Source organism: Cannabis sativa, chromosome X (genome assembly GCF_029168945.1).
Source record: "Cannabis sativa cultivar Pink pepper isolate KNU-18-1 chromosome X, ASM2916894v1, whole genome shotgun sequence".
NCBI lineage: Eukaryota > Viridiplantae > Streptophyta > Magnoliopsida > Rosales > Cannabaceae > Cannabis > Cannabis sativa.
Genome location: NC_083610.1, coordinates 37971412 through 38043500, shown reverse-complemented (window position 1 = coordinate 38043500; position 72089 = coordinate 37971412). Strand labels below are relative to the sequence as shown.

Below are 72089 nucleotides of genomic sequence, written 5' to 3'. Positions count from 1 at the left end.
ATAATCCTTATAGTTACAGGTTTTACCACTGGAGAGAAAGTCTCTTCATAGTCTATTCCAGGTGTCTGCAAGTAACCTTTAGCCACAAGTGTAGATTTAAGTTTGTCCAAACTGCCATCAGCATTTAGTTTCACTTTATGAAGCCACTTGTTACCAATTACTGTCATGCCAGGGGTGTAAGGCACCAGAGATCAAGTTCCAACTCTTTATAATGCAGCGAACTCATGTTGCATAGATTTAAACCACTGAGGTTGTTTAATGGCAGTGGAGGTGGATTTTGGTTCCGATAGGATAAGAGCTTCTGGGAGAGGGAATTTAGTGGCCAGATAAGCTTTAGGTTTGAGAATACCACTTTGGCTTCTTGTTCTCATCCCATGAGTTTTGTTAGAGACATTGGTGTTTGAATCAGTTGCAGCTTCATTAAGTTGAGTTTGCTGAAAAGAGGCAGGGGTAGGTCTTGTATGTGGGGTTCAGGTGGAGGCAGGAGTTGAGTAAGAGATTGGTCATTTGTGGTCAATATGGCTTTAGTTTGTGTGGAAGGATCTCTGTCAAGAGTAGTGACAAATGGAGAATTTATCGGTAGTACAGGAAGTATGTTAGGTACCTAGTTACTAGTATTAGGGATGTTGGTGGTAATAGCAGGTTGTTGAGTTGGAGGTAGGGAAATCTCAGTAGCCCCATTGTTTGGTGGAGTGGGCACATCATTTGTTGGAATCACATCACTTGGACCAGAAGTATTAGTATGGTGATCACAATTTGATGTATGTAAGGTAAAGGAAGGAGAAGGGGAAGACATATGTACCTGAGGTGATTCAATAGTTGAGGAGGAAGCTGGAAAGTGTGTGTCATTGAATGTAACATGTCTGGATATGATGATTCTACCATCTGGATGTTCAGAGAGATATCCTTTGTGGTGAGATGAATATCCCAAAAATAGGCACTGCTCAGATCTAAGTTCAAGTCTGTGGGCATTGTATGGCCTGAGATAGGGAAAACAACTACATCCAAAAGGTTTTAAGATGTTATATTTAGGTTGTTTCTTAAACACACATTCATAACTCATGTTTCCAATAACAAGAGTTGGGAGCCTATTAATTGTGAACATGACAGAGGACATAGCATACCACCAATATTCATGCCTAAACCAGCTTGATCTAACAAAGTGAGTCCAGTTTTTGTGATATGTCTGTGCTTACGCTCAGCACGACCATTTTGTTCACTAGTTCTTGGACAGGGGTGTTGAAAATGAATCCCTTGATCAGCCAAAAATCAAGCAAAGGGTCGGTACTCTCCCCCCAATCAGCTTATACACTTTTAATAGGCAAGTCAAATTATTTCTCAAGACTTTTGAATTTTATAAACACATTAAAGGCTTGGTTTTTAGTGGACAGAGGGAATATTCAACAATATCTACGAAAGTCATCAAGGAAGTGAACATAATATTTGAAGCCATCTTTAGAGGTAATGTGAGATGGACCCCTAAGGTCTGTGTGTATTAGAGCAAGGGGTTGAGTGCCCCTGCTTGTGGAGTTAGGAAAAGGTAGTTTGTGGCTCTTTCCTTGATGACATGCATTACAAAATTGTAGTGTTTTTAGGGAACCGATGTATGTTATATGGGGAAGGATTTTAGTCATTGTCGTAAATGATGGATGGCCAAGTTTGCAGTGCCAATTGTTAATGCCATTGTGTTTAGTTACAGATAACACTTGATTTGAGGAGCTATGAACTGAATGAAAACTTGTTTTATTGAAGTTATCAGAATTACAAGATTCAACTAGTTTTATTGAATGACAAGAACAATTACACAAGTAAGATTCAACATAGTCTTTAAACACAGTAGCAAGATGACATTGAACAGATGTGTTGTGAGCTCCACCAAGCTGATACAGACCATCCTTAGCCTTCCCTTTGAGAAGCACTGTCCCTATTTATTTTTCCTTAACAAAACAACACGATTTGTGAAACTCAAGAAAGACATCATTGTCAGATGTTAGTTGAGAATCACTAACAAGATTCATGGTCATTGAAGGTACACTAAGGACAAAATTTAATTGAATTGGCTGATAAGGTATAGATGAAGGAATAGATGTGTGACCAATATGAGATATGAGAAGCTTCTTACCATTTTTAATAGCAATGGTTTCATTTCCATTATAGGTGGTGACCATGTTTAGATTCGATGTGCTAAAGGAGACATGATTGGTGGCACCCAAGTCAACATACCAAGAATCATCATCTCCAATTTAGGGACCATAGTGGTAGTTGAGGCATGTGGATCATAATGAAAGATGGTTTCAACTAAAAGAGCTTGAGTATTAGAATTACCATATTTGGAGGTGATCCAGTTCTTGTCAAACCGATAGTGGCACACAGCAGCAGTGTGACTAGTGCGAAGGCATACTTGGCAGAGTAATCTTGCACCAGATCCATGACCATAGGAGCGATTACGATTGTTATCAGAAGTGTTGCCACGACTAACTCCATTTGGGGGTCTGTAAGGGCCATTTCTTGAAGAGCCAAAAGCAAGTTTCGCTTGCATCTTCATAGAAAGGTCAGTCACTGAGTTGTGATGTTCAATCCGAGTTTCATGAGAGAGAAGTAAAGCTTGAACCTCTTCAAAGGACAGAAGATCACTTCTTGAGGTTATACCAGACACAACAGGGTCAAATTCAAGGCCAAGGCCATTGGGAAGTTGCAGAACAAGATCTTGAGTTGACACAAGTGATCTAGCAATCATCAGAGCATCAACAATCGACTGAGCTTTGTCCACATACTCAAAGATCGAGAGATTATTCTTCATTAAATGAGAGAACTGTCCTTTTAACTGAAGAAGGCGAGCTTTAGTTTGGCTAGAGAATCGTTGTTCCAAAGCATGCCTGACAGTGAACGAGGTATTGAAATTTGCCACAGATGCAAGAACTGGTTCTGTTATTGACGGTCGGAGCCAAGAGAGGAGGAGTTGATCCTTCTTTTTCCACTGAGCATGTTCAAGATTTGGAGCACCGGTGACCAGCGTCACCGGGGGAGACACATTAGAGAACAAAATCTGATCCAAATCATGGCCAACAACCATGAGAACAACTTAAGACTTCCAAGAAAGGAAGTTGTTGCGATTGGGCTTGAGAGTGAGGGAAGTTGGAGAAAGGATTCCAGGTGTTCGTGGGCTAAGCAGGGGCAGCAGCGAGAGTTGTAGCTTGAGGATCGGAGGTAGAAGATTCCACGAACGTTTGTCAAAGGACGATGATACCATGTAGAAAGAGAAGAGCTGGACAATAAGAAAAGAAACAAGAAGAGAAAATAGAGTAATGAATATAGGCCTTACTCAACAGTGTAGGCAATTGCCTTTATTTATATATCGAGTCCTTTACAACCAAAAGCCAAGAATACAATAACAGAAAGAGTACATCTAATATAACTAACTAACTAACCCAAACAGAACAACAACAGTTAGGTAGTTCAGGTGACATCACTAAATAGTTTATTAACAATGCAAAATTACAATTAAGATAAAAAGAAAAATGGTGTCATACTATGAACTAATTTGGTACGGCTGTGCTGTGGAGAAAAATAGTTATAACTGTGATGTGAGAAAAAACAATTGCAACTGAGTTGTGTAAAAAAGTTGAGCTCAATGGCGGAACTATGTTGCTGGCTGCAGGGGCCATGGCCCCTCCTCACATTTTGATTTTTAAATGTATATACATATATTTATAGGCTCTCTATATTAATTGCTTTTTTTAAAATATATATTTCTTGATAAAAAATTGACTATTTCAAAACTCAAAAGCTCATAAATGGGCTAATGATTATTTATGCTTTTATATTAAAACAATTTTGTTTAGAATTGTATCAATATCATTTGCATCCTATACATTTTATAGTTCACTCTTTTTGATTTTTTTTTTCTTTTGAAAGTTCTTTTTCTAATTTTAAAAAATTTATTTCTCAATAAATTTAAATATCAAAGTATGCTCTAGAAACGACCTTTAAGGGGTCGTTCTAGTAGACGTGTTATCTATTTCGGCATCTAAAAAAGTTTTGGAAAATTGTACAATACACCCCCTTTTAAATGAATGTATTGATGCACTATATCTGTTTTAGAATCTAAATAATTTTTTAGTCAAATTTTTTCTTATGGTCGTGTACGTTATTGCTATTTAAGATATCCTATAAAATTTTAAGAAGTTTGAAAAAATTTAACACGCCGAAAATAGGATTCAAAAAGTATGTTGCACGCGTGACTATTTTATTTTATACGCGTGTGAAGTAGATTGTTTGAACACTACTTTCTATATTGTAAATTATTCCGAATTTCTCACAATTTTATAGGATATCTTAAATAACTATAACGTAAACGAATATGAATATGAAAAAAAATTAGATTTAAAATTTTTTCTAAATGTCGAAATAGGTAAGGGTGCATTAGTGCACCCCTTTTAAGGGGGTGCATTGTAGAATCACCCAAAAGTTTTTAGTCCATTTTTTTTTTCATAATCGCATAGGATGTACTTATTTAGGACCATATATAAAATTTTCAAAAAAAATTTAAATAGTTTACAGTACCGAAAATAAAGCTCAAACAGTTATTTACCACACGTATAAGAAAAAACAGTCGTGTGTTCAACTAAATATTTAAACCTTATTTTTTACACTATATACTATTCGAAATTTTCTAAAAATTTATAAGTGATCCTATATAGTTGTAATGTACGCAATTATGGAAAAATATTTGACTAAAAGTTGTCCTGAATGCTAAAACAAATACAACCCCTTAAGGGGTATACTATAAATTTACCCTATGCTCTCAATGTACTAAATTCTTCATATTTGTGCTAAAAAAGAACAAAAAATCTTTATCCTTATGCTAAAAAAAATCAACATACTTAGGCCCCTCCTAAGACTAAGGGCTGGTTCCGCCACTGGTTGAGCTGAGTGTTTGGTATAGATTTTAAAGTTGTAAATCGTTAAAATTCTATTATAATGATAATAATATTTTAATCTAATTCATTATAATTATAAATTTATAAAATTTATGTTATGTTATACAAAAATTTTATTTCTATATTTTTATTTATTAATTTTTCCCTAAAGTATAAATTTATATGCATTGATAAAAATAATTTATAGTATTAAAATAAAATTTCTAAGTTGATGTAGTTTGTTAATATAAAAATAAAAATATAAAATATAAAATAAATAATATTTTTTTTAAACAAATAAAATATTAGTTATCTTATTATAATTTATTTATTTTAATTTTTAAATATATATTTTTTGTTGTAAATGAGAAATAAATAAATATATTTAGTATAAATAAATTTATTATACATTATGTTTGGTGAGATGGATGAAAAGGATAAAGGATGGAGAGTTGAGGGAGGATAGAGAATATAAGGGAGGGAGAATATGGTAGTTCCTTTCAAGTTGTTTGAAAAGAAAGATGGAGAGGTGGAGGGATACATTATTATATATTTATAAAATTACTTTATTATCTATTTATTTATATATATATATATATATATATATATATTTTTATGATGATGTATATGTAATTTAAAATAAATTAGAAAGAAGAGTATAAATTCTTTCATATGAGGAAAGATGCAAAATGGGACCCAAATGGATTGTAAATCATTCCACCTCCCTTCTCCCTTTGAGAATCCTTTATGCCAAATAAATGGATTGCAATTTACAAACAAACAATCTTCAGGTAGGAGTGTTTGCGGTGCAGGTGGTGCGGTTTTTGACTATTTTTTTTAAATCAACCCGCACATGCGGTTTTTTTAATTTCTCAAACCGCATCTGCACCGCGAAACTATAAAACTGCAAAAACCGCACCGCAAAAAATAGTGCGGTGCGATTTTTGCGGTTTGAACTATCACTAAGTAATTAAACTATCACAAATACAATAAAGTTTAGTTGCACAAATACGAAGAAACAAGGAAAGATATAACTATAAATAGTATTTTTTATATCTCTTAAAAAAAGATTTTTTTTATTTTTATTAATTAAATAAATATTATTTAATTATTTGTTTTAACTTTAAAATTATTTAATAACTTTTTTTATTGAATAATACTTAGCGAAAAAATACATAATAAATTTTAAAATTATTTAATAATTTTTTATTGAGAATATATTAGTGGACCACTAATATGTTGACATGTGTCAATTTAGTCTATTTTAATAGAATTTAACGAATTGATAATGACAAAAGTAGCATAAGCGTAACTTTAGGTATTTAATCCGCTAAAAGAAAAACATGTGGTATATAAGTGTATGAAATTTAAAACATCAAGTATTTATGCCTCAAATACTCTATGTTTTTAATCCGTCGAAAAAAAACATGTGGTATTTAAGTGTATAAAACCGAAAACATATGGTATTTATGCCGCAAATATCCCCTTACATTATTTAGGACATATGTATTTTTTTAACCAAAAAAAAAAAGATAAAATATAGTATTCTTGGATTTATTAACAAAATTATGACATAAAAAAGTAAACAAAATAAAAAGTTCATACCCATAAACATTATTTAATTATGAAGTTTTTATAAAAATACTAGAGATTTTGGGTAAAAATTTATAATTTTACGGTCACACTATTTTTACAAAAATACTATTTTTTATAAAATAATCGTAAAACAACAAAACAAAACAATTAAAACAACAGTAGAACAACTAAAAAACAACCGTGAAAATTTAACACAATACATAGTATTTTTGAAAAAAATTCTACCATACAATAAAAAAGTAAAAAAGTTATAAATTTAGTATGTGGTGTAAAAACTCCTTTAATTATGCCATAAAAAAAAAAGTAAACAATACAAAATTTCTTATGTAATTTCTACTATTAATAGTAGATGAGAAGATTGGTTAGGGCTATTTACAAATATTAGAATATTTCTAATTAAGGAAATAAAATAATATTATTGATTCTGATAAATGAATATTTTATATTCATTGAATCTGGACAGAATCAATTACGTAATATTCTATATATGGTCAGATTTCTATATTCATTACCTGATTTGATTTCCTGAATTAATTGTCAAAATATTCTGACAATTAATGTGGCACAGATACTGATGGAGTATCTCACCTATAAATATAGGGTCTCGGTCCCCGAGCTCCTCACTCATTCTGTTCATAACAGCAAATTCCATCTAAAGAGAGTTGAGAGAGCGAGGAAGCCCGATTACCCACATCAACTAGTTTCCTTTGCAGATCAAAGCTTATGTGGGTTTGAAGCTCAAGAATCAATGGCTGGAGGTATTTCGATCCTTAAATTATAGTGTATATATGTTTGACTTAATTCCGCATTTTATACTTAATCATATATGTTTCAGTTTATACATAAAAATGTCTAACAGTTGGTATCAGAGCGGATTATATATCTCTGCCTTGATTTAGTTTGAGTTTAATATATATATATACGTATGTACGGTGTTCATATATATATTATATATTCGTTTTCGGGTTCGTATATACATTCGTATTATATATATATTCATATTATATATATACATTTTCATACGTATATACCTATATACATTCAGTTTATATATATATATTTATATACATTCTGTTTATATATACATTCAGTTTATATATATATTCATATACAGTTTATACATATATATAGATATTTTCTTCATTTCATTAGGTATATATATTGTATATATATATGTTCATATATTCATTATATCATATTGTTTATATACCTAAATGCTATATATAAATATATACATATATACATTTCATGATTATATATATACATACGGTACATTATTTTATTTTCTGTATATATATGTATATATGTTTATATATACATTATACATTCTGAATAAATACATTCATACATTAATATAGAATGTTCTAAAGCATGAAAACTCATTTTGAAAAATAAAGAAATCTCAAAAAAAAAAAAAAAAAAATTCGGACCCGATGCATGAAATCTATATGAATGTCTTAATTTATTCATTTAGATCATTTTGGAATTGATTTCATGATTTTTGGACGTCGAAAAATAGTTTTATGGTCGGGTTTTGGGTCGGGTCGAGCGGACCCGCGCAGTAAACGGGTCAAAACTGACCCGGTTGGAGGTAGGAGACGACTCCGTACGACATGTCGTTTTTCTTATGTGAAAAACGACATGTCGTTTTTAAGTAGAGAGTTTTTTTGGCACCTCCGTACCACGTGTCGTTTTTTCCTTATGAGGAAAACGACATGTCGTTTTTAAGTATGAATTTACAACCCAAGGCCGTACGACATGTCGTTTTCTCTATTGTGAAAAACGACATGTCGTTTTCAGCATGAAATTTTTGAGTCCGACTCCGTACGACGTGTCGTTTTCCACTGAATGTGGAAAAACGACGTGTCGTTTTTCAGGGTAGATTTTTCGAAAAAAAAAAAAGGAAAATTAAGAAAAATTTAAGAAAATTCCGAAATTTTATTATTTTGATTTATTTTTGGAATTTTATTTTATTTCCTTATTTTTGTTGATTTAGTCAATTAAATTACATTTGTTTAAACTTTCCATTCTTATTTAACATATATCTTCATATATTATATGTTATTTAGTAATCAATTATTATGGAAAGTTTTTAATTTGGTAAATTAATTACATGCTTTATTTTTACATGTAATTACAATAATTGTGATATTTTAAGAATGTGAATATTTAATTATTCTACAATTAAGTGCGCAATTATTATATTTATTTACCAATTAAGTAATTTATTGATTAAATTAATTGATAATCTGCCATTAAGTATATTTTTTAATTTTGCATTTAATTCATTTCATATAATTAATTGTACTAATTTGTATATTTACCTTATTTATACAAATTAATTATTAGTGCAAATATTTAAGATATTATATGGTCATAAATACATAATTAATTATATATTATGGAATTAAGCATTTAATTTATTATCATACAATAATTGTATTAATTTGTATTTATTTGGCAAATTTATTTTTAATACAATTAATTTTGATTTGTATGATTTAAATGCTATACATAAATTCCTTTTATAGTGCTAGATATATTTAGAAATATTCAAACATTAAGATAGGTTGAATATTTTATATAGCACATTAAGTTTCATAAAACTTCATAAAATTATTCATAAAATATTCATAAAACTTCCTAAAATGAATAAAATATGAATAAAATGTAAGTAATTTTGTGGTTTGACATAAGAAAACATGAATTTGGGACAAATGCTCATATCTAGAACGGTTTTTAATGATCTTCGGACGACCACACTAAGAGCATTAATCTCAATGATTGTCTACTATGTTAATAACGAAATTACTTTTAGGTAGAGCCCAATACCTAATGTCAAAGTGAAAATATAATTTTATATAATTAGGGAGTAGCCACAGCATCCTTATTTGTATAAAATTATATATTAATTAAAATTCACCTTAATGGACATAACTTGTAATTAATTATATAGGTATAATAATTTTACCCCACAGGGATTTTATTATACTTGTATAATTAATTAGGATAATATGTTAAATTAAGTTCTCTTAATTAACCCCACAGGGAGTTATGGGGATTTAATTTAATAGTGTTATCACAAATTTAATTAAAGATAGATAATAAACCTTCATTTTCCAAAACTAATTGTTTAATTAAATCTATCATAAAGTTCATCTAATTTTATTAAATTTAAAATTTAGCCCACAGGCAATTTTGGATTTAGTAAAATTTTAATCTTCAGTTTATACTTTGGTGTCTAGTGAACCACATAATTTTAAATAATTAGGGAGTAGCCACAACATCCTTAATTATATAAAATTATATATATTAAGTGGATTAAGATCACATAATTGACATGAATTATGTGAACATAATAATCTTACCCTACAGGGATTTTATTATATTCACATGATTAATATGTTAAATTAAATTCTCTTAATTTACCCCACAGGAAATTATGTAGATTTAATTTAATAATTTTATCATAAAGTATAAAATTTTGAAACATTTATAAATAATTAAGTGTTTCATACATTTCTTATTAAATTGTGTAAATCTACATCTAAATCTAATCTTATTAAATTAAAAATTTAGCCCACAGGCAATTTTTGTTTAATAAGATTTCTTATTTAAGCATGTTTATTCATTGGTAAAATCATGATTCATTTAAACCTCAAAACTATATATGTAATTTTATTACATCACTATTCATAAATTTCTTCCATACCAGTAGAAATTTCCAAAAATTTATTCTGATAACTTAATCTAAAATGTACAGTTTTTATAGTATAATTAAGAAAAATAAATCACACTTTATTATCACCAATAAATTTTAATTTATTGTGTATGAATTCATTCTAATATAGTTAATGTGATTATTAACACATAGTGGATTATTTTAGATTGTTATTCCACATTCATAATTTCTTGCAAGGTTTACAAATAAACCTAAAAAAGTCAGTAACTGTGAGCAAATCTTATCCACAGACAAGATAAGTTCTCACATTTAGAAGTTTAAGGAACAAGCAATATAGTAGTGGCTTTGTTTTAAAATTGGCAAAGATCTTTATGTTCCAAGATTCTATTGAAACTTGATTTAGACACATTTAGAGGTCTTTACTACAAATGATGTCACTCATAAAGATATGCAAGTTCAATCTGACAATAAGAAATGTGTTATTAATAAGAATTCTTCTACATTATAGCACCAAAAATTATGGAACATATCTCCATAAATAGAATAAATGTTAGTAAATGGTGGGGATCTTCATTACACTTGATTTTACTAACTTTATTTAGAACTTGTGTGAATTTCATTAAGAATATGTATTCCAACAAGTCAAAATCGGTGCATACTAGAATTCTATCATATTAGAAATCATACAAGTCAATTAATTTTGAAGACATGGACTCAAATTTTGCATCTCCTTTTTAACGATTACTCACATAAATAATTTTTCTACAAAAGTATAGATTTATATGTTTCAAAGACATTTAAATCTTAAGTAGAGAAATGGTGCATTTTGCATATTAAGATAGTGAGATCAAATATAAAATGGAGAATACTACATTAAAATTCGTGAGTATGGATAAACTCCCAGTCTATTTGTAAATTTTCTTTAAAAGCATGGGTTCATTGCCCGATACATATGCTTGGTACACCCAAATTATAGTGTGTAACAGATTTAAGAAACTAAGCATTTTTTGGACATGGGGTGGAGCCTACATAGCAAACTCCAATCTTTCCTAAATCTTTGTCTATTGATACTCAACAATGGGGTGTACATATCGAATCGTGTTCTAACCAAAGTTGTTTCTCAAACATATTTTGAGTTGTGATAAGGTTGAAGACTGACTTGGTGACATGTACACATTTTATAAATACCCATATATAGTTAGAGTACAATTGTCAAAGAAAAGATCTAGGCCCTAAACCATAAATGAGCATATTTCATTTGAAAAGCTATAAGGTTTAAGGGTTACATATTTTATTATCCATCTCACAACACTAGAATTGTGGAATTAAGAATTGACTTGATTAGTGGGAGTGATTAATCTAGGAACCTAGTTTCCGAGAAAGATCATTCATATTTTCTCAAACTTCCACCTCAAGTGTTAGATTAATTATGATTCACAACAGCCCTTAAGATTACTGGTTATTGAGAATTCATAACTAATCATTAATAATATACAAGTCATTGGTAAAATTCTAATAAGTTTTGTTATTTAGTAATTGCTTACAATTTCTAAAATAACATGCTATTGAACCATTTGCTCTTTTAAGAGTTTGTTGGTCCATCCTTAAGATGACTTATTAGAACAGTAAGATCAATGTATTCTAGTGATCACATTTTGTACAATAAGAGTTCAACTACAATATTAATTTGAGACACAAATTAAATTATAGAATGATAAAGAATTGAAGTTGTAGTACAATATGCCATGAATGAATAAATGAATATCTTAAATAGCAATAAAGTTTATCTTTAGTAAAGTTGCCTAATGGGGTGGAGAACATTAATTAAGCATAGGTTTTTTCACCAATAATATTCATTAGGCAACATTGAGAAACATAAAGATATAAAAGAATATTCATTGCTAAGAAGTTCATTTTGAACTAAGAATCAATAACAAAGGAGATTTACATTCTCAATTGTTTTTATAAAAGATTCTATTATAGACCTTGGCATTTGTTGCTTGTTTTAATTCATTAATCAATTCCAAATAGTGAACTAGAGGAGAAGGTATATAGACTGCCATAAAGATTTTCCTCTAATAGTGGTGAACATATGCAAGCTTAAAGTGTCTACCTATAGATTAAAACAAACATCTCACAAATTGGTATTATATCATCTTTTCCTTTAGGTTTGAAAAGAGAATTATGGAAATAATTATATACCAGAAAGTTAGTGGGAGTAATATTTGTTTTATACGTCGACAATATGTTACTTGCAAATGATGATAAAAGTTTTCTATATAAGTTGAAATCATTCATATCTTAAATTATTATTTTGAGATAAGGAATATAAATAATATATATAATTTTAATTAATTAGAGAGTAGCCACAGCATCTCTGATTAAATAAAATTATGTATTATTCATCTAATATAACTTTTATCTTTAAGTGTGATAAATTCAACTCGAACCAGCATCTGAAAAATGATCTGGAGTGAGAATAAATTAAGAACATTCATTTGCTTCTATTTTAGAAGCCTAATGTATGCCTAAGAGTCTGAATAAGACTTTGCATTACATTTGTTTCAGGATCGTTAAGTAGTATCAGAATAACTAAAGTTAAGACCACTTTATTTTTCATACAAAGTGATGAGTTATCTTTAAGATACTAAAAATTATATTCATACATATTTTAAGGTGAATTGACCATCTGGAAATATAGTTAACCAATTAGATTCTAACATACTTCACTGGTTGTATTTATTCACGTAAATCAATATTTTATTACGTCCTTAAGATTACCAGTAAGTTATATTGTAGAGAATCTTGATTGTTATTTCCACTATAGAAGTCAGATTCATTTATTGTTTTGAGGATACATCTCGTATGATGTATTATAGAGTTTCATAGTAGGCACAGAGTTCGAATTACAGTTTCATTAGGCCATTAAGAAAATTTTGCGATAAATTCAGCTACAATATTTATGGCTAATAACTCTAAGAGTACTGGTCGAAGCTAGCATATCGACATTAAGTATTTAGCCATAAAAAGGCGTGATAAGTGGTCATTAATCACGCAAACTGAATTGAGTGATCGCATAGATCCTTGACTAAAGGCATGCCGCAACACAAATTCAAGGATCATAAAGTAAATATGGGATTCAGTTAACCCATATGCAGTTTTTTTTATTTGTACAACCAAAAATTATTTAATGAAACTCTAATTTCGATATTTTCTCATATTTATGTGCACCTTAATTTCATCTGAGAAAATTATCGTAAGAGGACCTGAATAAACATAAAGGTTAGGGTTTATTCACTTAAGTACATTGCCACATAAAGTACATTGTTATATAATAAATATATCGTAATACATGGAAGATAATACTCGACTTATAATGAGGACATGTCGCTATGATTCGTATGTTTATTATATAATGAGGAACGTTTGGGTTTGAATGTTTTAGTTTAAATGCTGACCAAGTGGGAGAATATTAGAATATTTCTAATTAAGGAAATAAAATAATATTATTGATTCTGATAAATGAATATTTTATATTCATTGAATCTGGACAGAATCAATTACGTAATATTCTATATATGGTCAGATTTCTATATTCATTACCTGATTTGATTTCCTGAATTAATTGTCAAAATATTCTGACAATTAATGTGGCACAGATACTGATGGAGTATCTCACCTATAAATATAGGGTCTCGGTCCCCGAGCTCCTCACTCATTCTGTTCATAACAGCAAATTCCATCTAAAGATAGTTGAGAGAGCGAGAAAGCCCGATTACCCACATCAACTAGTTTCCTTTGCAGATCAAAGCTTATGTGGGTTTGAAGCTCAAGAATCAATGGCTGGAGGTATTTCGATCCTTAAATTATAGTGTATATATGTTTGACTTAATTCCGCATTTTATACTTAATCATATATGTTTCAGTTTATACATAAAAATGTCTAACAACAAAAATATGGGAAAATGAATATATGTTTTGATATATATGGCATAAAAACTTAATTACCCTAAATATGACATTTTTTTAAAAAAACTTACAAATATGGGAAAAAGTAATGAGGAATGCCATAAAAAACTTTAAATTTGTATTTCTTTTTATTATTTTTTCTTTTTTAAAAAAATAAAACACTAAAATAAAGAAAAAATGATCTCAACTGTAGATGTTGTTTTTTTTACAGAAATTAAAGTTGTTTTTTTTTTTATTTAAACTACTGTTTTTTTTTTGTTAAAAACTAATTATTTCATTAAAAGCAGCAAAAAAAAAAAACCTGTTTCATCAACATCATCCTGAAAAAAAAACCAGTTTCATCAACATTGAAAAAAACTAATAATTTCATTAAAAAAATAAAAAAAAAAGTATCATTATGTTATTACAAATTTTTTATTTTAAGTTACTTTTTTATTATTTTGTTTCTAGGTTGGAAACTTATACTTATATTTTGTTTTTAATATTTGTATGCATGGTGTGTTGTTTTGATTACATTTGTGATTAATATTTTTTTTTGTATTTTTGTGTGTGTGTATTTTTTTTATTTGATTGTCTGATGAAACTAGTTTCAGTTAACTTTATAATTAATATTTATATTTTGTTATGATTTTTTATAGCGTCAAAACTGGTTTCATAGGTCGAAACTGGTTTCACATGTTTTAAATGTTCTGTAATGGGGTTGCTTCATTTTTATGATATTATTGTATTTTTTTTAGTTTGTATAAAACCAGTTTTATTATTGTATGATATTTGAACAACAATTTTTATTTTATTTTAAATAATCAGTTTCTGATACACAGATCATTTTCATAACTGGTTTTTTTAAGTTACTAGTTTTCATAACTGATTTTTTTTTTTTTTATTGTTATTCATAATTGAGTTTTAAGTTTCAATTTTTTATTTGATTATTTCAAGAAACTGGTTTTTATTTGTTTGTTTTTATTTTGGTTGTTTTACTAACTGGTTTCTCACATTCCACTATTTTTTTTGTTATTTTTTTTATGGTTTTTATTCGAGCTTTATGGTTTTTTTTTTTGTTTTTATGGTTTTTATGGTTGTTTTACACTTATATTTTTTTTAATATTTGTATGCATGGTGTGTTGTTTTGATTATATTTGTGATTAGTATTTTTTTTTTTTTTATATTTTTGTGTGTGTGGGAATTTTTTTTTATTTGATTGTCTGATGAAACTAGTTTCAGTTAACTTTATAATTAATATTTGTATTTTGTTATGAATTTTTATAGCATCAAAACTGGTTTCATAGGTCGAAACTGGTTTAACATGTTTTAACTGTTCTGTAATGGGGTTGCTCCATTTTTATGATATTATTGTATTTTTTTTAGTTTGTATAAAATCAGTTTCTGACACACATATTATTTTATTCTTTTCATAACTGGTTTTTTTTAAGTAACTAGTTTTCATAACTGGTTTTTTTTTATTGTTGTTCATAATTGAGTTTTAAGTTTTAATTTTTTATTTGATTATTTCAAGGAACTGGTTTTTATTTGTTTGTTTTTATTTTGGTTGTTTTACTAACTGGTTTCTTACATTCCACTGTTTTTTTTTTTTGTTATTCTTTTATGGTTTTTACTGCATTTTTTTCTTTTAATTTTCTTTGTTTCTTTTTTTCTCTTTGATTTTAATTTCTGTTTCTCTTTGCTATATTCGCTACATAACGTATGTTTAAATCAATTCTATTTTTTGAGCAAGCAAATAAAAATTAAATGCCAAAATAAAGAATGAAGTTAGAAGTTTGGTTATTAGGTATTGATATAAAATTTATATATTCAAAATTTGTTTTTAAATTTAGTATCGTTTGTAAAAGTTTAGTTATTAGGCATTGTGTATTTTTCAGTATGTTATTGATGAAACTATTTTTTTTTTTGCCTCTTTTAATGAAGTAATTAGTTTTTTTTTAATATTGATGAAACTGGTTTTTAAAGTTAGTATCGTTTTTAGATTGTAATTTTTTTTCATTATCTTGTTAATGAAACTATTTTTTTTTTAATCTTTTAATGAAATTATTAGTTATTTTCAATGTTGATAAAAGTAGTTTTTAACGTTTGCATTCTTTTTAGATTATGATTTTTTATATTGTTTTTTTTTCATGATTATGTTGATTAAACTGGTTTTTTTTTTGTTGCTGTTTTTAATAAAATAATTAGTTGTTAACAAAAAAAAATAAATAAATAAATAAATAGTAGTTTAAATAGAAAAAAAAAACAAGTTTAATTTCTATAAAAAAATGAGATACAAAAATGTACACTAATTATATATATTTATATATATACAAAGAGAAAAAAAATAGTTTGACAAAAAAAAAAAGAGAGGCACAAAGAGAAATTAGAAAAAATAAAATAAAAGAGAAAATTAGAGAGAGAAGAGAAAAAAAAAAAAAGAAGTCAGACTTAAAAATGAAAAAAAAAGAGCCAAAATTGACTAAAAAATATATAAAAAAGACAAAAAAAAACTTTTTAAAATTTTAATAAGTAAAAAACAATAAAATAGAAAAAAAAAAATAAAGAAAAGTATAAATGTAAAAATATCTTTGTCAAATTATAAAAGTAATGTTTGAAAAAAAAAATTAGTATTTGGTGTAAATTTTTCAAATAGAAAGAAACCCTAAAATGTAAATGTAAAATAAACTAAAAAAAATAAAACTTAAGTTAGAAACAAAAACATGAAATTATGTGTTTGGATAAAAGGTTTACAAAAATATGGCATATCAAATACCATAAAAAGTCTTAAATATGAAAAAATGTCACAAAAGAGTGGCAAACCTATAAATACTATATTTTTATAACTTTTTTACAAAAGAGGAAATTACACTCTATACCCTTTTTATATTGTCTTCTTTTATTTTTACCTTCTTTTTTAAAATCTATCATTTTTACCTCTTTTTTTAAACATTGTACCAATTTTACCCCTATCACTTCAAGATACTCTCCATGTGATTCTCTTATGTAAGGGTATTTTGGGTACAATACATATAAAAAGAGGTATGTTTCAAATAAACATAAAATTAGAAGTAAATTTGATTAATTGATGAATAAAAGAGGCATTTTTCAACTTACCCCTTTACAAAATCCCATATTTCATTGTAATTTTCACGATTGGTTAGGGTGTAGTTTTACTAGTAAACCCAAAATGTTTGAAATCGAGCCCAAATAAAGGCCCAAAACGTAAGCCCATTAATTTGCCGTAATTTCGAGAATGCGAAGCAAAAAAGCGGGAACTATTCTGATCCAAATTTCGTGAAAAATCATTTCCCGCTTCTCTCTCAGGTAAATCAAACTCTTCACTCTGCAAAAAAAAAAAAAAAAAAAGTTCAAACTCTCCATTTCTTTTCCCATCTTGGGTTTTCTCGGCTACCAAACAGTTATACTATTGCTACATTTCTCATGTGATCATATCGTTTCGGTCTTTCAAGTTTCACACTATTCCAGATCGAACTTCGGGTTTCAGATAATCGATTTCTAATGAGAAAGATTCGGTTTGATTGAGATAAGCTATGTCAAATTACGATCTTAGCTGCTCAGAACAAGTGCCTGGTGTAAACACCGCCGCAGATTGTGAGAAAGCGTGGCATATCTTGGCGATTTTGTTGAGCATAGGCCGGCCGGCGAGTCTTGGAGAGCTTTCTTCGAAGTGCGAGTTGTTCGATGCGACGCCGGATTACATTGGGAGCCTCTGCTCGAACCCTAACTCGCCGATTATTCTTTTGGATAATCAACTCGTTACTGTTTCCATGGCGGTGGTTTCGTCCATGGTAGAGTTTGCGTCAAAATCAAAGTCCGGTGGTGGTGGGGGTTCCGTTTCGCTGTTTGGAATTGAATTCAACGAATCGAACAAGCATTTGAATTTTGACGTTAAGACCTACTTTCGGAAGCGGAAGGAAAAGGAATTTGATCCGGTTGTGTTCTCGGCAGCTAAAAGGAGGTTATTGTATCAAGGTATTGAGCTAACCTTTTGTCTTTTAAGTCTTTGTTTTCTGTTTTTTTTTTCTCTTTCGTTTATCTGATTTTGATTGACTTAATGGCAGGGGAAAACGATCAACTTATGCTGTCGTTACCTACTGAAATTAAGGTAATACTTTCTCACACATTGTTTTATGATGATTGATTCTTCAAAATTTAATAATTTTGTTTAGGTTCTTACTGTTGTTGACTTCATCTTTGATTTCATTTGTATAACTTTTGTTTTGTTGTATTACATGCTACTCGCATTCGTCGGAGCCTTCACTAATTATAAAGAAAATATTGGGTCATAATATTTTTTCTTGAATTTGGTATCAGCAGTTAGTCTAGTTGAAGTTGTACTGCGTTGTGTTTTAATGGCTTGTGGATCGAATCTGTTTCGTCCTTCTCTGTCTGACTGTTGTATTTCTTTTTGTCCCCTGTCATGTTGATGATATTTGTATAGGAAATTTGTAATAATGATAAAGCTACTGTCCCTTTACTTCTTGGGTCCAACTGTGAGTTTTCGAAAAATTCCATGATGAATGGTAACCAGGGGAAAGATGAAGGTAGTGTTGGGACAAACATTTTAGATGAGGGTAGTGCTGGGACAAACATTTTTAATGATAGTAGTGCTGGGACAAACAATAGAGATGAGGGTAGTGCTGGGACAAACATTTTAGAGGAGCAGCAGGAGTGTTCTGGATATGTACATACATCAACTTTGCCTTGCAGCTTGGTAAATAAAGAATCAAATTTGGGTGTTCTGGAACCAATCCAAGAGGATCAAATTATGGCACACAACTACATTGAGACCTTACCTTTGCCTGATAACTTTCATGATTCATTATCAATCAAGAAAGCAGATGTTGACGAAGCTGTTGGATCTAAGAATGGAGTGTGTCGGAGTCTCACATTTGACGGAGAGGAAGATAAAATAGGTAATGGTTTGCCATTAGAGGGTGGCTTTTCTAATGCTCATTCTTGCAGAAGTTTGATACATCACATAGAAGATGTTGCAGAAAACATAGCAGGAACTAGTGGTAACAAAGGTGTCATTGATCATCATGAGGAAAAAGGAGATACAGAAAAAACTGTTCGTTTTAAGGAGTTAAAAAATCTGGTGAGTATTTCGACAATGGACAAAGAGCGAACACATAGATTGGAAACTCACACCAACATTAGAGTATCTGGGAATTCTTCCAGTCAGAAGCAACCTGTGAAATCATATATTAAGTTGAAGCGCATGAGCAAGAATTTGCCTCCACAACAAGGAGTGCTTTTGGGGCCATCAAAATATAGTAGACTTATAATATCCCGTAAAAGTGATCAGAAGCGTCATTCTGGGGAGCATAACTCAAAGAACAGTAATAACGGAAAAGAAAATGCAGTAAATCCAACGTCTATGTCATTAAAGGTGAGTTTGAGAACCATTGATTGTCTTTCTATAATCTCTTTAGTTAATAAGAAAGAGCTCACAAGCACTCTTTTGGTTTTTTTGCAGAACAATTTGGAGAAAAAGGAATTCCCTCAGTTCGACAATTTTCTCATAGAGGATGAAGAAGGTTCAGGTATTAAGATCATATATTTTTTTGATTCTGTTGCTGATAATCTAAAGAATATGATATTTGTGTGTAATTTTCTGGACTTTTGCTCAAAACTATCCAGGTGGTTATGGCATTGTTTACAGAGCCCGAAGAATTAGTGATGGGAAAATGTGTGCTATTAAATGTAAGTTTTATTTTCTTAGATATTATACTTTGGACTTAACGTCAGGTCTTGAGACTAGGATTGGAACCATTGTTTTGTTCGCTTCAATAAATGGTTGACTGGAGTACCTGGTAATGATAGGAATCATAGGATAATTCATGACTGGTTTTGCTTTCAGGCCCTCATGGTAAAGCTCAAAAACATCATGTCACTAACGAACTTAAAATGCTTGAGCGCTTCGGGTAATCATTCGGACAATAACTTTGTTAAGCGCTCACAATTTTGAATATGATCTATGCAAAACTTTACAAATTCTCTTGTATACTGTTTATTTCAGTGGTAAAAACTTCATAATTAAGTATGAAGGTTCACTCAAAAGTGGTGATGCAGAGTGCTTTATATTGGAACATGTTGATCATGACCGACCTGAGGTACTTATTCAATACATCACTGTTTCAGTTTTCTTAATATAGTAAAGCCTTTAATTATGCAATAAATGAAGCTTGATTGATAAGGTAAGAGACTCGGAGTTCCAACTTACAAATGTATTTACTTTGTTGTATTGAAGAAATGGCATATTTGTGTAGTAGCATCTATCACAACCATTCTTTCTCTTGTTAAACATTCACATAGATTATGAACTATCCAAAACATACATTAAATATCATTGTTCATAATCATTAAATCCAATATCAATACTTTATTTAGAGCATCATAAATGTAAAAACACATACATCCCATATTAGCATTTTCCATTGTTGCTAAGACACCAAAGTCTTCAATGTGAATGTGTCTCCAAGATAGTAGAAGAGGAGCCTATGAAAGCAAACCCTTTTTCTTTTTCACCACACACCCACACTCTTCTCATACTAAACACATATTAACCCTTTTATATCTAACACCTAACCCTAAGGGGTTATATTATGCTTATTGGGCTAATGAGTATAATTAGTGGTGGACTATAATTTAATGGGCCAATTATAGTTTTAGGGTGCTCACATGTGCCTCTAATACATTTATTAATTATTAACCATCCCATTATGGTAGTGAATAAATATTGGGCACATAGTTAATGATTGTGATTATGGTATTATATTAGTCCACAAATAAATAATTCTAACATTCTCCCACTTGGACAATATAATCAACCACCATAACATTGTCTACCACACATAAGGTAACCAATAAAAACGTACATAATATCATATCGACGGGATACATATACTATGTATGAATTGACCTTGAAGACATTTTAATTCAATAACAATCATTAACAATCAAACCAAACATACATGAGGTACAACAAAATTGAGACTATGCGCATTCATCTCCTTTTGTACCTGTCACTTCAGTAAACAACACATGCATGCATACATATGACAACAATAACTAGAAGTGACTACAATATCATTATGCATGTTCAAAGTACAAGTCATGAGCATTCCATACAAGATACTAGCCTGTTCAATACATAATAGAAAAACTCCCACTGAGCTCAACAACTAGGCTTCTAACAATCCCATTCGAGCAACATGCTCTAAAAATACACATATGGGTAAGCCTTTCGTTAGTGGGTCTGCTAACATGCCAGTGCTAGGCGTGTATTCAATGGAAATAAAAGACTCTGTAACTTTCTCTTTAACAAAATAGTATTTTATGTCAATGTGTTTAGAACGGGAAGTACTTCTAACATTTCTAGAGAAAGCTATTGCTGCGGAATTATCACAATACAATTTCAACGGCCTCGTGATAGAGTCCATAACACCCAATGTTGAAATGAAGTTCCGCAGCCATATTGCCTGACAAGTAGCCTCATAACACGCCATATACTCTGCCTCCATTGTTGAGGATGCTGTGAGTGTCTGTTTGACACTTTTCCACGAAACAGCTCCTCCAGCCATCATGAAAATGTAGCCTGATGTGGATTTCTTATCATCCACGCATCCTGCATATTCGACATCGCTAAACCCCATTATATCAAGAGTGTCAGCTCGCCGATAAGTCAACATATGATCCTTGGTACCCTGAAGATACCGCATGACCTTCTTAGCTGCTTTCCAATGGCTAAGTCCAAGATTACTCAAGTATCTACCTAACACGCCAACAATAAAAGCAATATTAGGGCGTGTGCATACTTGAGCGTACATCAGGCTACCCACAACTGACGCATAAGGAACCACTTTCATGTCATCTCTCTCTTTGTCATTTTGTGGACATTGGCCCTTTGAGAATTTATCACCCTTCACTATTGGTGCCTTTCCAGGTGAACAAGTATGCATATTGAATCTTTTTAAAATTCGATCAATGTAAGTTCTCTGAGACAACCGAAGAATACCTTTAGTTCTATCCCGGAGAATCTGTATCCCAAGTACATACGAAGTCTCACCAAGGTCTTTTATATCAAAATGGTCAGATAGCAATTTCTTTGTCTCAGACAACAGATTTTTATCATTGGAAGCAAGCAAGATATCATCAACATGCCGTACCAGGAAGATGAAGCTACTCCCACTGACCTTCATATATATACATTGATCAACTTTATTCTCCATGAAACCATTTGCAGTGACAACTGCATCAAATTTGAGATACCACTGTCTTGATGCTTGTTTAAGTCCATAAATAGACTTATTGAGCTTGCAAACCATATGCTCCTTGCCAGGCTCCTCAAAACCAACAGGTTGAGTCATGTAGATATCTTCATACAAATCTCCATTTAGAAAGGCAGTTTTCACATCCATTTGTTCAAGTTCCAAATCAAAATGAGCAACCATAGCCATGATGATTCGCAAAGAATCTTTGGTAGAGACAGGTGAGAATGTTTCTTTGAAATTAATACCTTCTTTCTGGCTATATCCTTTAGCAACAAGTCTAGCCTTATATTTTACTAGCTGCCCACTTGAACCATATTTAATCTTGTAAACCCATTTGCACCCAATTGGTTTGCAACCTTTCGGTAGGACAACTAAATTCCATACTTTGTTTCGCGACATGGAACTTGACTCATCTGTCATTGCATTCAACCATAATTTAGATTGAGGACACCTCATGGCTTCTTGATAAGTAACTGGTTTAGAAGCGTCTCCCACATCATAATCATGTTCTTGCAAATAGACAAGGTAGTCATCATGAATAGCAGGTTTGCGAGCTCTCTCTGATCTTCTCAACACAACTTCACCACCCTCAATATCAGGATTTTCATCTTGCATATGATTCTGAGGTTCATCATGAGCTTCTGTTGGAATTTGTTCAATCACATGATCAATAGTAGGAGCGGAAGCGGAAGCAACAGGTATAGGGACATGAATACGTTCTTCCCTGAATACAATTTCTCTTGACCCTTGACTTGAACCAAATTCATCTTCAAAATAGATAGCTTTATCTGATTCTATCACCCTGGTGGTGTGAGAAGGACCATAGAATCTAGAACCTCTCGAACCAATAGTGTAGCCTACAAAATAGCCACTAATAGTCTTCGGATCAAGCTTCTTAGATTGTGGGTTATAGGGCCTTACTTCAGCTTTACATCCCCAAACATGAAATTGACTCAAACTCGATTTCTTGCCTGACCACAACTCGTATGGTGTCTTTGGGACAGACTTGCTAGGCACTTGATTCAATACATAAGTTGCAGTCCTTAATGCCTCACCCCATAAAAATTCTGGCAAGCTAGAATGAATCAACATACAACGTACCATGTCAAGAAGTGTACGATTCTTCTTTTTCAGCAATTCCATTTTGTTGGGGTGTCCCTGACATTGTATATCTTGCATCAATACCACATTCCAACAAGTATTTGGCAAAAGGCCCGGGGTTCCTTCTAGTTTCATCATAACGCCCATAATACTCTCCACCTCTATCGGAATTGACAGTTTTAATCTTCTTTCCCTTTTGAAGCTCAACATTTGTTTTAAAAATCTTGAAGGCATCTAAAAATTCAAATTTTTCACGAATGAGCTCAGCATGGCCATATTGAGAAAAATCATCAATGAAGGTGATGAAGTATTTATAACCACCCATAGCCGGTGAAACAAAAGGCCCACAAATATCAGTATGAATAAGCTCTAACACATCTGCGCATCTGTCTGACTTACTCTTTCTAACCTTGGCAGTCAACTTTCCTTTTATACAATCAACACAGGCAGTAAAATCAGAAAAATCAAGATCCTGAAGCACACCATCTTTCACCAATTTTTCCATTCTATCTTTAGAAATATGGCCTAAACGTTTGTGCCAAAGCATGGAAGATTTTAAATCTGATCTTGCACGTTTAGATCCAACAACAGCATTAAGAGAAGAAGAAGAAAGACAAGAGGGAGAAGTAACAGGAACAACATCAAGTAAATCAAGCTTATATAAGTTTCCACACAAAGTTTCATTTCCAATCAACATAGAGTCACGATACAAAGTCAGTTTTCCAGTTCCAAAATGAAGACTATAACCTAGTCTATCCAAAATAGATACAGATATCAAATTCCTCCTAATAGAGGGTAAATAAGCAACATCATGCAACTCTAAAAAATGCCCAGTATTTAGTTGCAGATTAACAGTCCCAAAAAATTCCACTCTGACTTTAGTATCATCTCCCATGTATACATACTCCTCCAACCTACTCGGTCTTCTTCGACTTGTCACTGCCAGCAAAGAATTCGTAACATGAATTGTAGCATCAGTATCTAACCACCAAGTGTTTAAGGGCACATCAATAATATTGGATTCCAAACAAACCATCACAAGACAATTACCTTTCTTCTCTAAGTGAGCTTTGAGCTTTCGGCAATCAGCTTTCTTATGCCCGAAGCATAGACAAAAGTTGTACTTCCCTTTGAAAAACTCATTCATATGACCAAATGAAGAAGAACTTGCTTGTCCATTTCCCTTAAGATTGGTGGCTTTCTTCTTATGAAACTTTTGGTCACTAGAGTTGTTAGGAGTGAACTTTCTCTTGTGAGAATTGTTTGGATTGGTCACCATGGAGATACTTCTTGCTCTCCCCTTTTTCATGTCCTCTTCTTCTTTGGCAAGAATAGCAGTCATCTCCTCAATGGTCCATTGCTCCTTTTGAGCATTGTAGCTTGATCTGATCGAATCAAATTGAGAAGGAATGGTTTCCATTACAAACCACACCATGTAATCCTCACCAAGATCCAATCCCATGCCTTTAAGCTCCTGGTAACAACCCATGAGCTTGTCGATGTGAGCTCTAATGTCACCCGTATCAGCGTAATTAGTGCGATGTAACAAAGTTAAGCACTCATTTTTCTCATTCTTTGAGAACTTCTTATACTTTTCCTTAATAGCAGTAAGAAAATCTTTTGCATTTTCAGTTTGAGCAATACTATCACGAATGGACTCATCCATGTGATACCTTATAAGCATCAAACAACAACGATTGGAATGCTCCCAATCCTCATAGGACTTCTTGTCCTTTTCAGTGGCATCATCAGCGGGTTTAGGCGGTGCATCCATTCTCAAGGCCAAGTCCACTCTCATAAGAGTCAAATTTAGCATGAGGGATTCAACCCACTGCTTGTGGTTGGTTCCATTTAGCGTCAACATGGCAGAGTTTCTTGGAACGCTTAAAGTTGAATGAGAAACAAGAGCAATAACCATTAAATGCATGTTATAACAAAATCATGTCATTTGTGCTCTTTCTCTCATAAATAAATGATCGCAAAATAACAAATGATCATCATGTATGCTAGAGTTCTTAGACAAAATTAATAAAGTAGAACTCATACACAGGTAAGAACAATCTATTAAATATTATAATCAAATACATTAATTTACTATCGAAAGGATAGATAAATTGTGATTCATAATATTTAATAAATTTTCTTCACCATATTAAACATTTTTAGCAAGCAATTATTATCGATAGGATAATTAATTATTTATAAGGATCTTAATCTCATATAGGAGGAAGATACAATATTTAAATAAATTAATATTTAAATGTTCCTCATTACCAAACAATTTCATACTTAATCTTACGATAGGTAAGAAAATAAGCACTAATTGTTAGAAAAAATAAATAAAGTTTATGCCACAATACAAAAATTAATGACCAAATATGAATAAAATTCATGAATTAGTATTGTGCATACAAGTAAATGATAGAAAAATTAAAAATGGAACAAAATGGTGAAAAATAGCCCAAAATAGGCTGTGCACGCGCCCCCACGCGCCTCTTTTTTTTTTTTTTAACCTGTGTCGTACGACGTGTTGTTTTTGGTAAACGATATGTCGTTTTGGAGAAAACGACTTGTCGCAGGGTCCAAACGACTCGTCGTTTTCTCGGCTGGGGGCTGAACCAAAATCTGCGAACGACATGTCGTTTTTTCCAAACGACGTGTCGTTTCAGCCAACCAAAAACTACAACTCCAGGCGTGAACGACATGTCGTTTGGCGCGGGTCATCCCTGACCTTGGAACCGGGCGAGTTGGTCGACGAACCGGGTTGACGGGACCTGAAATCAAACCCGCCTGAGAACGACACATCGAACCACCATTTTCGTCGGATTTGGTGGGGGTGTTCTTCCATTTCTAACCCTCTCCCAATTTCCAACATCCATTTCATCTATTTTTTTACAAAAATATAAAACACTACCCATAAAACACAAATTCGAAAATGGGTTTCCAACCATTGATAAATTCAATGAGAAACTTGCAATCTTACAATAAACCATGCAATAATCATCCAAAGAACAAGATAAACCCATTTTAAAATATTTAAACTCATTTTATCCGAAAATAAAAAAAATTCAGATTTGAAAAAAATAAAAATAAATTAATGGGTTATTTCAAATATTTTGGAGCTCTAAAATCAAGTATTCTAGCTTTTGATACCAATTGTTAAACATTCACATAGATTATGAACTATCCAAAACATACATTAAACATCATTGTTCATAATCATTAAATCCAATATCAATACTTTATTTAGAGCATCATAAATGTAAAAACACAGACCTCCCATATTAGCTTTTTCCATTGTTGCTAAGACACCAAAGTCTTCAATGTGAATGTGTCTCCAAGATGGTAGAAGAGGAGCCTATGAAAGCAAACCCTTTTTCTTTTTCACCACACACCCACACTCGTCTCATACTAAACACATATTAACCCTTTTATATCTCTAACTAATCTTGTATCTTTTTCATTATTTAGATTCTGAAAAGAGAAATAGATCTATTTCAGCTTCAGTGGTATGGTTATTGCATGTTCAGGGCCCTTGCGTGCTTGCATAAGCAGGTAAGATGTTACCAAGATCATCAACTCATACTCATATTTCTAGAAAAAATAAATGAAGAAACCTTAAATTTCACGTTCTTAATGTACCATTGCAGGGAGTGGTTCACAGAGATATTAAACCTGGCAATTTTCTTTTCTCTCGGAAGCTAAATAAGGGATACCTTATTGATTTCAACCTTTCCATGGTTAGGATGCTTATCTGGTTTGCTAGTGCTTTAGTCCTTTAAATATATTTTTTTTTAGCTTCAGTTTACATAACAATATTTTGATGAAAAACATTCTTCTGTCTATGATTTTTCATTTTACATAACAGGATTTACAGCAAAGGCTGAGTGTTGGAAGTAAGCGTCAACCTTTATGATGCATTCGTTTGATCTACCTATGGCTAGTATTTTAAATTAAACTTATTGATTTGCAAACCAATACGTGTATATAGGTAAACCAAAACAAAGCAGTTATGCATCTTTTGTTCATGCTCCTCTCTCTTCCCCGGTAGCTGCTCAGTCGACCAAAGATAATAAGGCTGTGAGAGTTCATCGTTTTGCTGTTAATCAAGGAGGCACAGTAGATTTAAAGCCAAGTCACGAACATAAGAATAGCGTGAAGAGGAAGGCTCTTACTGATTTGAGTAATTTTAATAAACTTAAAAGCCAAGGTGCAGATGGCTCAGGTATAACCTCTGCAAAAGATGCAGCGGGCGCTAGGACTCCTTCAGCAGAAAGGACGAGGGAGCCTCTTCCATCCTTAGGAAGAAAGGAGTTACTTAGCCTTGTGCAGAATGTGATGAGAAGTCCAAATAATGATGATGATCTAAAGACCTCCGTTTCTCAAAGGAAGAGAATTGCTGCTCCTTCATGCAAGATGGAAAGAAAGAATTTCTACACGAGCCCAATGCCTTTGTATTCTAATGGTGTACCTGTTGTTGATGCTGCATTACTCAAAGGCAAAGGTGTGTGTAGCTAAGACAGTCATAGCATTTTCTATCATTCTTTTGCCTTCTGATGATTTATTATGTTGTTTTGTAGGAGAAGGGAAGCGAAAAAAGGAAGGTTCATGTGTTGGAACCAAAGGATTTCGTGCTCCAGAGGTGAGATTAATTTTCTCTTGACACTCAATGCAGCTAGTCCTATGACTTATATTTAATTTCTTTTTTATTACAGGTCTTACTAAGGTCACTGCATCAAGGTTCAAAGATTGATGTTTGGTCAGCTGGAGTTACCCTACTTTACCTAATGATGGGAAGATCACCTTTTACCGGAGACCCTGAACAGTTAAAAATCCCTGGTCTAGTTCAAATGTGGTTGATTCTCAGTTGTCTCAATATTGTATATTTCCTTTCACTAACTCTCGATCACAATCATGGCAGGAACATGAAAGACATTGCAAAGTTAAAAGGCAGTGAAGATTTGTGGGAAGTTGCTAAGCTTCATGACCGTGAATCATCATTTCCATCGGTATTATTTTACTAAAATTCCACTCATTATGATTACATTTGATCAAAAACAAAATTGTTATAGCCAATCTTTTTCAATTAACTTAATTTGCCTTATGTCTCAGGAGTTATTAGAGGTCCAATTCTTGGACTCTATGGAAATCCGTAGTTGGTGCAGGGCCTACACAAGGAGACCTGATTTTTTCGAGACTATACCAACATCGCTATTTGATCTTGTTGATAAATGCTTGACTGTAAATCCAAGGCTGAGGATCACTGCAGAAGAAGCTCTTAGGCATGAGTTCTTCGCCTCGTGCCATGAGAGCTTGAGAAAGGTGAGGTTGCAGAGTAGTATGTCAGTGTGTCCAGCTCTAAATATTTAAGTAACAAAGGAAAAATAAATGAAGACCTTTTTTGAAGATTTCAGTAGCTATTATTGTTGTAACACCCTGCAAATAGATAGGTTGCCCTCAATTCAAAATTCTGTTGTATATTTTGTTGAATAGAATCCAAAGCCAAAATAGTGTAGATTTGATGCAAAGGAATTGGCTGAATTGACTCTCTCAAATTACATAGTTTGCAAAAGAAAAATTTCATTTTTAATGCTTAAAAAAATACCTTCTAACAAAATTTAGACTCAGAATTAATTTATACAATTTAATGCTATTGTTTTCAATTTCTACCCAAAATACTCCCCCTTTCATTTTCCTTCTCTCTTTGTCTCTTTCTCTTCCTCACTCTCTTTCCCTCAAACTTAGGCAGACCACCAACCACCACCACTGAACCTCTTCTCCTCCACCATCAAACCTTCTCATCTACCCAAAACTTAATCCAACAACCCCCAAATCGCACCTACCCAAATCTTTTTCTCTTCCTCCTCCTCGACTTTTCTCAACGACCATCGCCATTTGCCACTGCCCACTTAATCCTCCCCCAATCAGAAGTTCATTGAATTCGTATTTGTTTGAGACATTAGATGGTGGTGGAGGGTATGATTTTCTGACCAAAATGGAATTATCGATGGGTTATCGATACTTTGTCGATAGTTTATCGATGGTTTTGTCTGCGCACTGCTTTTTTTGTGTGCAAACAGAAATCATCGATAACCTATTGACAACTTATCGATAAATGTCATCGATATACTATCGATAACCTATCGATAAATGTCATCGATAAACTATTGATAACCTATCGATAAATGTAATAAAAAAAATCCAATAAAAAAAATAAACACGAAGATGAAGACGGAGACAGAGGTTTGGGGCCTCTAGGTTTTTCGATGCTTGAGTGCTATGGAGGTCCGACCGGTCTTGGGCCTCTGGGTTTCGTCTGGGTTTTTGGATAGATGAGGAGGTTCGGTGGTGGAGGAAAGGAGGTTCGATAGTGGTGGTTGGGTGGTCTTGGTGCCTGGGTCTCGTTGGTCTCGGTGGTGCGAGGAAGAAGAAGAGAGAGTGAGGAAGAGAAAGAGACAGAGAGAGAAAGAAAATGAAAGGGAGGGTAGTTTGGGTAAAAATTGAAAATAATAACATTTAATTGTATAAATTAATTAGGAGTCTAAATTTTGTTAGAGGGTATTTTTTTAAGCATTAAAAATAAAATTTCCCTTGCAAAATAATGTTTTATCATTTTCATTTTATTTTATAAATTTAAAAAATTGGTAAAAAGCAAAAAAGGGGTTTTTTTTTTTTTTAATGAAATTCATCTTTATTTAAAAAGAACTAATCGAAAGAAACAAAAATAAAAGCTTTTACAATTTTTAATTACTAAACTAAAACTGGAAAGCATTATAAAAAAACTATGAATAGCTTTTAAACATCTCAATCTCACCACTCAATGGGATTATAAAAGAGAAAATTATAAATTTTATGTATTTTTATACTATTATGTAAAAATATAGTTATTTTTCAAAAAAGTTACTAAAAAAATTTAAGAAAAAGTTGAAAAATATGAAAAAAGTAAATAAGGGTAATTAGATACTCTTAAGTAACCAGCAATTAGATATCTTTAAGACAACCAGTTACCATAAGGAGGTAACTAGTCACTTTATATTGCTTTTTCCATAAATTAATTTTTTTTGTTTGAGAAAAGATCATTGTAAACTTATACCTCAAAAGCCATTAAAGAAATGACTTGCTTTCTCTCCCTTATCAATATAAGACCAAAAGAACAAAAGAATTATAGAAAGTTTATTGGATCATTAACACTAAAATGTAGAGGTAACGTTCAAAGTAGGAATTATTGATATATGTTTAATGATATTGATATGTACATCTATAATTCAAATATTACATATTAATGTGATACTATTTTTTTTTTAAGTAGTTGGTCCCAATTTAAATAATTGTGATTGGTTTAACAAAACTATTAAGTTATTGTGTGTAATGTGTGGATGTAATTTCTAGTGCATACTATGATATATACCAAATCTCAAATGATATCTCAAATAATGATATCCAAAAGGCTTTTGGTTCTCAAATTTAAATAATAGTGACTATGATTTTGTTGTGTGTGCAATTTGTGAGTACAAAAATGAGTACTATGTAGATAATAGATATTATCTCAAACCTCAAATAATGATATCTAAAAGGTCTGGGCAAAAGGAGAAGACATGTTCAAACTTTTTAAATGAAATCTTGTGCTTGTGCTTCCATTTCTTAATCACGTGGAAAAAAATGGGGAATTAAGCTTTTTTTTATGCCAAGTTTTCCTTTCTCTTTTTCCATTCTATTTTTCTTCACTAGTCCTTACTTTCAAAACGAAAAGTAATTGAAGTCTCTTATTTTGAATGGTAAAATTGATGGTGTTTTTGTTGGACTAAGTTGGGTTGGTTGTTGCTTATAGACTTAATACACAATTTTGAATCATTCTTATGATGAAATATTGACACTCGTACTCGTAGTATATACAAAACTTGGTATTTTTAATTGGAGTTTATTTATTTATTTATTTTTTCCATTTTAATTATTTGGCTTTGACCTTTGTTATATTCTTTCATTTGATTAATTTATGCTTGGCAATATCATGAAGCTTGTAAAAATTGGCTGATTTTGTTATCAACACATGGCTCAATCTCACCGAAGGTCCAAAGATAACCCCACAATTTGGATAAAGTCAATTGATGATTATATTAGTGTTTGATACAAATTGGTAATTTATTGCTAAAATATAATTTATTTTGTAAAAAGTTTGTTGCAATGTTAAAAGTTGATCCAAATTTATTACATTATAAAAATTAATTTAAATTTGGATCATAATATGTCATGATGTAAAATTTGCATCACAATAAATACACTATTTTTATATTTATTTTTAATATCATTTTCAATATTTTTATTATTAAACTTAGCTAGTTATTGCATTGAATTATAAACATTTTACATTTATTTTTTATTGTTTCATATAAAATAATGATAAAATTAAGAGTAATTTGTGGCATAAATACTTAAGTTTAACTCCCAGTTGTAATTAAATATCTAAGTTTAATTTTTGGCGGTAATAATACCTATATTATAATTCTGAAACCTCTGTAGGTACATAGTTGTTAAGTGTTAAGTAAATTACCACGTGGTAATTCCTGATTGGTCCAAATTGTTAACTTTTTATTTTTTTTAAAAAAATTAGTTTAAATATACGAATAAGAAAATGACACCTAGATAATGACTTAATATTTAACGGTCAAGTACTTACAAATTTTCAAAAATATAACTTAAGTATTATTACCGCTAAAAATTAAACTTAGGTATTTATTTGTAACCAAAAATTAAACTTAAGTATTTATGTCGCAAATTACTCTAAAATTAATAATAAACTTATTATTTTAAATTTTTAATTAAAATATTAATTAAACATTAAATTTTGTACAAAGTTTTGTAATTGTGCATTGGAGCACAATACTAAACATTAATGCAAATATACAAAGTCATTTCTTATATCAATATAGCACAATTTATACATCTCTCATTGAAAATGGTATTGACTAAAGAGTAATTAAATCTACACTTAAATTAATATATGCACTGCAAATAGTTTCTAAATTAATTGTATTTATTTAAATTGAGACCTAATATTTAAAAAGTAGTGCTATGATGTATTATAAATACAAGTTCATTTTTGACACAATACGAAACCAACACGATTTTGAGAGACACAAGCATGATCCGACATCAAAAAATATGAATTTAAACACGTCATAACACTATATTGGAAATTGGCATGACATAACAAAAAAAATATAAGATTAAGCATGACTCGACATGACACGTGAAGAACCAAGAAAAAAGAAAATAAGAGAACAAAAAATATTACATATTACATAAAGTGGGTTGGACTCTCAATTTTAATTAATCAAACTCTCTTCTTTTTTTCCTCCTCTCTCTCCCCTCTCTTTCTTTCTTTCTCTTTCATCAAGAACCCACACCACCACCACTGTCCAAGCTCCGGTGACCACTTTCCGATCACTATCTAACCCTATGTGCCAAGCCATTGTACTTTCTGATAGCTGGTGACCATACCCCTCAAGCAGCATCATTGTACTATCTGCCTGCTACTGACCATACTTCTCAAGCAGTATCACCTCATTTGCCGTCGTTAGTCCAAGATTACGGGTCAAAGTTTTGAGATTCAAAATTTGAATGCATTTTTTGGTTAGCTCCCATGTCTGTTTGACTATCCATTTTCACTGCTAAACTTAGCTCATTGAGGAAAACAACCCCTACTAATCCATTTTGCCAAGTTTGCTACTTTTTTTAGTGATATTTTTGAAGCTCCGCCTCTTTACGATAACTTTCTGGAAATACCATGTACCATTTTTATAAATGGTTGATATGGGCATGATCTACTCATTGATGTGATCATTTTGATATGTACCACTCCTATTTTTGAAAATATTTCTAGTACACCAATTTCTACTACCACCGATCGTAATTAAGGCTTCAGAACTTCAGATTTCAAATATATTCATGTTATATTCATTGGACTCGATTTAAAAAGTACATTACAATGATTTTAATTATTTATTCAATCGAAGAATGTAAGAAAAAGTGACTTTTGTAGTGGCTAGCTGATGAATACACATTTGTACACCTATTCATGGTCATTTATTTGATAAATTAGTGTTTATTTCTAAAATTTTATATATATATATTTGATGTGTTTTTATAGTTGTGCAGTTTTGAGTTTAAAAGGCAATAATACTATGAATTTGGTGCATAAAAATGATAATAAAGATATATGTCAAAGTCGGGAAGCAAAACGTGATTGAAAGAAGCCAAAAACAAGAGTTGCTGTTCTAGAAAACATGTCTACTGGGTATCAGGCAACATGTTGTCTGGGTGCCAAGCGACATGTCTCCTGAGTCTTAGGTGACATGTCATCCAACTTATAAGGATGCCTTTTGGCACGTTAACAAAAGTTGAATCGAACGGAAAAATAATTCAGGTGACGTGTCGCCTGTCGTACATTATAAATTTAAACCCTAATTTTAAAACGTTATATTTTCTATCTTTTTCGGTAGATAAATAGAATTGTATATTTTGACTTCTGGATTGAAAGAGAGAGACAGAAAGAAACTTTTAGATCAGAAAACTTATTGAAGAGCAAGAGCAAGAGATTCCAAGCAATCATCATCATTAACCATTAGAGTCATTTTCTTCTTCTTCTTCTTCTTCTTCTTCTTCTTCTTCTTTATTTTTTGTTTAATTATTTAATTATGAACATGATTATTATTCTGATTATGTTTGTCATTTTGAATTAAACACTCTTTTCTAGAGTATTTATGGAACTATTTTAGATTATTCTCGTATATGTTCTTATTATTTGTTTGTGCAATTTTGTGTTAATTATTATCTTGTTAATGATTGATCACCATTAATTAGTATTGAGATTTTAGATTTCACACTTGAGAGAGGTAATTTAGAATCAAACTTAGAATTTAATGACATATAAAAAAATGTAAGATTGAGAGATTCCACTAATTCTATGAGTTTTATTTAAAGAGAATCATATTACTTTTGTTGATGCATAGATCTGGCCAACACCGTCTGACTAGAATGGTGAGATGAGTAATGAGTTAAGTAAAATAAAAGAAGGACACCAGAACTTTATAGTAGTTCACTCCCCGTGTCGTGACGATAATGGAGCTATGTCTACTTCGAGTTTTTATTTCTCACGAGAATTACAAGGAAAATTAGCTAAAGAGAGATCTCAGTTTCTAGAGAGATTGAATGTGTCATGAGACAAGCTTTGACCTTACGGGGACCTAGATGAATGTGTTAAATGAGCTTGTAGATCTTTCCTTTCATAGGCAAGAATGTCTATTAAAATAATAATACAACATTACAAATATTACATCTAGATTGATCTTGACCATAGATTGAGATTGGTTGAGATTCTCAATTATGACTTCAGATGATGATCGTTAATTTTCGAGATCGAATCGCATTTTTTGGATCATTTTTTGGGTTATTTGTGGAAAAAATCACACTTCGTCCTGGGGGCAGTTTACATCGATGACACCTTCACAAATGACTCTTGGCCCATGCCCCTTGATGATGATGAGAGTGGGAAGAGTGGCACTATTTTTGGCTCCGAAGAGATGTCAGAAGAGAATAATTCTTCTAATGATGACCTACACTATTCAAGGAGAATATCTATGTCTCTCAGTCATAGTAGTGAAGACAGAGTGAGACTAAGCTTTCAAGTCACCCCGAGGCTTAAGTGCCTGAAGAAGTTGGTGAATCAGCAGGTTAGTGATGCACCACTTATTAAAGTAAACATTAGCCTGATGTTTACTTATTTTGATTTTTGTATTATTTTTACGTACTAACCACTTGTTTTTCTTTCTTTTGTAGTGACAATAAGTTTCCTCGAGGCTACGGCTACATGTACCTAGAAGAAGAAGCTTGCAGCTAAGTCTAGTCAATCGATTATTCATGAGGTCATGCATGCCATTCTTGTTGCTTCTTCAGCTCCTTTGAAGAAAGTCCAAGAAGAGAAGTAAGGTCAAAGCGGCTGAAACTTCTGGACCATCTCGGGATTAACACAAAAGGGAAAGAGAAGGTTGTTGTAATTGATGAAGACCCTCATGCTTCTCCCGTTGTGGCCTCTCTGAAAGAGGTGGACAATGCTGGGTCAAGTGCCTAGGCTTCGGGTGACTCGGGGGTTGTGGATGACCTATGTGCATTGGGCACTTTGTTGTTGGCACTTGGGGAAGCTCTAATTTCTTATAAGGCAGAGAGCAAGCCTTTAGGGAAGTTGGTGTCCACCAAACCCCGTCACGACATTGCTCAAAAAGGCTTCAGTGATATTTTCAGGGTAAGTTGTCTTCTTTTTGTCACCTTTCTTCTATACCTTCAAAAGTTTACTAACTTTGCTTTGTCACTTGTAGGCTTGCATGGACTTTACTTATGTCATGGGAAACAAACATAAGAAAGTAGTCCAGCTTGTAGAGCAGTTATCATCTGCTGAAGAAAGGGTTACCGAGGTAGAATAGAAGGTAGCTGAGCTAGAGAAAGCTATTGACGAGCTTGAGACCGACGTCTCTAACCTCTAGGGAATTGAAAATGGCGCAAAGGACAAGGAGGATAGCCATAAGAAGGAGCTTAAGGCTTTAAGGAAGAAGACTTCCGAGGTGGAAGCATCTCTCCATAGTTTTCTTGATGAGAGGAACCTCACTGTTACCAAGATGGAACAAGGTTGGTTATTTGTAGGGCCAGATCATAAGCCTTGTGGAGAAAGCAATAGCAAACACAGTTACTTATGATAACTATTTCTTTGAGGTCATATATCTTTCTTGGTCAGCCAATGGAGGTACCTCCAGTTTCAACTGGCTAGGCTTCCCAACTATCCATGCCAAGCTTTTGAGGGAGAAGTATGAGCAGCTCACGGATGAGGAGTTGATCCATGATATAAACCTCACTCTTACGGATGAGGATGCTCTCTAGGTCGAAGGTTACAACCCCTAGTGTCGAGTTTTAGTTATTTTTGCTCCATCAGATGTCTTGCCTTCAAATGTAATAGGACAAAATGAACCCACCATTGAAGCCATAGCAGACAGATGTTTGTTAGCTTCTCTAGACATTTTTTTTAGTTCATTGTTCTTTCCTTAGTATTTAGTTTAGTGTGTTAGTTGGTCATCACAGGCGACCTTTATAGTGTGGATAGTATTTTATAAAAACTTTATCAAAATTCAATCCAATTTAATTAGACTTTATTCAGTTTTTTTGGTTTTTATGTTATCTGTTACTACATGATGTCTAACACTTGCAAAGTACTTTATATTTTAAGAAACTCAATTAATAATGGTAATGTAAACATTCGTGTAAACAATAAAAGTGCCACAATACTAGTACTAATGTGCTAATTTTTTTTATGCTCATGTTAACATACTTCGGTGGATATGCCCCCAAGTGATGAAAGAATTTCCTTCATTGGTCACATGCCATACCAAATCTCATGAGCTTTTCTTTGATCACGAGCCTTAGGGGGTTGCCACATATTGAGCATTCATCCACTAATTTAAAGATTCGTGGCTTGGCAGTGTTTACTCACTAAAGAGATAACCAAAACTACCTCAAGATATCAGACTGGCTTTTCACGTTTGTCGATTTCGAATGGTCTGTGAACTATAATTGATTAATAAAAATGAAGTACCAATAAGTTTTACCAAGTAATTTTATTCATCATATTTTAAATACAATTACATTGGTTGAGGGGGTGGCACATCTTTAGCTAATTCCAATAGTGAAAAATAAATATCATTAGCGTATTTACAATTTTATTTAAAGAATACTAATTCAATCCCCACTACCTTGATGCCATGTTCGACTAGTAGTGTTGGGTCCATGACTTGGTCATGGATTTCTTAATCTAAAGGGAGAGTGTCACAAAATGATTATGCATCATCTATTTGGTTTAAGAGTCGATTGATCCCCTTGCCAAGGGCAAAGTGTTTTTACTGTTTAGTAAACAGTGAAGAAAATTGTCTAGTGCATAAGATGCTTTTTGTTAATAACATCGCAGATGCTCTCCGTTCTCGTGATAGTTAGAGCTCCGTGATCCGAAGGAGAAAGACCGAGAGCTGTACAATCCTTATCGCTTAGGGAAGGTCATGTGTGATGATTCTGAGACTGTGTAAGTATCATATTACATAGTTGAAGAGGACTTAAATGGATTGATTGGTATTACCTATGTCAACAAGGTGCATCTTGTTATCTGCTAGCCCATCATGAAAGAACTTCATGGTTAAGCGTGCTTCACTTGGGGTAATTTTAGGATGGGTGACCTCATGGGAAATTTTCCCAGGAAGCGTGTGAGTGAGGACAAAACACGTTGAAAACACTCATGTTAGTCTGTAGGGTCAGTCGTCAGTCCATGAAGCAGCCTGAGTGACATACTCGTGTATGAGAGCCATCATTCCGTGGGTGTAAGGGCCCAATAGAGGCTTGAAGAGGGGACATTACAAATGGTATCAAAGCCTTGACCCAGCTAAAAGTGTGGTCGACGAGGACGTCAAACCCCCTAAGGGGTGATGATTGTGACAGTCAGAGCCTTATGATCTGAAGGGGAAAGACCGGGAATTGTAAAATCCCACATTTCCTAGGGAAGGTCATGTGTGATGATTCTGAGATTGTATAGGTATGAGACTACTTAGTTGAAGAGGGCTTAAATGGATTAATTGGTACTACCTATGTCAAGTTTTTCCAGAAAGTGTGTGAGTGAAGATAAAGCATGTTAGAAACACTTGTGTTGGTCTATAGGGCCAGTCGTCAATCCGTGAAGCAGCGAGAGTGACATACTCGTGTATAAGAGTCATCATTTCGTGAGTGTAGGGCCCAACGGAGGCTTGAAGCGGGAACATTACAGTTCCAATACCTTGGTGCCAACATTGGATTTAAGTGGCAGTCATAGTGGGTTAACTTGTAAGTTTAGGGTTCTAATGCTTCTTAGATGACATATGGCCCTTCCCAAGATGGGTTGAGTACTCCAACTGATGCGTCCTTAGTAGCCGGAAATACTCATCTTAGTACCATATTTCAAAGCTTGAATTTTTTACCGCGCACCTTGGAGTTCAAGTACTGTGCAACCCTTTGGTGATATGCGGCCTTGTGGAGCTCATATTTCTCTCTGATTTCTTTGATTCCATCTAGAGACTCAACCAACAACTGGTAACTAGTGTGTTGATCGCAAGTAAGTCTCTGATGGGATGGTGGTGTGACCTTGTGTCGGGCATGGGGAAAATGGAGTAAGTCTCCAACTGGTGACTAATGCTTCTTAGATATATATATGGCGGTGAAAAGAATTTGAGGTTTTCGTGTTCTCGGGCATGGGGAAAATTGAGTATTGGTCCATTTGGAGCGAGGGTGGCCGAAGCATAGTTGTCTGTCGTCAGAGTTGGGGTGTGGCTGGTTCATTTTTTGGATCGTGGGACGTGGGTGGTGGTCCACTGGTTCCTGGGCAGCAAGAAGAATAAGAAAATGAAGAAGAAAAAATAATTAATTTTTTTAATAATTTATATTTATATTTTTATTTTTATTTATTTTCAATTAAAATTATGATGTGGACTAAAAAAATCTTTGACATATGGTATTCTTCTTAGCACTTAATAGAGCTGTTAAATTAGGTATTGACGGACTTACAAAAAAATATGATCTTGGAGACTATCACTGTTATTTCTAGAGGTTGGGAACTAATCTGCATCAAAGCGATATTTTTAGGGACTTTAATCGCAAATTTCTTTTAATATTATATCATAATAAAATTACTCTCAAATAAGTATAATATTTATACATGCATTATAATTGAAAATAAAATTGTTAATTCTACATAAATAAAAATTTATAAACTACTCATATATTTTTTGTTAAGATATTATTATCTTGTTATTAAAATTTAGAGATTATTTTTATTTATAATTAGTTTGAATTGAGACTTAATTTTTTTCATAATAAATTAAAAATTATTTTTAAATAGAAATTTTACTGTAGTGGCTTTCTTAGGAGTATATATTACAAAATTTAAATCTTGGTATTTCAGGCTCTTATTTTGGATTAGTTGGCAGTTTGCGAAAACTGCTCAGCAGCTAAGTTGAGAGGCGCATAGAAATAGAATGTTGCTTGTTGAGTGAGAAAAGAAGACCGTTACTGATTAGTAATATGTTCTCTCAACCATTTCCCAACAAATGACATTATGTATTCTATAGAAAGGACCTGGAAATCAAATGTGCTATTTTAAACCAATGATATGTGTGTATTTGAAACTAGTGATGTAAATACTAGTCAGATTTTTTGATATGGCTTGACTTTGGAAGATACAAGCACGATTCAACACGAAAAAATATGGGCTTAGACAAGATACGACGCAATATTACAAATTAGTACGACACGATACGACACAATGTTATAAATTAGCACGACACAATGTTACAAATTAGCACGACACGATACGAACAAATAAAGTTAAACATGATACGACACGACAATCTCAAAGGTACAACACGTAAACACGAATAAACTAGTCTAATATTGCAACATGTTAAAAATTCATATAATTTGATTATAATTATAATGGATGTGTATTTATTAATAAATATTCAAATTTTAATAATTCTAATTAATTTTTTATGATTATGTGTAAAGTTTATTAGAAAAATTATATAAAACAATTGCAACTATAAAAAATATATATAATTTAGTAATTAATTTATTAATTCATTAATTATAAATAAATAGTTGAAAAGTGGAGGGTGAACTCAAACTCGTGTAAGAAAATGAACTGACCCATTTATAAAAAAATTGAGCCAAATAAAGCACGACACGAGTCCGATCACGATATCAAAATATGAGCTTACAAACCCTGTCGAACTTACCCTTTAAAATATTAGCATGACACAACCCACTGAAAAATATATATAATTTAGTGATTAACTCATTAATTGTAAAAATAATTAATAAAAAAGTGGAGCATACATTCTAACCCGTATAAAAAAATAGATTGACCCATTTATGAAAAACGGGTTGGTTCGAATAAAGCACGAAATCAAAATATACATTTGATCTATTAAGTTTTAAAATATATTTATATTATATGTATTAAAATTTTAAATTATTATTTTTTACATTAAAACATTAATTATATATCATTTTTTTTAAACATTTATATAAATATGTGAATTGAATTGCATCATTTACTTATATATCAATCAGATCCAATCTGTACAGATTTTAAATTTTTCAATCCAATCTAAACAAATACGGATATCCACGCTTTATAAATTGGATTGGATTGACTATTTTATGAACTCCTTGAATTATACCATTATTTTAAATTTTAACATAGTTACAAACTGTGGTTAAACATGATCTAAATCTGACTAATCTGATATCTAATAATGACCCTATCAGTCACTGAGGTTAATTTTTGTATTCTGCAGAATTCTCTTATATACAGAATTCAAACCTTGAACATTTGTGTATGCTCTCTACCACAACACCATATAACTTACAATACTTAAAAGCAGTTTTTCAATTCAACAAGCAAAAGAAAAGAAAAAAAAATCATACAGGGAGTGGATCAGACCACCTCCTCTTCAGTTCTGATTTACACCGAACCTCCTTTAGCTTTCCATCTACACCATAATCCCTTTCCATAACCAGGTTGATTCCTTCATCTGAGTACCACCCAACTCCAATGCAAAGAGTGCCATCCTTGTTTACGTCTACATACGCAGTGACACCACCCGGTAGCCAAAGCATGCTCACATCCTGCATGTCTAGTATCTCTTCCTCTCCAAAATGGATAGCACTCTCTGGCAAGCTCCGCTTCTTTAGTGTCTCTGTGCAAAGATAGACGTATGGGGAGCCGTTGGTTTCCTCTATGACTGACTCCTCACCGAACACTGGAGTAGCATTGACCTCAAACACCTTCCAGGACCCCGTTAGATGTGATGGCTGAGTTCGTTTGCGCTGAGAGAATGGTACTGCATTGAAATCCATATCACTGTTTATGGATAAAAAGAAAATATCAGTATCCAGAAAATATCTTTTTAAAGAATATGATATTACAGAAGTTTTCCCTAAGAATCAAGTTCTAGGCTGCTAAAGGCTTCTAAGCAGTGTAAGCCAACTGAAGGGCAAGTGTATATGCATATATCATAGCAAAGATCACCTTAAGTTAAGGCTAAAGATATTTCATAAATGTAAGCTCTTCCTACAATTAAAAATTTGGGCTGCTAGTAACTTGTCAAAACAAAGGAAATATAAGAGCTTGAATGGGAGCAAGAAACTCTAACGCTAAGTCACTGTCTGTAACAAAGTTCAATAATCAAGCCAGAACAATAAGTGACGATGAGAAATATTTGGTAGATTGAGGTTCTAGGCCTTCAAGCTAAGATGATGGATGGACCCCAAGAGTATTCGAGATTGCTCGGTTTACCAACTATTTCTCATTACTCTTTTCTTTTTTTCGTAATAATCATCACTTATTGTGATTAATCGTTGTTGCTGACATAAGTGTCTGAGCCAGCCAACTAATGGCCACAATTGAGTTCTTGCATTTCCTTCGTTTTGACAGGTTACAATGGCCTGGATCAAAATTGTACAGTAAATATCGATCCCTCTGGCTCATGGTAGAACCAGTTAATTTCCTAAAAAGTGGTTGATATAAAGGTGTTTCAACTGCTTTGGTGTGGAGTTATGATAATAATGAATTACACAGCATAGTGTATAGGCAAACCTCAGAGCCAATGGAATCGAAATTGAAGGGTACCTTTTGTCATGAGTATTGGCAGGACTAATCCACTCTTCTTCATAAACAGCAACTCTCAATATTTGTATGTCTGAGCCACCATTGCTGAATTCTATAGTATGAACAATCCGTAGTCTCTTGTGGCAACCTTTCACCAAGCACTAAACGATAAAAAATCAGAAACCAAATCAATAATAATCATCAGATTTAAATGAGAAAAGTAAAATAACTTGACTTAAGCATTGGCACATTAAAATATCACCCGGAAAGTGGTTTCGTTAATTGAGCGCAAGATTGCGCAATAAACAAACTAAAAAAACATAGACATGGAGAAAATACAAGCTTGATATTCATTGAAAATTGAATGATGTGGGGAAAGAATAGTTTGAGTGCCACAACCTACATCAATATAGCTTAATATAGTCTCTTCAAAATAGTTTGAGTGCCACAACCTACGTGAAAACTTACTTGTTCAAACTTGAAAGTTGGTGAAAGGTAATAGTTTGAGTCATCCACATCAGCAACTGGGATATCAACAGGACCCCTTGAATAAGATCCATCCTGTAAATTATGAAGCATAAAATGAGTGGCTAAGACAAACAAGAAAATAGAACTGTAATCTGGTAAAGTAGTAATGAAGATCCTGGAAGGGAAACACAAGGGATAAATAAATCAATTCTAAGTTGTTGTAGAAGTATAGAATAAACAATGCTTTATCTGCTTTAGAATCAGTTCAAACCAACCAATAAATACTTATAAATTACACAGAACAACAAAGTCTTAAATTTAGTAAAGAGAGACAAGGTGGAATATTATACCTCAAAATAAACAAGTCCAGGTTCATTTCCCATAATGTCTTCTTCCATCACATCACATTTCTCAAAGTCATAAGACCCAAATTTTGGAAGAACTCCATATTTACCAGACTTTGTCATTGTCCCTATGGAAACAGATACATCTTCACCACCCTCCTTGCCTTCTCTAGCTCCATCACTATCACCACTATGCTCAAGTACCTCCCCATAAGGATTTAGAGTCACCCAATTTATCTTCCTCTGAATCTGAGATGTCTTCCCTAAGGATGAGGATGGAATGGCCTCGATTCGAGAAGTCGTGTAGAAATCGAACAAGTTTTCATTCTTACTCCCAATCTCAACTGGCTCCATCTCTGCAGTGATGGGTGAAAATACTGCTCCAACTCCCTTCCATATCCCGCTAACACTACTAGTGAAAGTATTCCACATCGGTTTTATTACAGGTTCCTAAGATGAAAATTGTGTTCCTTGTCATTCGATTAACACTAGCATCCACATGTTTACTGTAATTTAAGCAACATGTTCTAATAGACATTAGAGAGAATATGTTGAAGAAAATTGTTGACTACATTTAAGCTTTCAATCCTCCCACAACATAATTCAGATTCAAATTGAACAACGTAATGTACTCTTTTTATGCATATGAACTATCAAATATAAACCAAAAGAACTTGAATCACCATTATAAAACCAGATACAACTCTCCTGAACTGTATAGATATATAAGCAAAAATACTAAATTTACAAATACCCACCAAAAAAGTATTCAAATTTACAAAAACCATTTAAGACCAATTCCAAGAAACATTCCAAAATTCTCTCATTTTCTCGGAAAACAAACGAAAAAGGAAGATGAATTACCTGAGTCTGAAGAACGGTTTCGACTTCGATTAGCATAGCTCCGGAGACCATGACACCTCGACCATTCTTGCTTCTCCTTCTCCTAACCACCTTCCTTCCCCTCTGTCTCCTTCGACCGGTTCTCTCTTTGCTCTTCGAAGCCATCTCGTTATCGACGCTCCAGACATTTTCCTTCTTGCCCTTTACTGTTATTGAACCATCTTTCCCACGGTTGGGTTTCTTCTGGCACAGGGTGACGACCTTTCTAGGGTTTGATTTGGAGAAATTGGGAATAAAAGGAAGGGAGAGAAAAAGATTCTGTGCGGCTGAGGAGTATAGAGAACGATGAAACCCAAGATGGGGGTGGGTTGTGGTAGTGGCCGCCGGTGAGGGCATTTTGGGAATTTCGTTTTCTTTTGTGCGATGAAAGAGATAATTCTGGATAACATAGCTGGAATTGGGGGTGGAGCACAGTCCGTTGTTTAAAGGGGCCGGACTTCGAATTGGGCTTTGAAACAATTGGGCTTAGTTTCCTATAATTAATAGGGAATTTTCTTGCGAAACTTACAAAAATACTGACTTTTGGTCCAATTTTTATAAAAATACTACCACGCAGCAAAAATAAATTTTAGAAGAAATTACATTGTATACCCACTTTATTTTATTTGTTTTAATTTTTATCTTCATTTCCATATTTTTTTAAAATATACCCACTTTTATAGATGATGTCCCCATTATACCTTTATGTTAATGTAAATCATGTGATACACTTAAGTGGAGGACAATGGTATATTAGGCAACCCACTCATAAAAGTGGGTAAATTTTAATGAAATATAATTTAAGGGTATTTTTGATTAATGAATACAAAAAAGAGGTATTCCTCAACTTATCCCTAACTTTTATACTGTCTTAGCCCATTTTTTTCTTTGATACTGTAAACGCCAAAAAAATAAAATGAGGTCTCTGTCTTCCACACTCGCGGACGGAACCACTACAAGAACACCAGAACAATCAAAAAATAACCATTAATTCCGGTGAGATTGAGAAAAAATAGTAAAATCGACGACAAATAAATAATCATGGCAAAACAACTGTAAAATAACACTAAAACAAATCAAACAAAAAAGAAAGGAAAAAAGGATTAAAAAAACTAACAATGTCCTTAACAGCCTCAATACCAGATGCAATAGCAGCTATATTTGCAAGTCCAATCTTAGAAAATCAGCATAAAAAAATTACTAAAACAACACAAAAATAAATGTAAAACAATAAGCAGATATAACCACTCAGAAAAACATAAAAGAACCACACACCTCAAAACTTTTTTTCTAGTGAGCTCGTCAAATGTATTTATAGGAGAACCATAAAAAAAAAACCACAAAATAACCATAAATAAGGAAGAATAAATGTATTTTATAGCCTCTATCTTCCACACCCACGAATAGAACCACCACAACACCATGAGAACACCTAGACAATAATCATTAATTCTAGCGAGATGGAGTTGGAACTGTAAAATCGACGTCAACAAATAAATTATGGAAAACAACCGTAAAACAACAATAAAACAAATAAAAAAAAAATAAAAAAATGATTAAACAAAACTAACTATTTTCTGCACAATCTCAACACTAGATGCAATAGATGTTATATTTGCAAGCTCAGTTCAGAAAAATCAGAATAAAAAAATCACACTAACTCTTATTTCAAAAAACGTGACTAAAAACTTCCAAAACTAAATAAAAAAATGAAAAAAATGAAGAAGAAGAACTGAACAAGAAAAAAAAAAAAAAAACCTATATATTAATGGAGAAAGAGAGAACTTGAGGAAACAAAAAGTAAAAATTAGAAGAAGATAATGATGATGAATAGGAAGAGAGAATAATGGGAAAGTGGGATTAAAGTGAAATGAAAGGGTATTAATGTTTAGGGTATCAAATTTTTCATCATTAATTTTATTAAAGAAAAATTAAAATAAAACTCTGTCAAAGTCAAATCATAAATTTATATTATTTCAAAAATATAATACAATTTTAGTTAAAAGAAAATAAAAAAAAAAAACTATCACTAATGTGACAATACAAAATCACATCATGCATTTATTATACTTAAAAAATAATAAAAATTGTTTAATAAATACTCAAGTCAAGACACTACACAATAGTTACAATAATAATAAAAAAAAAATATTACCGTGTAACCAGTGGCGGAACTAGAAGACGAAATAAGAAGGGGCAAATAAAATGTATATTCACCTAATTTTTTTAGTGTGTAGTATTTTATAAATTAATATAAGACGTTAATTAGTTTTATATAACATATATAAAATAATGAGAAATAATAAAGGACACTTTATAATGCCAAGTACTATAAAAAGTAACATATCGTTATTAGTGTAAAATAATATCGAGTCCTAAATATTTTGATTTAATAAATAATATAAGAAACCGCTAACCACTTATAAAGTGCCATATTAATATGGTATTAGATATCATAAGGATACATATATAAAACACATATAAATATATATCATACAAAACTACTCTTCAAAAATAAATTATATTAATTATTTTTTTTTGTCACTTTTTACCATAAAATAGATAACTAATTTAAATGGGCTATTGGGTTTGAGCTTCTTTTTCAATTTTAACTTCACAATTTATTATTAGGCTTAGTAATAAGAGAATTATCACATTTTCCTACTAAGTAAAATCTAATTATCCTAATTTAATTTATATATTATGTATATTTTTTTTTCTTTTTCTATAAAGTTAGGGGAGACCATGGCCACTCCATAGATACAAGTAGTTCTGTGACTACGTGTAACAGTAAAAACGAAAGAAAATGGGAAAAAAATAGTATAGGGTGTAAATTTCTCATTTTTTTTGGGATAATTAGATAAGGTACTATTTTTTGTAATTTTTTTTTTTTATTTTTGTGTATTTGTGAAATAATCTCGTTTTCTTTTTTTACAGTTTTTTAGATAAAATTTTACAAAAAGTATGGCTTCATTTTTAACGAATTATGAGTAATTTGCGGTATAAATACCTAAGTTTAACTATCAGTTATAAATAAGTACCTAAGTTTAATTTTTGACGGTAATAATATTTAATGTGACGGTGACTTTTCCGGTGACGAATTATGACAGTTTTTTGTGACTTTTTCAGCGATTGTGACTTTTCCAGTGACTTTTCTGATGCCGGTGACTTTCCCGGTACCAGTGACTTTTCCGACGATTTTTTCGACAAAACTTATTATTGTTTACAAATATGGGCTTTCTATTTTTTTTTTACAAAAATATAGCATAAAAAAATCTATATAAATGTAAAAAAACAAGAGAACCCATAACCCCTTAGCATTATTTATTTATGCCATAAAAAAGTAAACTCTTACAATTTTCTCATATATAGTGTAATTTTTACTATTAAAATTATATTGTTATCTAGTTAATTTATGTTTTTTTAATTATTTATTGCCCATTATGTTATATAACCTATTTTGAAATTATAAAATTTTATCATTTATATTATTAATGTAACTATTCATTTATTTTCTAAAAAATAAATTGTTATTTTAGCTATCACTAACTCAAAAAGAAAAAAAAAGAAAAGAGTTGAAAGTATGAAGTTATAACAAACAAATTTTATGAAAAAAAATAACATAGTAATACAAAAAGATAATTAAGTTGTTAAAATTAAGTAAAAAAAACTTCGTAATACAAAAACAAGCCGAGGAGTTGATATTATTTTACTTATTGCAACGAGATTGGTGTCTTATTTTTTTTATGCTGTTTTGTAGCTGTCTTTTTGTTGTTTCATAATTGTTTTCATGTTGTTGTTTTGGTGTTTTATAATTATTTTTTAGTTGCTTTAGTTGTTTTTTCTGTTTTACTGAAACATAATATTTTTATAATTTTGAAACTTAGACAGTATTTTTGGAAATTTAAGACAATAAAAGTGTAAAAAAAAAGTATGAAAGTAAAAATGTAAAAATAACAAAAAAAGATAGGTATATATTTTTGTAAAAACCTCTAAATTTTATGGGTTTTTATAAAAAGAAAAACACATTTCTTTGGATCTGATGGGCCCTTAAATTTATCCAAACCAAGAGTTATTGGGCTGGAACCTAAGCAAGAAAAATTGAAGCAATTTATTTTTTGGTAATAAGTTTTTCTGTTTTTTGTACTTGATTTTTAATGAGCACATATATGATATTTATTTTAAAACAAACAAATATATTTACTGTCTTTCTTTTTTTTTTTTTGGCTAAACTAGAGTATATTTACTGTCATTCTCCTAAATCTCCTCCTTTTTTATTTATTTCTTCTTGCATAGAATCATTTTCTAATTTGAAAGCTAAAAACAAGGCATGTGTGAAGTGGAACAAACATGAAACATAGTACATTAATGCACTAACCTATCTTGTTTGAAAAAATTAAATATGTTTGTGTTTCTCTCTCTCTCTCTATATATAATGAATATAGGGTAAGGCAAGTAAGTGCATCCTAGGTTCTTTTCCTATCCATACAAGCCTTATAACTCATTTTGGCTCCACCATAATTTCTTTATGGGAAAAAAAGTAACCTTAGGCACTATCTTCACATGCTCTGCCAAAATTGATAGGTCAATTCAAATTTATATCTTTTCATCTCCAACTTTTTTTAAAAAAAAATATATATATATATATTTTTATATATCTCATAGTGGGTTCAAAAGTAATCGAAGTTTCTAGCTTAATTTGATATTTATTTCATTGTTAGTTTTCAAATATTTTAGGCTGAAGTTTTGATAATAAGTATTTTTGGTTGAAGTTTTGATGATAAAATATTTTTGGTTGGTTATTAGGTAATTTTGACATAAAGTTTTGAAGCTTGGCTCTAAGATGTATAACTAAAACAAATATGGAAAAATATAAATGGTTGATATATGAAGATGAGTAATTTGTGGCTAAATATTTAAGTTTAATTTTTAGTTGTAAATAAATACTTAAATTTAATTTTTGGTGGTAATAATACTTAAGTTATAATTTTAGAACTTCTGTATGTACCTGGTTAAATAAATTGCCATGTGACAATTCTTGATTGGTCTAAGTCATTAAATTTTTATAATTTTAAAAAAAATAATTAAAATATATCAATAAGAAAATAACATGTGGATATAATGACTTAACATTTAACGGTTAGGTACTTGAAAAATTCTAGAAATATAACTTAAATATTATTTTCGCTAAAAATTAAACTTATGTATTTATTTACAACTGAGAGTTAAACTTAAGTATTTATACCGTAAATTACTCAATAAAAATTCATTATTGTTGATATATTCAAACTTGACAGCTCAAAAAAAAAGTTAAAATGGGAGTAATATTAGTGACATTGTGATCTCACTCCTTTTCATCATCTAAAAAGATGGTTTGGTCCAAAACCAAAGCAATCCCTCCCACAACTTTACTTTTATTTATGTATATTTTCTCTGACATAAGATTTAATAAGTTGAATATTTGGAACACAATCTATATGAAATGTTTGGTATAGTGACCCCATTTCATTACATTCTCTTTAACTGGATTTGGGTAATTACTACTATTAGCTGTTGTTGCCTGAAAAGGGGAACAGCTTTTTTTTCTTTCTTTCTTTCTTTCTAATTTTTGTAATATTTTTATAATTTATAGTGACCCTAACCCTAATCACAATTACACTAACCACTTCATTTCATGTGGTTCTTCTAATAACACTTTATTATTATTATTATTATTATTATTTTCTTTTTAACAAATTATATTATTATTACTATTAAAATAAAGAGATTTTGCCATGAGTCACACTTTCATTAGTGTGTCTACGTGGAATCTATTAGGATAAAAGACAAGGATGACACATTAACCTCATCAAATAACAATTATATTATAATAAAGTTTTAGTTGGTTCATTTCAGAAAAAAAAAAAAAGAAGTTTGTTTGTGGTTTCAACATTATTTTTACTTCTATTTTAAAAACAAATATGATATGATTAGATTATATTAATAGATTAGTATGCTGTCATTTTGTTAGATTAATTAAGATTTTTATTTTTAAATGTTGACATGTATCAAATTATGTCTTGTGAATTTTTTTAGTCATTAAAAATTGTTCCTGAACTATTGAGATTGTTAGATTTAAGAACATTTGTCCAGTTTCATTCAATTTTACTAGTTATGTGATTGTCCATGTACTAAATCACACTCCTTAGACTTTGATGTCGACTAAATTATGCTCCTTAAACTTTAACATGTATCAAATCAAGCCTCTTGAGCTTTTATCCATATTAGACTTTCCTTATTAAAATTGAAAAAAATTCTTTATATCTAACAATCTCAATAGTTCAGGGGATTTTTAATATCTTTAAAAATTTAAGAGGCATGATTTGGTACATATTAACATTCAAATGTAAAAATCCTAACTAGCATTTTTATTATGTGTAAGTAGAGAACATATTGGAGAAATTAATTCAATTACATATCTGATTGTTGGATAAATTCCCATACTAACTGTCTCATTAACAAGTTACAATGAAAAATAAAATAAGACCTTTTACAAGCCTCAACAGACCATTATAACTCTTGGAGTAGTCGGTTCTGTTTTTCATAGGCTTGGATCTTTAAACTCTTTACAATAATGAAGTAAATAACAATATCTCAAGACTCTAACCAACTTTCAGCAATACAAGGAAAATAATAACAGTTTTTATAACTGTTTTCTCAGCTCAAAAACACAACAAAATTACAGTCAACAAACACTATAAATAAAAGAGCAACCTGCCCATTTGATGAGTGACATTCGGCCAACCATTGTGAGTTGCAGCAACCATTTTGCTTTGTAGAATCACCTCAGAAATAAGAGAGAAAAATAGAGAGAGTTGGTGAGAGATATTGTAATACAAACCAGAAAATAAAAGGAAGAAAAAGAGAGAAAGAGCCATTGAGATTACCAGCTGACTTTGTAGTTTGGAATCTCCAAAACCATTGTAACCCGAAGCTGATTTTGATAGTGAAGACTCAAGCAACTTTGAGGGTCGCTTGACGGAGACGTACCTCTGATTTAGAGGGAACTCCAAAATCAATCGTTGTGGTGTCTATAGTTTTTTCTTTGCTGGTTTTATTTTCGGTTGTTCTTTAGTTTTGTTCTTTGGTTTTTTCTGCAGGTTTAAAGCTTGGAGAAAGAAGGTTCGAATGCTATATTTTGCAGAAAAATGAAAGAAGAAAGAAGATTAGAAGGGCTGAAGGAGGAAGAAAAATGCAGAAGTGGTTAAGTATTGTTCTGCTGCAAAGTTTTGCAGCAAGGAGAAGAAGAGAAGTTCGGCTGAAGAGAAGAAGAGGGCTGCTGCTAGGAAGTGGCTACTAGGGTTAGAGAGGAGAAGAGAAAGAAAAGGGCTGCTAGGGTTTGTGACCCAAAAGAAAGGCTTTATACTGCCTTAAAGAGGGTAAGGGTTTCGAGGGAAAACTCTCTTGATCCGCACAAGAGAGAAAGGTCAAGTTTGACCTTGGTTTTTTGAACTTTGTGGTGTTGGTGTAGGGGCATTTTTGGAATGCTTTATTTCCTACAGTGGTATCAAAGCTCGGGGAAGCAAGAAGATTCAACAACACCTGGAAACAAAGTCAAGAAACAAGAAAGATCATCAAAACATAAAAGAAGCCAAATTTGAAATTATCAAGAAATTGATAAACAGGAAAACTCTAACCTAAACTTTATCTTGTTACATTCTTGCTTTTATTATCTTGGTCAAATAATTAAAATGAGTAATATTAGAGTGGATGTTGACAAGTTTGATGGATCGGGGGATAATAGGATTTGGAGGAAGAAGATTAGAGCTCTTCTTGCTCATAACAAATTACTTAGGGTTCTTAGTGAACCTATAGAATGGCTAGAAAATACTTCTAAATCTACACAAGAAGAACTACTTGAAACTGCTACTGGATTAATCATTTTCAATTTGTCTGATTCTATTATCAGGTTAGTTGACAAAGAAGATACACCAGCAAAAATATGGAAAAAGCTTGAAGACCAGTTTCAAAAGAAATCCTTGATAAACAAGATCTTTCTTAAAGAAAGAATCTTTGGTTTCAAGATGAGCACTAGCAAGACTCTTGATGAAAACCTAGATGAATTTCCAAGGTTACATATTGAATTGGCTAATTCTAGTGAAAATGAGGCATTAAGTGATGAGAACCAAGCCATCATCTTATTAAACTCATTACCTGAATCCTATAAAGAAGTGAAGAATGCCATTATATATGGTAGGACAGAAATTACTTTAGAAGAAGTGATTCAGCCTTGAAGTCAAAGGACTTGGAGATCAAGAATGAGAAGCATGGAGGTTCTAATGGAGAAGTAAACTTCAGTAGAGGAAGACCAAATCAAAGAAAACCTGGACACTAAAAAAGTAAAAGTCATAGTAGAGATCACCACAAAGGAAAGAGTCACAACAAGGGAAGATCAAACTCAAAAGAACCACCTGATCCTACGGGATGCTACAACTATGGCAAGCCAGGGCATTTCAAGAGAGATTGCTATTTTCTAAACAAAGGCAAACCAAATAAATATAAAGGACAGGGAGAAAATTCTAACTCTAGACCTAATTTTTCTAAAAATAACCAAGCCAATTATGGTGATGGTTATGAAAGTGTTGATAGTGGTGAAGTATATGTTGCTGCATCATCTTTTAAAGATGATTGGATTTTCGATTCAGGTTGTACTTTTCATATGACTAATGACAAAAATTATATGTTTGATTACATGGAATCTAAAGGAGGAAAAGTGGTCCTAGGGAACAATCATACCTGTGAGATTAAAGGGTCAGGATCAATCAGATTCAAAATGTATGATGGGATAATAAGAACCCTAACAGCAGTGAGGTATGTGCCTAATCTCTCTAGAAACCTAATTTCTATTAGTGTGCTTGATGATTTGGGTGTTGTGAGTAAGGTAGAGGCAGGTCATATGAAGCTTAGTAGAGGAGCACTAACAATCATGAAAGGAATCAAAAATGGTGGACTTTACTACCTACAAGGCTCTCCTATTTCAAGCTGTAACATCACAACTCACAACGACAAAGAGGATGAAATAGCTACTCTATGGCATAGAAGACTAGGGCATATAAGTGAGTGAGGCTTACAACTCATGAGTGAGCAACAACTATTGGGTAAGGATAAAGTGAGTAAACTAGATTTTTGTGAACACTGCATACTTGGAAAGCATCACAGGTTAAAGTTCACAACAGGTACTCACAACTCTAAAAGAATACTTGAGTATGTACATTCTGACCTATGGGGTCCTGAGAAAACTAGTACACATGGTGGATGTTCTTATTTTTTACCTATTGTGGATGATTATTCTAGAAAAGTATGGATATATCTACTTAAGAATAAAAATGATGCTTTTACAAAATTCAAACATTGGAAATTATTGGTTGAAAACTTAACTAATGAAAAGCTGAAAACTTTAAGAACTGATAATGGCTTGGAATTTTGTAATAATGAATTTGACCTCTACTGTAAAAAAAAATGGCTTGCAGCGACATAGAACAGTGAGGATTACACCTCAACAAAACGAGGTAGCTGAGAGAATGAACCGCACCATACTGAACAAAGTGAGATGTATGCTACTTCAGTCAGGATTATCTCAAGAATTTTGGGGAGAAGCTGCCTTGACAGCAGTTCACCTAATCAATAGAAGCCCATCAAGAGCAACTGAAGGTAAAACTCCCGAGGAGAAATGGTCAGGTAAACCTCTAAATCTTTCTCATTTAAAAGTGTTTAGATGTGCTGCTTATGCACATCAAAGTATAGGAAAACTTGAACCTAGGGCTTTAAAGTGTGTTTTCTTAGGGTACCCTGAAGGGGTAAATGGGTATAGACTTTAGGTAAAGGAAAAAGGGGGATTTAAAACTATGAATAGTAGAGATGTTATATTCCAAGAAAATATTTTTCCTTGTTTACCTAATGAAAAGTCTAGTGCATGAATGGAAGATACTAACCCTGCAGGTACAAACCTAGAAGTTAAAACAGGTTCGAATCAGGCGGAACAAAATGGAGACACACCTGGAATGGTTCAGGTGGAACCAAACCAAAACCAGCAGCCCATGAACAATGGTCAAGGGGGAGGAACTGATGCTCAACAAGAGATCAAGGATGAAGACACTGAAGAGGACCTTACAAACTATCAGTTGACAAGGGATAGGACTAAGAGGACTCCGAAGCCTAATCAAAAATACAGCTACAACATTAAGAATTGGCTTATGCTCTTCTAACAGATTTGGAAATGGATGATATGGAACCGAAGACTTATAACAAGGAAGCTAATGGAAAGAACTCTAAGGAATGGAATAAAGCCATGGATGATGAGATGGGGTCTTTCAAGAAGAATAAGACCTGGATTGTGGTACCATGACCCGAGGGTAAAAGTATTGTGTCATTCAAGTGGTTGTTCAAGCACAAGGAAGGAAGATCTAAAGATGAGCCTATAAGGTACAAGGCTAGGCTAGTCGCTAAAGGCTTCACACAAAAAGAAGGTATTGATTTCAATGAGATTTTCTCTCCGGTGGTGAAGTATAAAACGATTAGAGTGGTCCTAAGCTTAGCAACACAGTTTGACATGGAGATAGATCAGATGGATGTTACCACTGCCTTTCTCCACGGGGAATTGGAAGAAGATATATACATGACCCAACCAGAAGGGTATGTAGAGAAGGGAAAACCAAACCATGTTTGTAAACTGGTTAAGTCCTTATATGGACTCAAGCATTCCCCTAGGCAGTGGAATAAAAGGTTTGACACCTTTATGATGAAATAAGGTTTTTTAAGGAGTTACTATGATACATGTTTCTATCACAAGGGAACAAACATCAACAGGGTCATCTACCTATTACTTTATGTAGATGACATGCTTATTATAAGCAAGGAGAGATCTCAAGTGGATGAGATGAAGAGGCAACTCAAGGCTGAGTTTGAAATGAAAGACTTGGGAATAGCATCTAAGATACTGGGTATCACTATAAAGACGGACAGAAAGTTACGCAATCTGTTCTTGACACAAGAGGACTACATTCAAAAGATTATAGAGAAATTTTCAATGAAAGATTCAAAGAAAACTTCTCAGCTAATAACTAGCCAGTACATTTTAACAAAGGAACAATGTCCTAAGACTGAAGCAAAAAAGGAAGCAATGAGTAAAGTGCCTTACTCAAGTGCTGTTGGGGCTATTATGTACTTGATGGTTTCTACAAGGCCAGATCTGGCCTTTGCCATAAGTACCTTGAGCAAATACATGTCAAACCCAGGAAAGATTCATTGGCTTGCAATGAAATGGGTTTTCAGGTACCTAGTAGGAACCCCTAAGGTTGGACTCGTCTACAAGCAATAAAAGTTCAACACCAACATAGAGGGATATAGCGATGCTGACTATGTCGGGGATAGAGACAGCAGAAAGTCTACTTCATCTTACATGTTTTTACTAGGAGGGAACTGTGTGAGTTGGAAAGCCCAACTCCAACCTGTGGTTGCACTTTCAACAACAGAATCAGAGTACATATCAACCACATAAGCTATTAAAGAAGCCATATGGATGAAAAGACTCTTGATAGAGATCAAGCTACTAAAAGAGGTTCCTAGAGTGTACTCAGACAATCAAAGTTGTGTACACTTGTGTAGGAACCCTGTGTTCCATGACCGGACTAAACACATAGAGATTAAGTATCACTTTATAAGGGACAAGGTGACTCAAGGTGAGATACAAGTGGAAAAAGTTCCTACTGAGGAGAACCCTGCAGATATGGGAACTAAGGTGGTGACTCTCAACAAGTTCAAACATTGTATGAACCTGTTGGGAGTTGACACATGATGGTAAATGGAAACTTAATCAAGCAATGACCCTCAAAGACTGCAACAAATAAATACAGCAAAGCCATAGACTTTTTTGGACTGTTAGTATGGAAATTTAGGTGGAAATTGTTGGATAAATTCCCATACTAACTGTCTCATTAATAAGTTACAAGAAGAAATAAAATAAGACCTTTTACAAGCCTCAACAGACCATTATAACTCTTGGAGTAGTCAGTTCTGTTTTTTATAGGCTTAGATCTTTAAACTCTTTACAATAAAGAAGTAAATAACAATATCTCAAGACTCTAACCAACTTTCAGCAATACAAGGAAAATAATAACAGTTTTTATAACTATTTTCTCAGTTCAAAAATACAACAAAATCACAGTCAACAAATACTATAAATAAAGGAGCAACCTGCCCATTTGATGAGTGACATTCGACCCAGCCATTGTGAGTTGCAGCAGCCATTTTACTTTGTAGAATCACCTCAGAAATAAGAGAGAAAAACAGAGAGAGTTAGTGAGAGATATTGTTTACAAACCAAAAATAAAAGGAAGAAAAAGAGAGAAAGAGCCATTGAGATTACCAGCTGACTTTGTAGCTTGGAATCTCCAAAATCATTGTAACCCGAAACTAATTTTGATAGTGAAGACTCAAGCAACTTTGAAGGTCGCTTGACGAAGACGTACCTCTGATTTAGAGGGAACTCTGAAATCAATCGTTGTGGTGTCTATAGTTTTTTCTTTGCTGGTTTTATTTTCGGTTGTTCTTTGGTTTTTTCTGCAGATTTAAAGCTTGGAGAAAGAAGGTTCAGCTGCTATATTTTGCAATAAGAAGAAAGAAGAAAGAAGATTAGAAGGGCTGAAGGAGGAAGAAAAACACAGCAGTGGTTGAGTATTGTTCTGCTGCAAAGTTTTGCAACAAGGAGAAGAAGAGAAGTTCGGCTGAAAAGAAGAAGAGGGTTGCTACTAGGAAGTGGCTGCTAGGGTTAGAGAGGAGAAGAGAAAGAAAAGGGCTGCTAGGGTTTGTGGCCTAAAAGAAAGGCTTTGTACTACCTTAAAGGGGATAGGGTTTTGAGGGAAAACTCTCTTGATCCGCACAAGAGAGAAATGTCAAAATTGACCTCGGTTTTTTGAACTTTGTGGTGTTAGTGTAGGGGCATTTTCGGAATGCTTTATTTCCTACACTCATTATAGTTACTTAATAAAAGATAATTTTAATATCTCCTCTCTTATTTATATAATCTCCCACAACACATAAAATTTTACAAATTTGTGTGTGTATATATTTATAAATATATACTAGTTAGCAACCATGTGCGAGGCACGTTATAGAATGTTATTGATTGGCAACTTGTTAATTATAAAAACAACTCTTATAAATGTGGTACCTAAATACATTTTACCACTTGTTTATAAAATTAAACTTTAATATAGTGTATAATGTAAGCTAAATGTTGCCCACGGTAAAAATTATATTATATTGGACATAAAATGTAATATGAACACTATAATAAATATTATATATTATCTTTTTATTTATTTTTTTACCACTTATTAATAAAACCGATTATTTTCATATTTTATTTAAATATCTAATAGAGTTTTTATATGCTTTTATTAAAAATTTAAAATCTTTGTTAATTTTTATGGTTAATGTTACAATTTAACATAAATTTCATGGCATAAATTAATTCTAATCAAACTATTAAAAAGTTTGTTAAGAAAGTCATTCGATCTAACTACCGAATATCTAGTTATAATAAGACGTCTAATCCAATGAACAACTCATCGATCCAATTCTCATCAAGTTGTCTTCTAATTATAATTATATATATTTTTAAAATATACTAGTTGGGTCTCACGTGCTTCGCACGTGAGCCCATAGTTCAAATATTTTTTCAATAAATTTGTAATATATATGTTGAATTTTTTTTTTTACCATCTCCAATGGAAGATGTAAAAATTAATTTATATTTGGTACAAATAATGGTTTTGTGACATTTTTGCATCAATTTTTACTATTATGGTCCAATGTATTATTATAAATTTTAATGCAAAATATAATATATCATTAAATGTTCATCTAACAATTTATTAAAAATATAAAATAATAATGCAAACATGTTAATTAAACTTTTATAATAAAATATTAAAAATAGCATAATAGTAATTATAAAATCATAGCATTTATTGTAATGCAAATTTTACATTATACTATATTGTGATCCAAATTTAGATCACTTTTTGTTATGTGAGATATTTGTATCACAATTTGACACACCATTGGAGTAGACTTTTGACATAATAAGCTATATTTTATATTTGCATTACTTATTTGCATCTCCATTTGAGATGTTCTTAGTCTTCATTGTTTTTTGTAAATTAACAATGGCCAAAATTATTTATTAATTTTGTGACTCTTAAAAATATTTAGGATATTTTACACACATTTTAATTTTGTAAAATAGAATATTTTAGATTTTTTTTAAAAGAAAAATAATCAATACATAAAATACCTAATTAATTTTATAAAATAAATAATACATAAAGTTTTTATTAAATTTAATTTTTTTTAATAATGAAGTATACATATGTAAATAGAACTCCAAAATTATTAACAATTTTATTACAGTTATAGATTATAGATAAATATTGTCTCAATTTAATTATATACACCAATAAATTCATTTATTATATGGTATGATTATTAGTATATATATTAATTATATAATTATCAAAGGTAAAATATTCACTTAAAAAAGAATAAAGAAACCTTATTAATTTAAAATTATATTTGTAATTGAGAGACTTTGATAAAATAATCACCTTTACAAATATTTCACATAAGACAAAATGTCAATTGGATGACAAACTTATTTAGCATTAACCTTAAGAAGTAGTGTAGTGTAATGTGCTATTTGTTTTATCATTTTTTTTTTTGTAATTTAATATGTGTTGAAGGCTAATTATGTAATTCAATTAGTGGATATTCAAAAATATTTTCACTTTTTATGCATGATATAAATATTTAGTTTTTTTTTAAAAAAATAATTAATATTTTATATACACTTATACATGTATGAGTAAACTTCTATTTTTTATTTATTTTTATTTAATAAAATAATAAATAAATCCTTTTCCTAATTAGATGTTAGTTAGAGGGTTATAATATAATTTTTTATTTTTGAAAGCATAAAAAAATATTAATAGTTTGTTGTTCATCCAAAAAAAAAAAGAGTTTGTAATTTAATATTTGATGAAGGTTAATTGTGTAATTTATATAGTAAAAGCCTAAAATTATTCTCACTTTTATAGAGGTTATAGATTAATTAATTTATTTTTAATTTTATGTGTTTATATAAATAAGTAGATATAACTTTAATTATATATGTGTATATACTAACGCCTATATAAATTATAATAGCATTATTATATACGTTAGATTAGATTTTTGAATTATATTGATGTATGTTGATTATGTGATCATAAAAATTATATTATACATATCGAATTTGTGTTTATCACTAATTATGAAAAATAAGTTTTAAATTGTGTTTAATTTATTTTTTTTTCTTTTAGTAAAATTTAGCCTTATTAATGGTTAAGACAACCAGTTAATGCATTGAAAGCATTGAATAGTCAGAACGGATTAAATATTATATGTAACACCCTAACTATCTTAGGCGTATTACGTGATTTTTAAACGTACTGTGCAGCTCGTTGCTAATCAACGAGGTTTATGGAAAAACGTGATTAATTAAAATTTTGCTTTTTCATTAAATTTATAAACCATTTTACAAAAGTCTCGGGATCCCGATTTATAAAAATATTTACAAACGTTTTAACTGTTTAACTTTTACATCAAAATGAAAGTCGTCTAACGACAGTTACAAAAATCTCAGCCCTGCTGTCCCGAGGATCGTACGCTCCAGGCCTAACCGCCCCGACATGTACAATCTCATATGCTCGGTCACGGTCCATCAGCTACAGCCTTGCCTTTACCTACACATGAACATAAACTGTGAGTCGACAGACTCAGTAAGAAAAGCATACTAATATCATACATAACTAACTGCCGTGTCCAACACGATACTGAGTCCCGCTACTGCCATGTCCAACATGGTACTGAGCACTACTGCCATGTCCAACATGGTACTGAGTTTTGAACGTTCAGGGGACGGTACTATTGACAAGTATCCTCCTGATCGGTCGAACCGGTCATACTCCGCCGTCTTGGTCATACTCCACTCTGTACCGACGGGATAGGTCAATAAGACCGAACCACCAACCAAGTGTCACTGATCGGTCGAACCGGTCATACTCCGCCGTCGGTCATACTCCACTGTACCGACGTGACAGGGTTGGATGGTTCGAAGCCTAAATACATATCTAATGTAATCTAGCAGGCTTCCTACATGCACGCTAAACATGTAATCTACATATGCATACTGTTATACTAATCTTACGGATTCCGATTTCAGTGTGCCGTCAACCCGACCGGAACCGAAGCCGAACGGCGGACATCGGCTCCTAAACCATAAAAATCACAACGCTATAAGTGACACGCTAAATCACTTCCCGGGGACTAAAACTTGAAACTAAAAGTTTCCCTATCGATAAAAAGCATGGCAATACCCCTAAAAACCCAAAAACGAGGAAAACTAGGGTTCTGAAAAATCCCCCAACCGGCAGACCGGTTGCCCAACCGGAATTCCGGTTCTGGGAAATTCTGAACCCCCATCCGGAATTCCGGATGCTCAACCGGAATTCCGGTTCCTCGCAGGCAGCAACCATAAAATCACATAACTTGACCAATTCAACCCCAATTGGTCCCAAACTTTCCAGACCTGTTCTATATGTCCCAAATAACAATTCCAAGGCATCAAACCTACCCAGAAACCACATACACAAAATTTGCCATTGGAGCTCAAGCTTTGAGTTCCAAACTCAAGCTTGAGCAAAACCACCTAAACATGCAATCCATAAGCTTAATTCTACTTAACTAAGCCTAAAAACATCTCTGAAAACAAACAGAAACATCCAGCACTTCACAGAAACAAAACACAACCTTTTCTTTCAAAATTCATAACTTTTGCAATATTAAACCTCTAGCATGCTCAACCTAGTAATCAAGCATCAAAACAACCCTAAACTAATATGCTTAAACTCAAAATAATAATCAGATTACAGCAGCAACAACAACAACTATTCAAGCATGCATTTCATCTATTTTCACTTAAAATTCAAGAAGACAAAGTAGGAGATTAAGGCCAAGAATTACCTCAACTAAAAATCACTATGATCTAGCAAAATCACTAGAAATCACCAACCAAAAATCCCAGCTTTGAACCCCCAAGCTCAGCCGAAAAGAGAGGAAAAGAGAGAGAGAGCTTTCTATTTTGAAATTTCTAATTTTTGACTAAGTTTTGGAAAATGAAAGAAACTAAAGAATAAGGCCATATAATACCATTTTATTAAATCCATTTCAGCCAAAAGCAATTAAATAAATAAACATTTAATTCCAATTAAAAGTCACTAAAAGACAAAACACTAATGGGGCAAAAAGACCATTTTGCCCCTCCACCATAAAATCATGAAAATCATACTAAAGGGGTATTTTTGGGACATTCTAAATTCCCGGCCATTCCCGACATTCCCAATGTCTAAAACCCGTCCCCAAAATACTAACATACTAAGTTGTGATTTCTACTGAGCCAACCGCCGCGTTCCAAAATACCGGACACCGGAAATACGAAATATATAAAAGCTACTGATAACATACTCATGCATATCTGAATCCATAAATATCAATACTAAATTATTTAAATAGCTATAAATAATTTCATGATTAACATAAATAACTGCTAATTTCCAAATTAACTAAGCGGGCTTTACAACTATCCCCCCCTTAAAAGGATTTCGTCCCCGAAATCTAACCTGAATAACTCTGGATATTGAGCTCGCATATCTGACTCAAGCTCCCAGGTGGCTTCTTCCACCTTACTGTTTCTCCAGAGAACCTTGACCAACGCTATGGTCTTATTCCGAAGGACTTTATCCTTTCTATCCAGGATCCGCACCGTTGTTCCTCATAAGACATATCCGACCGAGCCGAAGACTCTCATAACTGAGTATATGAGAGGGGTCTGAAACGTATTTTCTCAACATTGAGACATGAAATACGTTGTGCACTGCTGATAAAGCTGGAGGCAATGCTAACCGATATGCCACTTGACCTATCTTCTCGAGAATCTCGAAAGGTCCTGTAAACCTAGGGCATAACTTGCCTCTTTTCCCGAAACGTTTAATCCCCTTCATCGGAGATACTCGCAAAAACACATGGTCCCCTACTCGGAACTCAACATCCCTACGTTTCGGATCTGCGTAACTCTTCTGTCTGCTTTGTGAGGCAAGCATTCTAGCTTTTATCTTTTCTATTGCCTCATTGGTCCGCTGAACTGACTCAGGACCTAGGTATTTCCTCTCCCCTGTCTCATCCCAGTGGATAGGGGATCTACATTTCCTACCGTACAACAGTTCATAGGGTGCCATTCCTATCGTACTCTGATAGCTGTTGTTGTAAGAAAACTCTATCAACGGTAGGTATTTATTCCATGAACCCTCAAAGTCCATAACACAGGCTCTCAACATATCCTCCAATATCTGAATTGTCCTTTCGGACTGACCATCTGTCTGAGGATGGAATGCTGTACTGAATTTTAGCTTCGTACCCATTGCCCGTTGCAAACTTTGCCAAAATTTGGAGGTGAATTTCGGATCCCTGTCCGAAATTATAGACTTCGGTACCCCGTGAAGTCTCACTATCTCCCTGACATATAACTCTGCCAACTGATCCACTGTAAACGTTGTTCTAACCGGCAGAAAATGAGCAGATTTCGTAAATCGATCCACCACTACCCAGATGGAATCATACATACCCGTGGTCCTAGGTAACCCGACCACAAAATCCATCGTAATATCCTCCCATTTCCATTCTGGTAGGGTTAGAGGCTGCAACAACCCTGCTGGTCTCTGATGTTCAGCCTTGATCTGCTGACAAGTGAGGCATCTCGATACGAATTCTACCAAATTCTTCTTCATACCGCTCCACCAGAAGTACGGTTTCAAATCTTGGTACATTTTGGTGGTGCCGGGATGCAGAGAATATGGAGTAGACTGAGCCTCCTCAGAAATCTCACTTCTAAGTTCCACACTGTTCGGAACACAAACCCTGGCTTTATACAAAAGCATTCCACTATCTGACACTGAAAAGTCTTTGGCTTGACCAGCCAATACCTCATCTCGGATCTTTACTAACTCCGGATCTGTCGTCTGAGCAACCTTTATTCTTTCTAACAGATCAGATTGCAGCGTTAAGTTGTGAAGCTGACCTACCACAAACTCAATGCTGGATCTAACCATATCCTCTGCTAGCTGAGGTGAGATCTGAACCATGCTAGCTACTTGCCCGGGACCCTTTCTGCTCAGGGCATCGGCCACTACATTGGCTTTCCCGGGATGGTAAAGGATCTCACAATCATAATCCTTCACTAATTCCAACCAACGCCTTTGTCTCATGTTCAAATCTTTCTGAGTGAAGAAATACTTGAGACTTTTATGGTCGGTGTAGATCTCGCACTTCTCCCCATACAGGTAATGCCGCCAAATCTTCAGTGCAAAAACCACTGCGGCCAATTCTAAATCATGAGTCGGGTATCGCTGTTCGTAATCCTTTAACTGACGGGAGGCATAAGCGATAACCCGATCGGCTTGCATCAATACGCACCCCAAACCCTGTTTGGATGCGTCACAGAAGACTACGAACTTCTCCTCGTCCGAAGGCAAAGCTAGTACCGGAGCAGTAATCAACCTCTGTTTCAGCTCCTGAAAACTAGCTTCGCATTTATCTGACCAGATAAATCGCTGATTCTTCTTTGTAAGCTCGGTTAGGGGCATTGAAATTTTGGAGAACCCCTCCACGAACCTACGGTAGTACCCAGCTAATCCCAAGAAGCTTCTGATCTCTGTCACTGTCTTCGGTCTCGGCCAATCCCTGACGGATTCGATCTTCCCGGGATCCACCTTGATCCCGTCCTTACTCACAATGTGCCCCAGGAAGGACACCTGAGTCAACCAGAACTCACATTTCTTGAACTTGGCGTAGAGTCTATATTCTCGAAGTCGTTGCAGTACCATCTGGAGGTGTAACTCATGCTCCTCTTCTGACTGAGAGTACACGAGGATGTCGTCGATAAACACAATTACGCAGATATCGAGGAAATCCTTGAATACTCTATTCATCAGGTCCATGAATGCTGCAGGAGCATTGGTTAGTCCGAATGACATAACCAGAAACTCGTAGTGTCCATACCTAGTGCGAAAAGCCGTCTTTGGAATGTCCTCCTCTCGGATCCTCAACTGATGATAACCCGAACGGAGATCAATCTTAGAAAAGACCGTCTTCCCCTGAAGCTGATCGAACAAGTCATCGATCCTAGGTAATGGATATTTATTCTTCACCGTCAGCTTGTTCAACTCTCTGTAGTCGATGCACATCCTCATAGATCCATCCTTCTTCTTGACGAACAAAACCGGGGCTCCCCAGGGTGACACACTGGGCCGAATGAACCCTATGTCAAGCAACCCCTGGAGCTGAATCTTCAATTCCTTAAGTTCAGTTGGAGCCATCCTATACGGGGCTTTAAAAACCGGATCCGCCCCTGGTGCCAAGTCAATCACGAAGTCAATCTCCCGATGAGGTGGTAACCCTGGAAGTTCTTCGGGAAAAACGTCCAAAAATTCCCGAACCACTCTGATATCCTCTGGCCGAATGGTGTCTGGCCGAGTGGTGTCCACCACCACGGCCAGAAACCCTAAGCACCCACCGTGCAATAATTCTCTCGCTGACATAGCCGAGATCACCGGGATCCGAGATCCCTGAACCGAACCCACAAATACGAACGGTTCTTCACTTTCCGGTTGGAAGACCACCATCTTCCTCTTACAGTCAATGCTCGCCGAATATTTAGATAGGAAATCCATTCCTAAAATAATATCAAATTCGACTAAGCTCATCTCTATCGATCGGCGCTTAACTCTCTACCATCTATCCCGATCGGCATAGACCTAATCCACCTATTGGAGATAACCAATTCTCCGCTGTGTAACGTGGTTCCAAACCCTGATTCATATTTATCAAAGGGTCTACCCAACTTACTAAAGACTCTGGCCGCCACATAAGAATGTGTAGCCCCAGAATCAAACAGCACTGAATAAAGCGAGTTGTTAATAAAAAGCTGACCTGTAACAACTGATGGGCTGGCATCTGCATCAGCCTGCGTGATGGCGAATACCCCGGGCCGGAGTGGGTATCGCCGGAGCTCTCGGTGCCTCCGGCCGAGCCGGGGACATTCCCTCTTGAAGTGCCGGGCATGCCACAATGAAAGCATCCCCGTCCCTTGCACTCTCCCCGATGGTGCCTCTTGCGCCTAGGGCACTCGGGATAGGAAAATCGGGTCTCATTACCACCAGGACGACTCCTCTCGTTCGGTTCCCCGAACCTCTTGTTCGACTCGAGCCGCCGAAGCAGATGGGTGCCCTCTTCCTCCGATCAATGGCCGAACCACTACTCCCCTTGCTAAAGCCTCGATGCGGGGAGGGGTAGGAGCTCCGCCACTAACCGAGTACCGGGCTGATTCTGACATACACCCCACTGCGCCCTCAGCTCGCAGTGCCTTCTCCACCATCTGAGCATAGGTGGTGCTGTCGTCTGTGGTAATCATCAGGTCATGCCTGATCTTGGGATTCAACCCGTCCAGATACTTCTCCTTCCTACTGAAGTCGGTCAGCACAATTCCCGAGGCTAACCTCGCCAACCGGTCAAACTGAGTAGTATACTCAGTGACACTCATGTTCTCCCGCTGGGTCAGGTGAACGAACTCTTTCCTTTTGGCGCTTCTGACCGCCTCATTATAGTATTTCGCGTTGAAGAGTTCCTGGAACCTTTCCCAGGTCATGGTGGTGACATCGTGAATCTGAGACACCATGTCCCACCATACCAGGGCATCCTCCTGGAACTGAAATGTGGCGCACACCACTCTGTCGTTACCGGTGACACCCATGAAGTTCAAGATTCTGGTGATCACCGTCAGCCACTGCTCGGCTTTCGATACATCTGGACCTCCCAGGAATACCGGAGGTGCTTGTTTCCGGAACCGCTCATACAATGGTTCCAATCTATGGGCCGCCACCACTATCTCGGCCTGGGCAAGAGGTGTGCCACCGGAACTACGGGCACGGGACCGCAGAGCACCCCGCTCGTCTCAACCTCTCGAATCTCGAGGTCTTGTTCTTCGATCCGGGCTTGCATCTCCGCAAACCGCAACTCCCACCCGGGCTCCCCGATCGGCCGGGGGAGCCTGGGCAGCCTGTGGCGGGTTCTCAACACCCCGACCACGAGCCCTGCCTCGGGGACCTCTACCTCGGCCCCTAGCAGGTGGGGGAAACTGAGCTCCCTCTCCCTGATTCGACCCTACGGAGTTGCCCTGACTCCTGGTAGTCCGCCTGGCGTCCATCTAGTTAGAACCGCCTGCGAAACCAATAGTTGGCATATCAGGTCGTATTCAAGGCGAGCTTACTAATACCGCTTAATTTGGAAATTAGAAATGAAACATGCGCCTATTCTACTATCAGGCTACTAACATGCTTCCTAACAGGCTTTTCTTTTTCATAACTGAATAAAATAAACTACTAAAGCAATAAAGGCTTACTGAACCGTGAACCGAGCTAACTGCTGATGATGACTGTACATGTCGTGACGATCTTCGGAAGACAACCTGGCGGCTCTGATACCAAGTTGTAACACCCTAACTATCTTAGGCGTATTACGTGATTTTTAAACGTACTGTGCAGCTCGTTGCTAATCAACGAGGTTTATGGAAAAACGTGATTAATTAAAATTTTGCTTTTTCATTAAACTTATAAACCATTTTACAAAAGTCTCGGGATCCCGATTTATAAAAATATTTACAAACGTTTTAACTGTTTAACTTTTACATCAAAATGAAAGTCGTCTAACGACAGTTACAAAAATCTCGACCTGTCGTCCCGAGGATCGTACGCTCCAGCCTAACCGCCCCGACATGTACAATCTCATATGCTCGGTCACGGTCCATCGCCCATGACCTTGCCTTTACCTACACATGAACATAAACCGTGAGTCGACGGACTCGCAAGAAAAGCATGCTAATATCATACATAACTAATCGCCGTGTCCAACACGATACCGAGTCCCGCCATCGCCATGTCCAACATGGTACCGAGCACTACCGCCATGTCCAACATGGTGCCGAGTTTTGAACGTTCGGGGGACGGTACTATTGACAAGTATCCTCCCGATCGGTCGAACCGGTCATACTCCGCCGCCGGTCATACTCCACTCGTACCGACGGGATAGGTCAATAAGACCGAACCACCAACCAAGTGTCACTGATCGGTCGAACCTGGTCATACTCCGCCGCCGGTCATACTCCACTCGTACCGACGTGACGGGGTTGGATGGTTCGAAGCCTAAATACATATCTAATGTAATCTAGCGGGCTTCCTACATGCACGCTAAACATGTAATCTACATATGCATACCGTTATACTAATCTTACTCGGATTCCGATTTCGTGTGTGCGTCAACCCGACCGGAACCGAAGCCGAACTACGGCGGACATCGGCTCCTAAACCATAAAAATCACAACGCTATAAGTGACACGCTAAATCACTTCCCGGGGACTAAAACTTGAAACTAAAAGTTTCCCTATCGATAAAAAGCATGGCAATACCCCTAAAAACCCAAAAACGAGGAAAACTAGGGTTCTGAAAAATCCCCCAACCGTGACGGTTGCCCAACCGGAATTCCGGTTCTGGGAAATTCTGAACCCCCATCCGGAATTCCGGATGCTCAACCGGAATTCCGGTTCCTCGCAGGCAGCAACCATAAAATCACATAACTTGACCAATTCAACCCCAATTGGTCCCAAACTTTCCAGACCTGTTCTATATGTCCCAAATAACAATTCCAAGGCATCAAACCTACCCAGAAACCACATACACAAAATTTGCCATTGGAGCTCAAGCTTTGAGTTCCAAACTCAAGCTTGAGCAAAACCACCTAAACATGCAATCCATAAGCTTAATTCTACTTAACTAAGCCTAAAAACATCTCTGAAAACAAACAGAAACATCCAGCACTTCACAGAAACAAAACACAACCTTTTCTTTCAAAATTCATAACTTTTGCAATATTAAACCTCTAGCATGCTCAACCTAGTAATCAAGCATCAAAACAACCCTAAACTAACATGCTTAAACTCAAAATAATAATCAGATTACAGCAGCAACAACAACAACTATTCAAGCATGCATTTCATCTATTTTCACTTAAAATTCAAGAAGACAAAGTAGGAGATTAAGGCCAAGAATTACCTCAACTAAAAATCACTATGATCTAGCAAAATCACTAGAAATCACCAACCAAAAATCCCAGCTTTGAACCCCCAAGCTCAGCCGAAAAAAGAGAGGAAAGAGAGAGAGAGCTTTCTATTTTGAAATTTCTAATTTTTGACTAAGTTTAGGAAAATGAAAGAAACTAAAGAATAAGGCCATATAATACCATTTTATTAAATCCATTTCAGCCAAAAGCAATTAAATAAATAAACATTTAATTCCAATTAAAAGTCACTAAAAGACAAAACACTAATGGGGCAAAAAGACCATTTTGCCCCTCCACCATAAAATCATGAAAATCATACTAAAGGGGTATTTTTGGGACATTCTAAATTCCCGGCCATTCCCGACATTCCCAATGTCTAAAACCCGTCCCCAAAATACTAACATACTAAGTTGTGATTTCTACTGAGCCAACCGCCGCGTTCCAAAATACCGGACACCGGAAATACGAAATATATAAAAGCTACTGATAACATACTCATGCATATCTGAATCCATAAATATCAATACTAAATTATTTAAATAGCTATAAATAATTTCATGATTAACATAAATAACTGCTAATTTCCAAATTAACTAAGCGGGCTTTACATTATACATTTATTGAATTAATCAAATTAGACAAGTTGATTTGATTTGGATTAGATCAGTTAACTATTCAAAATCTAATAAATAATTGGAATAGAGAGATTTCTCTTAAAAGAAAATTAGAATAGATAGATTGAGTTTAAATCCATGATTTGATCCAATAAACAACCCAATAAGAAAAAATACCATCAATAAGGTTAGCTCAAGTGACCATAGATGGGTGTGTGTATTGGAGGTCCTGATTTTGAGTCCAATGTAAAACATTAGTTTTAATATATAAACGCTTAAAATTTAAAAAAAAAAAAAAAAAAAAAAAAAAACCATTTACATTTGCGTGACGGCTAAACCACCTGAACTTTACGTTTTGTAACACTTAACTACAAAAATTAAAATTTTGGCGGCTAAACTACCTAAGCCCTTGTTCCGTTTTGCTCTACACACCTCCGTCCAAAAATCACAGTTAACTGCCACGGTAGACTGTACACGTGGAAAGTCTACCGTGGCACTTAATTATAAATTTTGGACGGAGGTGTGCAGAGCAAAACAACTCTTACTCTTTTTTGGCAGATACGTTTTGATGATATTTTATTTTCTTTAAAAAAAAAAGGAATATATATATCAGTGAGTCAGCCTTTGTAATATATATTATATATAAATATATTCTTTAGTACATACATTGCTTCAAGTTCAAGTCGTCGACTTTGTCGGTCTCTCTGAGGAAGAACAAGACGACATCGTCTCTTCCCTCAGTTCTTCTACCATCAATTTCCTCTGTTTTTCCTTCCCATGATGCTCACCATCTCCACCACCCTCATCCTTGTTTGCCATGGCAACATCTTCGTTTGAAGCCGAACTGGCCCTTCCATCATCCAATATACCACTTGGATCTTGTCGGCTGGGCCGCCACATTACTTTGGTGAAAATTTCTGCATAATCTCTAACACCATAGAATGAATTCCATAACAATATGAAATATTGGTGTTAAAAGCAATTTTTCATAATTATAATTCACAAACAAATGCATAATATTCATAGTATACTTTTATATACAGGTATATATTGGTACTATATGTACTCACTGATCGAAAAATTTTAGACTTGCAATTTAAAATTTATTGATTTGCTTTTAGATGTTATAATAAAGATGAGACATAATTTTATAGTATTAAAGTAATGCAATGGTTTGAAAAGATAACTACAGTCTACAAATAGCAGAACAGTAATACTTTTATAAACAACTACAAAATTCATATGTTTATACTTGAAGATTCAAGTTTGCACGATTTGCAAGTTTGCACGATTTAGATGTTGGTTTACTTTATCATATCAGAAAGGTTAGTTGATGAATCAAAGCACGGTGTAGAAAATTTGTCAAGAGTGACCGCACTTTCATGCCTTTTCAATTTCATTACAAGCATTGCTAACTTTTCAAATGGGTATGTTAAATTTTAACGTTAGTTTCTGTTAGAAGAAAAGCATATTCTTTGGTATATTCTGTTAAGTGCACGACAAAAACTGTTAGATAGACATTTTATATATTAGGTAAGATATGTGTACTAAATTTTTATTTGCTTATTTATTTATTTAAAATCTAGTATTTAATGAGACATTAGTTATAAACAATGGTTTGGTTTATATTAATGTATTTTCATTTTAAACAAATAAACTAATGTTTATTTGATAGATTCTATATGATTGCTTTGCTAGTAGTTAACTAGGAAGCACATGGAGTCGAGTATAAATATACATGGATTCCAAAATCCATGCTATATATATTATTTGTTATAAATATACTCATATGTTTATATAAATATATATATATATATATATATTATACTATACATTAAATAAAGCCAAAGAATTTGGTTCAATATATATTGAGAGACTAATCAAGCTCCATTTCCTATGCATCATATCTTTGGGTTTTACAATAACAATTTCATGTATATATATTTGTAAATTGTAACCTTGAAAACAACGCTTCAGGTGTGACTACATAATTTATATATTTTAATTTGTTCAAACAAAATAATTTATATAGATATGTGTATATATTATAGGTAGAATATTGTTATTAGTGTTTAGTACTTTCTCGATATATAGTGTTACGATTAGTTAGCGATACTCTATAAAAGTTATTATATTAAATTATATGGAATCCGATAATTAATTAGACCAATACGATACAGACACATATAAGGGTGCTATGCACTACTGTGCCTAACATTTCTCATGTACTCTCTTCTTTCTACAATTAATGCTTCATTATGAGGAATTTCTAATATATGATACGAATCCGACATGGTCAAAAATTATATCACATTTACAAGATATTTAATAGCTTGTTTTGATGTATGTTCCATTACTTTATAGTTATATATGATATTTATTATAATGTAGTGTATACCAAGTTGCAATAACATACATATTATATTTTTGCTTTTCTTATAATGTGTATATATATAGATTTGTGTTTGCATTAATTGTTTTGTTTAGATTCCATATATGGTTGTGCTGTGCCACCCACAATTGTCATAAAATGTCCTAATATATATTAATTAATTACTTCTTAAGTCAATAGTTGTGTTAGTTAGATCAGTTAGAATATTGAAAGAATGAATCAATATATTTATATTTATAGAAGGTTATGGTATCTATAAGTATCTGATAAAGAAATCAATTTTAGAATTTCTATTTGTATTATTATTATCTAAATTAATATTTATTTATTTATTTTAGAAGACTAGGTTGATTTGTTGAACTGCTTTTTTATTTTAGTTTATTAATTTTTGTATTATTAATCTCATTTTTTATATGGTCAAACATATTTATATTGTTTATTATATACCAATTAAGTCCAAATAATGTCCAAAGCCAAGCAGTTGTGACAAACATAGCAAACACTCCAACAAACCAAAATCTTTACAAATTTTTTTGAGAAATTTGCGGTGAAATTTTTTTATGTTTTAATTTTTATACACTTAATATTTTTATTTTTTTTTTGGTGGCAAAATCCCCTTAAATTTACTTTTCTTTACAAATTTAAGGTGTCAGTTAAATACTAACTGGATTACTACTATATTGACTTCGAAATTTTACTGTTACATATACATAGATTTATACAGTGGTCATTCAGTTGATATAAGAGAGTTTCGTCACAAAGTGCTCAAGTTTTATTTTATTATACTTATCATACTTTAGTTGTTCTAATGAGTAA

General features: G+C 33.2%; 2 protein-coding genes across 3 annotated transcripts; one reads left to right on the top strand and one right to left on the bottom strand.

The window, feature by feature from the left end:
• The first annotated feature begins 17321 nt into the window (after positions 1-17321).
• Positions 17322-29074, top strand: LOC115709888 (uncharacterized). Of its 2 annotated transcripts, XM_030638137.2 has the most exons (15): positions 17322-18141; positions 18231-18274; positions 18611-19561; positions 19649-19715; positions 19813-19875; positions 20033-20096; positions 20192-20285; positions 27018-27101; positions 27197-27286; positions 27415-27442; positions 27538-28050; positions 28127-28188; positions 28262-28371; positions 28468-28555; positions 28659-29074. In XM_030638137.2, exons 1-15 carry the CDS (start codon positions 17700-17702, stop codon positions 28914-28916), a joined length of 2958 nt encoding a protein of 985 aa, XP_030493997.2. In that variant the 5' UTR covers positions 17322-17699; the 3' UTR covers positions 28917-29074. The 2 variants fall into 2 exon arrangements, with proteins under 2 accessions (XP_030493997.2, XP_060961608.1); XM_061105625.1 differs by lacking the exon at positions 28659-29074 and having other exon boundaries at positions 28262-28385; positions 28468-28556.
• Positions 29075-40911: 11837 nt separating this feature from the next.
• LOC115709967 (uncharacterized) lies at positions 40912-44379 on the bottom strand. The gene is made up of 5 exons (XM_030638251.2): positions 43950-44379; positions 43092-43535; positions 42742-42834; positions 42295-42434; positions 40912-41526 (listed from the first exon to the last, which is right to left on the bottom strand). Exons 1-5 carry the CDS (start codon positions 44322-44324, stop codon positions 41085-41087), a joined length of 1494 nt encoding a protein of 497 aa, XP_030494111.1. The 5' UTR covers positions 44325-44379; the 3' UTR covers positions 40912-41084.
• Positions 44380-72089: the final 27710 nt, after the last annotated feature.

What these genes read in the sequence shown, in the direction of transcription:
- LOC115709888 (XM_030638137.2), top strand. Translation starts at nt 17,700, where the DNA reads ATGTCAAATTACGATCTTAGCTGCTCAGAACAAGTGCCTGGTGTAAAC. An exon ending in TTGATCATGACCGACCTGAG is followed by an intron (nt 20,286 to 27,017) that starts GTACTTATTCAA and finishes TTCATTATTTAG; the next exon opens with ATTCTGAAAAGAGAAATAGA. An exon ending in AAGGATTTCGTGCTCCAGAG is followed by an intron (nt 28,189 to 28,261) that starts GTGAGATTAATT and finishes TTTTTATTACAG; the next exon opens with GTCTTACTAAGGTCACTGCA.
- LOC115709967 (XM_030638251.2), bottom strand. Translation starts at nt 44,324, where the DNA reads ATGCCCTCACCGGCGGCCACTACCACAACCCACCCCCATCTTGGGTTT. An exon ending in AAACCGTTCTTCAGACTCAG is followed by an intron (nt 43,536 to 43,949) that starts GTAATTCATCTT and finishes TTTTCATCTTAG; the next exon opens with GAACCTGTAATAAAACCGAT. An exon ending in GCCAATACTCATGACAAAAG is followed by an intron (nt 41,527 to 42,294) that starts GTACCCTTCAAT and finishes ATCCATAAACAG; the next exon opens with TGATATGGATTTCAATGCAG.